The sequence below is a fragment of the Malus domestica genome, chromosome 16 (genome assembly GCF_042453785.1).
Source record: "Malus domestica chromosome 16, GDT2T_hap1".
In the NCBI taxonomy this organism is placed as follows: Eukaryota; Viridiplantae; Streptophyta; class Magnoliopsida; order Rosales; family Rosaceae; genus Malus; species Malus domestica.
This window is the reverse complement of record NC_091676.1, coordinates 37,191,770-37,263,858: the sequence shown is the minus strand read 5'-3', so window position 1 is coordinate 37,263,858 and position 72,089 is coordinate 37,191,770. Positions and strand designations below refer to the sequence as shown.

At 38.9% G+C, this 72,089-nt stretch overlaps 3 protein-coding genes and 1 long non-coding RNA gene across 7 annotated transcripts; 1 reads left to right on the top strand and 3 right to left on the bottom strand.

Annotated features, from left to right (window-relative positions):
* Positions 1–17,212: 17,212 nt before the first annotated feature.
* LOC114822864 (uncharacterized) lies at positions 17,213–18,292 on the top strand. The gene is made up of 2 exons (XR_003771046.2): positions 17,213–17,500; positions 17,863–18,292. It is a non-coding gene; the product is annotated as an uncharacterized lncRNA (long non-coding RNA).
* Positions 18,293–18,476: 184 nt separating this feature from the next.
* LOC114822863 (uncharacterized) lies at positions 18,477–22,846 on the bottom strand. Of its 2 annotated transcripts, none has more exons than XM_029097997.2 (3): positions 22,579–22,846; positions 21,664–22,279; positions 18,477–19,303 (listed from the first exon to the last, which is right to left on the bottom strand). In XM_029097997.2, the coding sequence occupies exons 2-3, from the start codon at positions 22,008–22,010 to the stop codon at positions 18,838–18,840; spliced, it is 813 nt and encodes a 270-aa protein (XP_028953830.1). In that variant the 5' UTR covers positions 22,011–22,279; positions 22,579–22,846; the 3' UTR covers positions 18,477–18,837. The 2 variants fall into 2 exon arrangements, with proteins under 2 accessions (XP_028953830.1, XP_070671958.1); XM_070815857.1 differs by having other exon boundaries at positions 22,575–22,803.
* Positions 22,847–23,354: 508 nt separating this feature from the next.
* On the bottom strand, positions 23,355–26,272 carry LOC114822862 (protein LPA3). 3 transcript variants are annotated; one of them, XM_029097992.2, is made up of 9 exons: positions 26,067–26,272; positions 25,807–25,977; positions 25,201–25,248; positions 25,067–25,106; positions 24,878–24,978; positions 24,337–24,529; positions 24,058–24,156; positions 23,788–23,905; positions 23,355–23,680 (listed from the first exon to the last, which is right to left on the bottom strand). In XM_029097992.2, exons 1-9 carry the CDS (start codon positions 26,139–26,141, stop codon positions 23,560–23,562), a joined length of 966 nt encoding a protein of 321 aa, XP_028953825.1. In that variant the 5' UTR covers positions 26,142–26,272; the 3' UTR covers positions 23,355–23,559. The 3 variants fall into 3 exon arrangements, with proteins under 3 accessions (XP_028953825.1, XP_070671957.1, XP_028953827.1); XM_070815856.1 differs by having other exon boundaries at positions 25,201–25,336; positions 26,067–26,229; XM_029097994.2 differs by lacking the exon at positions 26,067–26,272 and having other exon boundaries at positions 25,201–25,336; positions 25,807–25,993.
* Positions 26,273–49,035: 22,763 nt separating this feature from the next.
* On the bottom strand, positions 49,036–51,571 carry LOC114822879 (myb family transcription factor PHL11-like). Its single transcript, XM_029098014.2, has 6 exons — positions 51,213–51,571; positions 50,660–50,736; positions 50,489–50,555; positions 50,234–50,315; positions 49,780–49,849; positions 49,036–49,572 (listed from the first exon to the last, which is right to left on the bottom strand). Exons 1-6 carry the CDS (start codon positions 51,367–51,369, stop codon positions 49,159–49,161), a joined length of 867 nt encoding a protein of 288 aa, XP_028953847.1. The 5' UTR covers positions 51,370–51,571; the 3' UTR covers positions 49,036–49,158.
* Between the last annotated feature and the right edge of the window lie 20,518 nt (positions 51,572–72,089).

Sequence of the window (72,089 nt, the reverse complement as noted above, 5' to 3'; positions counted from 1 at the left end):
ACCTCGGGTTAGTTTTGGGCCTCAAGGCCCAATAGGCTTCGAACGTCAAGCCCATTGACTTAAGTTGTATGACAACTTAATGACTAATAATTCACAAAGGCTCAAACAGCCCAATAAAACCCTATGGCCGGCCATATTGATAAAGGAGTGGGTTTTGGACTTATTACAAGTTTGCCACTCCAATGAAGGTAGGTATAAATATGACTTTATAGCCTTTTCTTCATTAAGGTTTCTTTTGGAGAAAAGATGAGAACACAATGTCTCTCCCTTTCTCTCTAGGAAGTCGGGCCCTTTGGAGGAGATTAGCTAGCAATCTTCCCTCCTCCAAGGTCACTCGTCTCTTCTTCGAGTCTCTCCTTGGTGTGGAAAAATTAGAGGTTCTCAACTTTGGGAACTTGGAGAATCCTTTCAATCATCCTCATCCAAGAAATCCATGGAGCTAAGAAGCAAGGAATGAAGGCCCTCTCCTTGGGTGATTAGCCTTTGCTTATGCAAAGAGGAATCAACAAAGGTATACGATTTCTCAACTCACTTTGTTCTTGAGTTGAGTCTTGGTTCACCCTTCTACTAGGCTTTGAATTTCATGGGTAATGTTTTGTTTTTGAGTGCATACAAACATGATTCCGCCTTTAAATGTTAATTGCATGCCATAGATGTTGCTTAAATGAACATGTTTTTTCACAAAATTTCCTTCAAGTGGTATCAGAGCCTAGGTCTAGTAGTTGGTGAATCCTTTTGGGTTTTGTATTTTCATAGTTTATGATTTGAATGTTGTAATTGTTACAAACTTTATTCTTGCTTTTTTGAATGTAAATTTTGTTAGAAAATTTGTCATCTCAAATGTTGTAGATGTAGTTCATATGAGCATGAATTTTGGAGCTAAAATTTGGTGCCATGTTTTTGGCGAAATTCAGCCAAATCCAAAGGGTGGATTTTTGGGTTCATGTTTGTCTTGTTAAAAGTGTTTTAAAGTGACATTAGGAACCCCTAAGTACCCTAGTATGGTAATATGTTTTTTCCCTTAAGTTTGAGAGTTTTTGGGGTGTCTTTGGGTGAAAAATGTTCATGGAGCTCTTTTGGGTTTTCATGGATGTTCTTCATTGTTCTTGTTATGTTCTTGGCAAGAACAAAAAGGTTGGGAATTTTGATTCAAAGTTTTTGGTTGTTTAAATAAAGTCTTGTTTTGTGATGGATGATATGTTTTTTCAATCATCACTAGGTGTGGACACCCATACCTATTTTCTTTCAACACTTTACTTTCCCATGTTTCATGGAAATTACCTTTTTTCAAACCAACCCATCACCCATCACTTTTTGTTTTAAAACTTGCAAAAGTGTCTCACCCCACTCCTCTATACCAAAACCGGCCACCCTATTAAAGTAGGGTACTTTTGGTGCTTTTATGCAATTACATAAAGTTTTGACACTTTTGTGTATTTGTGTTTTGACCCGAAAGTTTACGTTTTTACGTAAAGGCCCAAAATCACTAAAGGACAAATTGTTTTGCTCCTTTAATGAAGTTTTTGTATTTGATGAAATTTTTGGGTTCTAGTTGTAATTACATGAAGTAGTGGACTCTTATGTTTTTACAAAGGGACCTCAAAATTTTATGTTTTGCAATATAGCCCAATGGTTGAGGTTATTGCTTTTCGGCCCAAATTAGTTGAGAACAAAATAGTTTTGTATCTTTAAATGAGAATTGGATTTTCATTTCATTTTGCTCCATTTAAATCAATTCTATGGATACAAAAACCAAATGAAAATGTTTCATTCAAGTTTAATTAGTTAAAGCGTTAATTAATTAAAGAAATGGTGATTATGAACCTAGGCCTACGATAATTGAGCTATGTGAAAGGCCGTCTCAAATTTGTTTGAACCATGGGAATGTGTAGATTAGATTTTGGTTGTAATTTGATATGATCAAATATTGTAAAAGAGCATAAGCTCTTCTTTACTTTAAAGTAATTTGTTTTTATCAAATGTTGTAAAAGAGCATAAGCTCTTCTTTACTTTGAAGTACTTCTTTCTTGCTTTATTTGATATGCATAAAAATGAAGTAGAGGGTCCAACGCCCAATAAGAAAACACGCCTTAATGTGATTAAACGCGTAACTAAAATCAATCACCATCCCTAGACCGAGATTCAACACTAGGCTCGTTTTGGATCAAATCAAAGGTTCATAGTCATCCTAAGGCCCTAAAGCAACTATGTAGTCCATCAATGAATGAAAACCTTATGTTAGTAGTACCATATACTCTTGCTTTAAAAACCGTTTTACAAGCATAGTGGGAGTATTATATACAACTAAATCAATCACATGGACCAATAGTTGTAATAGGACCAAATTGTTTTAATCAGATTAAAATGCATGCTTATATGTGATGAGACCTAAAACCCTCAAACCAAACCATTATTAAGTTGATAAGCGTGAGAGTGCTTTGAACACTCTTTCGTGGCCTTCCACCGTGGTAGGCTTCGATCGTTTGTGACTCGTACACCGACTTCACCCTATCACGGGGGAGTACAAAGTGCGTGCTTACACTTAGGAGGAGTTCTATACGCATACATGATGTTGTGAAGGTAGGCAACGACAATGATCAGCATCATATCATTGTGAGGTTGTTCTTGAACCCCTACTCGAACTTGCATGGTGGGAATGACTTAACTAAGTGCAATGGAGCCAAAATCATATCATTGTGAGGCTTCATTCTCTAGAGGCCAAATAAGATGGGTACTTGCAAGAGATGCAAATAAGTAAGCGTACTCTCTCATTATTATTGATGCTAGCCAACATCATATCATTATGAGGTGGGCTTGGTAATGATGAGTCTCTCATACCCTACTAAGAGTTTCCTCCAAAACTCTCGAATTCCGATGAGGGATATGGAATTTGCCAAAAATAGTGGGTGGTGCTATTTGATTTAAAGACCCGGATCAAATGGCTTAAAATCAATCAATTTATATTCATTATGTATTTATTTACCAATATATTTGCAAATGCTATCCAAAACTTGACAAAGAAAAAGCCGAAAGCTTTAGTTTCCAGACTTGGTACTACAATCTCATAGATTGTCTTTAATGGCTTGTATATGTACCTAAGTAGTCTCATCCTCGCAATCTTCCAATTGATAATGTATCATTGGAAGAACATGTTAGATAAGTCTATCATAAAGAGGACAACACTTTTAATGTCATAATTCTTCTGTTACAAATTGTTGTATGAAGAAGTAAGAGTTGCTTTGAACAACCCTTAGTTAACACAAACATTAGTGCTCGTTTCTTTGTTACATGAACAAGGAACTTGAGAAGTAAGCACAAGGGCATGGACACTTTATGTGCCATGATTCTTCACTTACAAATTGTTGTGTGAAGAAATGAGAGTTGCCTTGAACAATTCTTGAAAGTTTGTAATTATGTTTAGAACATAATGGTTGGTTGACAAAAATAGTCCATCAACATGGACTTATGATGATTTTGAATCATTGAGTGTTGAAGTGTTAAACCACTTCACGAGATGGAAACTAGGCAAGGACTTCACTTTTGTGTCCCTATCCAAATGGTTCACTAAGTTTATTGTAAACTATATAGTGAACAATAACCACACGCTCTCCAAATTGTTTGATGTGTATAACACAATTGAAATGAGTTTCAAGAGAGATAATGGGAGTTTAGGGACCATGACTATTGTAGTTAAAGGAGAAGTCAAATGAAGAAGGCGAAATAACTCCAAGGGAACAAACTTTCTTTATGAAATGATGGACATTGGAAGGGGTATTTGCAAGAAATGTCTTGCAAGTGTCAAGAACACACCTTTCGAAGGTGTTGTAAATTGTTCTTGAATAGTTCAAAACAGTTGGTTCTTCTACTTGAATGCTTGATTCCGTATTAGTAACTATGTTTTACAATTGTCGTAAAAGTGTGGCTAATAAGAAGTAGAAGATTAATGAGAGAAGAGAAAGTACTTCACATTCGAAATGTGAATGAAATGTAGATCTCTGTGAAAGGAGGTAGTACTTACTTCCTCATATGAACTACCAAAGAAAATGGAAAAACATAGATTGTCTTTACATTCCAATTGAATAAAGGAACTTAATTCCGTATGAGAAATGGATAAATGTTTTGTTTGACAAAACATTGTGCTTTATTAATGAATGATTAGATTATTGTAATCTAATTGATTATCTCTATAGTAGAGATGATATGGTAGTATAACTGTTTAGAATATAACGATGCTTAAAACCCAAAGGTTGCAAGGTAGTGACTAATCCCAACTGAGTTGTGATACCTCTAAAACATAAATTATGAGTTGGTCATAGATGGATGCTTTGGATCGTTTTTATCCGGATCCAATGCCTTCTTGTTAAAATTGTATAGAGGCAAAATGTTTGAATCTTTATTCTTTTGGAAAGGAAGAAAGAATCACAAAGTTGTTGAGGTTAATTCACTTAGATGTTAGTGGCACTTGTCCACAACATAATACTACTCATGTTGTATGACATTCACCGAAGATCGCTCTCAGTTGGACTATGGTTTATTTTGAATAAACACAAGTCCGAATACTTTGCAAAAGGTTTCAAAGAATTCAAGAATGTAAGTTGATGAGTAAGACGTCTAAAGTATTTACCTCCTTAGATTTGATCCAAGGAAAGGTAACACTTTAGAACAATTTCCTTGAAAGATATCAAGGAAAGAAGCATCATAAGATAATGGATTTCTCCATTAGGAGAAGAACGAACTTGAATAAGATTTAGTTTGTTGGATGTTATCAGTTACCCATATATAGGATATATACTTCTAAGACAATATGATTGTCAATTACAAGATCTTCCAAAATTTTCATGACTCCATAGGATGTAGTTGGAAAGAAAGATAAGTCTTAATCATGTTAAGATTTGGGGTTGTGTGCTAATAAGCAATATTTGTTTGAGAATTATCTTGTGGATATCCTTAAATTAACCTTTGGATATCACTTCTATAAACCAACTAACAAATGTTGTTTTGTTGGGTAGTTCATTGTAATCCTACAACATGATTTGCCTAAGCGCAAATGAACAAGAGATAGAACTCAAAGAATGGGTTCTTTGAGAGACAAGATGATAATCAACAAATATAACACCTAGTTCCTATACCACAGGCTCCAATGTAGTCGAGAAGGATTTATAAACTGTCTCAATTGAATGGTTTGAACTTTATGACTATGTCATAGACTTACACCTCTTAATTCGAAAGAAATAAGAATGAAAATCCTTATGACTACATTGAGTGTATATACGACATATACTCAAGGAAATGGTAAAGTACCATTTGACCCGAAATAATGAAACCTTCATAGCTAATTGGTAGCTTAAGGTGACTGCAATCAAAGAGATTGGTTGACTTGGAAGAAACCATCTTTGACGTAGTCTTGGTTTCAATTAATTCAAAGATTGCTAGCTACAACTAAATGGTGATTCAATGTTTGGACATAATATGGGTTTCCGAAACCATTATTAAGATAGTCTTGATAATATATGTCTGAAACTATGAATCACAAGACATGTAAGTTGTAGAGATCCATCCATCATGAATCTTAGCAAACTAGTGGGAGCTATAAGCGTCTTATGAGAGAAATATCAAATCGTTTGATTTATCATAAAGATGTAAGTGAATCTTTTGTTTACTAGGTTTACAAAAGATTAGTGGGAGTTAATCATGTTCCTAAATTTGAATATATATATATATATATATATATATTAATTTTGGAAATGAAAAGAATATTTTTTTGTTAAAGTTATGACTTTGAACATTCTATAACATGTATATGGGAGACATAGTCTATAAACATGGAATGGAAATCTATAATGATAGATTTCAGGATATAATTGGATTATATCAAGCCCTAATGATAGATAAAAGATGCTAGGAAGTTTCTCATATGATGATAAACTTCAATCAGAAGGACAACTCTAATGAGACTAGGAAGTTGCTCTTCTCAAAGGGAACGTACCCTTTTGACTCCTAAAGAAACATAATGAATAAATAGAATCCTTTATGCATATGCAGAAAGGTGATTTATGTATTTCATATTGTATGAAAAACATTGATATGAGTTGTACCTAGAACGGTACAAGACGATATCAGTGCAAGCCCAGGATCAGAACCATGGCAACTGTCAAGTGAGTCCTTAAGTATTTAAGAAATACTAAAGGATATATTCCTCAAAGAATGAGGAAGAATTAGAGTAACGTAATGGAAGTGTAAATGTATTAGATTATGAATCTAATCCATCATTAGTTGTTTCTTCATTATGAATGAAGAGATAATCAAATATCTTTTATTATGACTAAAAGTAATGACTTTAATGTGTTCCATTGTGAATGCAAAATATATTGCCATATAGAAGCTTACAACAATGTTGTTTGGATGAGAAAGTTCATTCATGAACTCTCTATTCAGTTCCAACCAGAAAGTGTCTCTAGTGTGCCGACACTACAACACTAATGGGGCGATAGCTTAAGCCAGGGAATCAAGGTCTCATCATGATCCGAACTCAAATGAGAGACTAAACCACATGATTAAGAATCATGTATAATGGTGACGTTGTTATTCTCAAGGATGCTTTTATGGATAACATATAGATATCCATTGTCTAGGCCTACTACTCAGCCATTTTTTAAATGACTACAGAAGAGGTATCATCATTGATGACCAAGTTGATTGGCTCTAGTGCAAGTGGGAGATTGTTGGAAATGTGCCCTAAAACCAATCATATGATGATACTTTACGGACATTTCACATGTTAAACTAATATAGTTTAATTTAAAGGGCAAAGATTATTGTTTGAAGGCGTCTCATATAAATGTTATACGCTTAAACGATAAGTCCAAGGAATATGTAATTGGTAGAATGCGATCTAAAGAAGTTAGATTCATGAGACCATTCTCCTTCGTATACATATCCTAAACTTTCCTGATCATAGGATTGCCAATTAGGCATTGATAGTCCGTTAAGATCAGTACGTGCTATGTCTTCTCTTAGGGAGAGTGACTGGTCTCAAGTCATTAGTGTGACTGACACCAAGACAAGTACGTAGGTGCTCAATAGAGAATGAGTTCACTAAACGCGATCAACAAGAAATTCTCATACTCATGTCACATGAGAACTTATGGTTGGGATAATGCAAAGTAGTCCTTTAACCTGAGGCATCATAGTTGTCTTGTGGTTAGGTCCTTGATCTTTGACTATGTCAAAGTCACTCCATCCGAGGGTGTCCACGACATAGTTGGGGTTAAGCCACTTAGCCATGGAAGCAAGTGAATGCGCAACAAGGGATCTCTAATCTTTAAATTGTTTGAGGGAGAATACTCTATGATATGATTAAGAATCTCTGGCCAGAGTATGAATGAGATTTAGGAAATCGTTCCAAATCACATTCAAGTTATGTTGAAGTTTTTCTTCAATAGTCCAAACTCTCAGTAGTACAGAAATAAATGATCATCCTTACCCAGGCTTTTGACACACGTCAATTGGATTTGGCACCGTGACATGAGTTGTGAGAGAGAGATGATTTGGCCAGGAAGAATAATATCATTCAGTGAGCGGCTTGGATGTATATGGGATTAGGGTTCTTGAGCAATAATGTACATGAAGGGAAAATTATGAGTTTAACACATGGGATTTCTAAATGACTAGCATGCATATACAATTCAAAATTTATATACATGAGCAACGGAAGCAATTTATCAAATAATATCAAAGCTATAGTCATGCAAATCCCCTTCAAGGTTCATAGGTTTATATATAATGCATCTAAAACATTCAAGTAAAGAACTAAGTGAAAGTTTAGATCTATACCTCTTGATCTTGATTTTAGACCAAGGATGGACCACCTCCAAGTCCTTTGCTCCTTGAAGTCCTTGAGCCTAGCCTCCCTCCTTGCCTCCTCCACTTTGTTAGTAAGAGTGCTCCAAGGTTCTCCTTTAGTCTCCAAAGGAGAAGACCTCTAAAGATCCACACCCACTAGTGTAGTGAGATGGATGGAGGAATAACCAAAAGGGTGAAAAATTGTTAGCTAAAACACCCTCAAGGTGGCCGGCCTTTTGTGGTTTTAGAGAAATGTTTCTTTTGCCTCTTTGTTGTTTTAAAACACACAAAAAAACCCTAAGGATTAAAACTTTATAAAGTTCCTTATATAGACAAAAAGAAACCTAGTCAACAACTTGACTAAATATCTCTCCCTCTCCACTTTAAAGGGCCGGCCCCTTTGTGTTGGTTTGGGCTTTGGGCTTTTATTTATTTCTAGTCATCCAATGCTTGAATAAAAGCCCAATGGGTTTAGGCCCAATGGGTCCAATTAAACCCGAACGTTTCTTTAAGCCCAAAACGATCTTTTATCGCTTTTATGATTTCTTTAGACTTTCTAAATTAATCACAACACTTAATTAATCCAATTAATTATTTCCATCATCCATTAATTACTCACTACAAGAGTGTATCGGTGTACAATCATTTTAGGTTCTAATTAGCAAGGCAGTGAGGTGATTGACATCAATCCAATTGATTATATTTAATCCAATCACTTAGTGAATTAAAACTTCCTTTTAATTCACCTTTCTTCTTTGATGACTACATTTAATCATCTAGAAGAACTCACAAGCTATGAGTGACATCTAACCATATGTCATAGCTACCCAAGCTAATGTAGAAGTTGTTCGGAAAACCTATTCAGTTGGAATTACAATGTAATTCGATCCTTCTCTAAAACAATACTCTCAATCACATTACTAGGGTATGGATATATAATGTCAAACCCCTAATGTGATTATTCCTTCTTATATGATTCAATTGAGTCGTATAGGAACACTTTCCTTTATTACGCTCGATACTTCGGCTGAAGATTCCCGAATCATATCTTAGAGTATTCTTCCTCTCTTATCGAGGATTAGAGATTCCTTGTTGCGCATTCACTTGCCTTCATGACTAAGTGGCTTAACCCCAATTATGCCATGGACATCCGCGAATGGGGTGACTTTGACACAATCAAAGATTAAGTACTTAGCCACAAGACAACGACGATGCCTCAGGTCAAAGGACTATTTACATTATTCCAACCATTAGAGTTACTTGCTTGACATGTGAGTAGACCTCCATGCAAGTACTCTCGTTCGATTGTGTTCAATGAACTCATTCCCTTAATGAGCACCTACATACTTGTCTTAGTGTCACTACACAAATGGGATGAGACTTTCCATTCTTCCATTTGAAGCGGACACAGTATGTACCAGTCTAAGCATTGTCAGTATCCCTCCGACAATCCAATGACCAGGAACCTTTTTGGACATAATGGTTATGTGAAGAAGGTCTCTGTAGTCTAACATCATTAGATTACTTCTTCAATCGATCCATTGTCCATGGATTCATTAATTAGGACATATATCGTTTATTGAGATAGTCCTAATTAGTATCTTTGCCATTTGATGTATAAGAGTCATTCATACATCGATTCATTTGTCCTGAAAGGTTTCTTCCAAAGATTGACTTTCAGGGCATATTTCCAATAGTACAGTCATCATAGAAATCTTCTTCTTGTTTGGTTTGCTTTCTTTCTCTCTTGCGAATTTGCTATTTGTTCCACACACACACATGACGCATACACATTAGTTCACACTTCCGCACAACATATTAATCCTGTGAATGCCATGTTGACAAGTTAAAACAAATGATGGTGCATGATGGTGTCCAAAACCCCACTCGACGTAATTTTAATGAATAAACAAATAAAATATTACAAATCAAAACAAGGTTTGACAAACAAAATGAGAAAGGTTAGAAAAAGAATCATGTAATGTACCATTTTCCATCATTCCTTTTCATTGAAGGCATTCAGAACAACTGCTTCCATCATTAGAATTTATGTTGTAATATAATATGTGGATGGCCCACATGAATAGTTTGTTACTATTCATCCAAAGAAAAATCAGATGAATTATTATTCATATGAAGAAAAATGGATGAGTTGCTATTCATGCACAATATTTCACTATTTATTTGAGAAAAGTTTGTAAAGTGAATAGTATTGCTATAGTAATCTTTTGCCTATAAGATGAGAGCATACGGAGAAAGGAAGAAGTGAGAAAGAAAAGAAAGAGATGAGAGAAAAACACATAGAGGAAAGAAAGAGGAGTTATGGAGGAAAGAAGAGAGATGCGGAAGAAATTACCAGTGAGTAAGGCTAGAGAGAAAAGAGAAAATAATGAGAGTTATTTTGTACTCCTATTATTTCAGATAATGAAAGAAAGTATTAGTGCTACCCCGAGGACTTAGGCACAGTTGCCAAACCTCGTAAAAATTGTGCCTTATTTATTTTATTCCACTGCACACATATCATCGACCTTACAACATGTTATCAGCACGAGAAGCTCTCGTGTCGGTGGAAAGCACAATGCCATAAATCCGGTGAAGCACTACCTACCTCTCACCTCTGTTGGCTAGAATCTCACAGATAAGAAAATCTTTTCATTTCATCTTCATATCTCTGTATGACTAATTTTCTTAAAGTAAATATACGTTTGTTTATATAAGTATTATTATTATTATTATTATTATTGGTAGAAAATCTAACAGCCATGTAAACAGCCTCTGAACTTCAACTTGCTAACCTCAGATTGAGATACTTCATTCTTGAAAGTTGTTCGTCCGCCTAGTACCTATAACATATCAAAATTTCAGAAAATTCCAACATTGCAATCATCACAGATGTCTGAAAAACCAACCCAGTTTCCAATTCCGCAAAAAACTGGACAGCCATTTATGAGTATCGATACTCCTTTTTCAGTAGCTCAGATCGAAATTGTTTCTTCACTAAAGTTGTTCGGTATCCTCCTATCCATATCATAATAAAATTTGACCAAATTTAACGGTTTGATCTTCTCATAAGTTGTAAGCACTACTCTTGACTCCAAAACTTATGGGAACCGTTTCAATTTTTTCGAAACTCACCGGTGGAGGAACACCAATTGGGACTTATTGTTACTATTACTTCCTGGGTAACTAAAAGGACAAAAAAAAATGATGAAACAGAAGAAAGTGGCAGACAAAGAACAAAAAAAAGATGGAGACTTAATCATTGTCTTTTCTATTTTGGCATATTTATGTGAATGATGCTGGTTTAAAGCCCTATCACAATTTCTATTTATTTATAGTGGGTGAAATTATTATCCTTTTCCTTAAGCTTTGATATTTATGTGAATGATGCTGAATCAAAGCCCTTGTCACAAGCTTTATTTACTTAAAAGCAATTTATTTACCATGGTTGTAATTATCGCCTATTGCTTTAATTTATTTAGTATACTACATTTTATGATGAGTATATAAAAGGACCCGAAGTTCCTTGATCAAATTAGAACTTGATCCTCATCATATAAAATGATTGGACCGGAAGTTCCACCATTAAAAAAGATCAAACCTGAAGTTCCTTGATCATCATTATATAAAAAAGATCGGACCCAAAGTTCCTTAATCAAATCAAAACCTGAAGTTTTTGAATCAACTGAGAGAATAGCAGTTCCTTAATTAAATTAAAGTGACAGCCATAAGTACCTCAGTCCATAGACTATTAAATGAGGGCCAGAAGTCCCTTGATTCATGTAAATGAGGACCATGAGTTCCTTAATCCATGTACATATTAAGTATGGGCATGAGTTTCAAAAATATGAACCTAAAATGATGTCAATGTTGAGAATAAATTTCGAGTCCATATGAATAATGTTTTGACCTGAAGTTGAAAATATGAATAATGATAAAAACTTGAAGTTCTAACATTTTGTGTAGACATGTGTTATATGTTGTATGAGTTAATTATCGCAATTTTTGTCATACCTAAATTTCTTCTTTTTGGGAATAAGGAAATGTTGAACTTAGCAAAACCCAATTTTGTGACCATCGACATCTTACACAAGAGATACTTTCATGAATTCATAATGCCCGAGAATTCATGTGGAAGCATATGATATTAGAAAACACCTTTGCTTAAAGGCTCATTGATTCATATTAATGAAACCAGAAGTTTCTATTGTTTCTTATATCTAACAAACTGAACCAGAAGTTTCAGGCATGTATAAAACCAGAAGAGAATGAATTTTTCTATATATGTATGTGTGTATATATATATACACAAACATATGTGCATACACATGAGTTACAACTACAAAAACAAACAAATGGGGGGGGGGGCTTCACAAAGGTTGCTCATGTGAAGCCTCAGTACTTGGTATTACCCTAAAAGAATGAGGCACTGGAGATTGATCATGTGACGCCCCAATACTTGGCAAAACACTAGAAGGGGAAGGCATCAGTTGCCTTCGAAATCTAGCCACGAATCTCTGGTGATCACTTTAAATCTGACTTTCAAATTCCTGCAGCTGGTCGAGCTTTCTTTTCATGCTCATCAAGTAAATATTTGCAAGTTTATGTAACTCTTTATTCTCATGCTTGAGCCCTATAATCTCTTGTCTAAGACTTGCCACCTCAGCCATTAATGTTTCGACTTGGTGAGTTCGAGCAAGTAGACATTAGCCCATGTTGGATACAGAAAGAGTCTTGAACAGCCAATTCATCAAACCTCTTTGAAAGTATTCTTTTGTCTTCAGGAGTGAGAAGGTTCCTAACTACTACTGTAGCTATTATATCATCTCTCGTCACAGAGTCTCCAACCGTAAGAGGGTCATTAAAAGACAAAAAAGACGCGGCTCGTGTGTATCTCCTTCGAGACTCAAATCTAAACAAAGGTTGGATGGGCAAGCCATTTTCAGAAATGATGAAAGAAAAGGGTTGGATAGAGTGAAATCTCATAAATACAACATAAATAATTTTCACAGGTGTGCAACCTTCAAAGTGTGCATTTTGAATACAATTGATACCACTATAAAATGAAAGGCAACACCAACACCTATTCAAAAATCGAAGAGACACTGCTTGTTGATTTTCAAAAGCCAGATTTTCCTGAATAAAGTTTGTCAACATTTCTCAGACGCAATCTCAGCTTTCTGGATATCAAGGATAACTCTGTCAAAATATCTCTGGCAAAGTCAAAACGCGTAAAGTTCACTATTCCAACTATACCACTATTACCGACAAGGGTGGGTGACAAGGCCACATCCGCACCACTACCTGCTATTGGGAAATCTCTATATATATCGACCTTCATCCTCCATGGCAAAGAACACCTCCAAAACGCCTAATTCATCTTCTTTGCCAAGAATGCATATGCAACCAAACCTCTCAACATATTAAGTTGTCATTCTCTATGAGAATACCTCTTCAACCAAGTCCCTCAAAATGCCAAACTCATTTTCTCAGTAAGAAACCCCTTTCGATCAAAAAGTTTTACATCAGCATCAAAGTCTTCTACTGTTTTTCTTCAAGAGCGAAAGCATCTCATATCATCAGGGTAGAGAGCAAGAGTATCTCTTATCATGCTCTTTCCCTGTCTTTTCCTTTGCCCTTGCTCTTGCCTACAAGATAAAGATAAAAAAAAAAATCAGTCAGAACCTAAAATCAAACTTCCAGTCAAGAACCAACTAATAATTGGTACGTTGTTGGCTCTTTACACTGAAGCTGCCAAGCATGGATGAGTCACTAAGAAGTGATGGACCATCCAAGGGCAAAGATTGCGCACCACCTCTATTGGGCAAGAGATTGAAGCAGAATGATCAACGATGAGTCCATGGAAGTCTAAAGGAAGAAAATTGGTGGCTAACTGAGTAAATGGAAGACCAAAGTTCAATGATGGGAATCTTATTCACAGCCCCATCAAACTCTACCAGTTTATATCATTCACATGATGTACAAAAGGGTAATGAAAATTACTAATTGATTACAAGTTACAGAAATGCTGCATGGAATGAAGTCTCAGTCAAACTCTCCACGGACTTGGCACTACTAAACTATTGCATGCCCGAAGCATTACAGTTGCCTCATGGATTCAAGTTCCAAAAAGGATAATCCATGGACACGGAAATTTTAATATATTTTATATGCCTGAAGCATGATCGATTTGTAGGTTCCAATGATTCAACTCCTCGGAAGTGGAGATTAAAAATCCAAGCTCTATAATGCTTTAAAGGAGGTTATGATCCAAATTCTCAAACAATTCATCTAAGAAGAGATGATTGTCCTAGAAAAGACAATGTAAAGCCCCTGAAGAGGCAAGGATATCCAAAGTAATGAAATACTTATAAATATGCATGTGCATGCACATGAGAATTATGGGATCAAGAATTGATGATTACCAATGTTAATTTTGGTTTTACATGCTACTAAATTCATTAATGAGTTATGTTGATATTGAGCCACATTCTTTTGTTCGTTGACTAAAAAGAAAAATTATTGGCCAAAATGGAGAAAGGCAATTCCATTACAATTTATTAAGAACGTGGAAAAATGGACCTATAGTACAAATCGCCAAATGATATTGAACCCAAAAGGTTATATGGGCATTTGTAATACGGTGAAATACACTAACATGATATGACACATGGTTCCTAGTTGAAACCTGAAATTGTAATACACTCCTGGAAACATGATTTCTCATTGTGAAGCTTGTTCATTTCAGTAGAGAATTATACATGACCCGAAGCATATCTCCACAAGTAAATCCCTCAAGTATACATGAAAGCAAGTTGCTTTGTATAAATTCCAAAGGAGAATGTGTCATGAAGTGTAGAAAATCCCTGAAGGATTCAAATTGCTTGAAGAAAGCCCTAGAAGGGTAAAGCATAAATTATGAGGAAAACTAATGAAAAGGGCTTCAAAACTTTAAGTTTTAACCAAAAAACGCCTACTAACTTTATTTAATAATAAGGACAAGAGAAAAAAAATACATAACAAAAGTTTGATCCAGGCTTGTCGCTGTACAAAGAATAACTTCCCACTCAAAGAAGGCAGCAGAGAGTAGGCTTTCAGCATTGCTATAAACCTCCTGAAAGCAGAATAAATTAATTGGAACAACTAAATAAAATGTATAGCCAGGACGTACAATAGTCTTTGGAACTAACTTATTGCTCTGATATCAAAAGAGGAGAAGCCAACTAATTGGCCGAATGGGCCATATGAGCAGTCAAGAAAAAGGTAGACTGACTTCCATTTTGCATTAAATCAGCATCAGCTGGATTCTTAAATGCTGGTCTCATAGTTGAAAGAAGCAGAGCATCCGTCTCTTTTTTTTCCACTCCATGTAAAACCTGAAATCATTCATCAGCAGAATGTAAGTATATTCACTAACAAACACCACTAAGGATGTGCAACACAATAGAACATCCACCATCAAAAAGGTGATGCCCTTGAGGGCTTCGATGGTTCCCTCTTCTCCATTGGGCATGAATTCGCCACAGCCATCTGTAGCAGTCTCTCCTATGGCTGCTGCATAGTTCTTGAGGCACTCTTTGTAGTAAGTTTTCATAAACAGTGTCGTAAGTTTCATAAATAGTGTTGTAAGTTTTCATAAGTGGTGTAGTAAGTTTCATAAACAGTGTCCTAAGTTTCATAAATAATGTAATAAGTTTCATAAACAGTGTATTGTGAGTCTGCAAGTCAGATTTTTTGTCCTTTTTTTTTTAAATTATGTCTTTTTCATTAAAATTTAAGTTTTTTTGTCCTTTTTATTAAAATTTAAGGGTTTTTAATTAAAATTTAAGTCTTTTTAATTAAATAAAGTTATAGTATGGTTTTTTATTAAAATAAACTTAGCCCGAGCTGTAACATCCCACATCGCCCAGTGGAGTGATCCTTAAATGTATTCCCATCCCTACCTAGCACGAGACATTTTGGGACCTCACTGACTTCGGGTTCTGTAGGAACTCCAAAGTTAAGCGAGAAGGATGCCATAGCACTCCCAGGATGGGTGACCCACTAGGAAGTTGCTCGTAAGTTCCCAAAAACGAACCCGTGAGGGAATGGTAAGCTCAAAGCGGACAATATCATGCTACGGTAGTGGAACAGGCCCGAGATGTGGTGGACCCGGGCTGGGATGTGACACAAGCCCTTTTCATGAAAGTTCCCTAAATTATGTACTCAATACCAATTAATGGTATAAATTGCCTTAATGAGTACTTTCATTATGATATTGTTGCAATACATTGAATCTCTTGCAAGAGTTGATATTAGATTGGAACTCTTGAAGAGTCTAGAAAGATTATGAAGTGTTGAAAGGAATATTGTCTCGAGCTACAGATCGAACAATATGTCAACACAAATCTTATCCAAAATGTTTATGGTATTAAAAAATCATATGGTTTGAAGATTATGAGTTGAATACTCAAATGATTAACCAATATTTAGACACTACGAAAGATCATTCATCCTCGTGAGGGAAATGATGAATTGATATTTGGTCCAGAAGTACCATATCTTAGTAAGGTATGTGCCTTACTATATTTAGTACAATACACTGAGTCAGATGTTACATTTCCTATGAAGCACAATACCAACATATGGTATTAGAATGAAGTAAAGTTTATATTTTGATAACTCCAAGAAATTATAGACATGTACTTATTCTATTCCAAAGAACTCAATAATAGCCATGGTCTTATTGGGCAACCAAAAATCTGAATATCTCTCTAGCCTGCATACAAATCTCTCTCAGAAATGATTTGTATTTACATATGGAAATAAATTGATCCTACAACAATCAAGGAAGCAACATTCATTGCCACATCTTCATATCTCTCAAAAATACAGGAGTTCGGTTAAAACCTGTGGCCATTAAAAATTGGAGCACATGTGAACCACCTTCAAAAGCAAACATTCCAACTATCATGAATGGTATCAAATTACATTAACATAGTAATCAGTCAAATTAAAGAATTCAAAATCAGGGAGAGATACTCATCAAGGGGAAGCATTGAAAACATATCAAGATTTTAACGAGGCAACAAAAATTGACGTATGGCCATCAAAGGGAGTGTTGTAATATAATATGTGGATGGCCCACATGAATAGTTCATTACTTTTCATCCAACGAAAAATCAGATGGATTATTATTCATACGAAGAAAAAGAGATGGGTTACTATTCATGCATAGTATTTCACTATTTATTTGAGGAAAGGTTGTAAAGTGAATTGTTTTGCTATAATAATCTTTTGCCTATAAGATGAGAGTAGGGCTGGGCAAACGGGTCCTGGACCCGTGGGTCGAGGTAGGTACAGATATTGTAAATTCAAAACGAGGCAGGGCGGGTACAAATTTTAGAGAAAACAGGCCCTCGGCCCAAATCGTTTCCCCCGTTCATTATAGGGAGATAAATCTCCACCGTTTATTTCTTAGGTTATGTAGAATTCTCGAGACTTCACTCTCAGGCCTCTCGACTTCTCCCTCACGATCTCTTTCTCCTAAACTTACACTCCGTCCCCGTCTTCGTCGATCGAGGTCCATCCTACCCACCACTTGACCACCATCTCCGGCGTCGATCGAGGTCCCTCCCACCCGCCATCAGGACTAGTTTGTCGATGTTAAGAATTTAAGGTCAATGAGCCCCTTGTTGCAATCTTGCTGCCAACTTTTAAAAAGCCCAGATTGGTTTTGATTTAGGTTTCTCGAGGGTTTTGGGATTTTGTTTGGGGATGTTTGGTTTTTTATGGGGTATTGGGGGAATTTTTTGATATGGGTTTTGGTTTGGGGCGTATTTTTGATGTGGGATTTGCTTGATTTTCTAATAGGATTTATGTGATTGTATAGATCCCCCACTCCCAGATTACCCACTCCCAGAATATTGAACTTGAGCACTTTACGGTCACACATTCATGACAAGAGATTGGAGTCTTGTTCTTCCTGTCCCTTACCAAGTATTCCATTTTGTTAATATTGATTTATTCTTTTGGTTTTAGATCGAGATAGTACTTGGGAAGTCAAAAGACTTTGATGACTTGATGGCCATTGCAGCTGCGGAGGAGCAAAGCTGAAAAAGGTTGCTTGTTTGGGGCTTCTCTTACAGTACCAGTTGTTCAAGACCATCGTTAACACCGTCACCAACCATTTCGTCGAAGAAGATCACCCTCAAGAGCTCGGATGTCAAGTCGTTCGAGGTTGAGGAGGCGGTGGCGCTAGAGTCGTAGACCATCAAGCACATGATCAAGGATGATTGCGCCGACCATCAACCTGGATTTGGAACTGGGTTCTGGAGCTCTGTATCAAAATCAGAAGAAAAAAAAAAAAAAAAAAAGTAGTGAGGACCCGTTGTACCGACCCAAACCGGCTCGTTTCAAACAGACCCGGTTAGGTCCAGTTCCTGTTTTAAAATCTGTTGTACCCACCCCAGATCGGCCCATTTCTTTTAAACTCCGGTCCGGTCCAGTTCCTTCAAAATTGGGCCGGCCCGGCCTGTGCCCAACCCTAGATAAGAGCATACGGAGGAAGGAAGAAAAGAGATGAGAAAAACATATAGAGGAAATATGGAGGACGTACGCACACTTGCCCCGAGGACGTACGCACACTTGCCGAATCTCGTAAATATTGTGTCTTATTTATTTTATTCCACTGCACACATATTGTCAACTTTACAACAATTTAGAATTTTTTTTTATTATTTTTTTGAATTTTCGTTTTTAGTAAAAATAACATATGAACCACAATTATGTAATAAGAAAAATAGGGAATAACATGACCTTGGACAAAGGCCTCTTCATTATTGACAAAAAATCTCCATTTGCTGGTATGAATGCCCACTTTTTCCACCACTCATATCTCCATTTGCTTCTAAATCTAATAGTCCATATTTCGAGCGTTTAAAACCTCCTTCGACAGCCCCAAAAACAGTACAATAAACATTGACAAACCCTTTGTCGATCTTCAACCAATACATCCTATACACGCAAGCTCCGTTCATCAGAATGCCCAAATCTTGAGGCAACAAAACCATATCCTCCCACAACTGCAACGAGTACGCAAAGAACCATGATAAAGAACTGGAAGTTTGCAAGCAACTCACCCCGGACCTCACTGTCGACAGAATGACATGAGACCATATCATCCTTGAGCCCACAACCATCTGGCATCATGGGGCCATAGAGAGTGAACGCAGTCTGATAAAACCAGAGGCCTTGGAGAGTTATGCCAATACCGCTACATAAATCAATTGGAAAGCTGGTTGGTAAGAGGGCTCCGGCAACAGAGGATACTATGCAAAGCCCGATTAGGAGGACAAGGAGGATGTGGTAATACCCCTCAAGGCCTTTATGAGTTGTTGAGTGAAAGTAGAAAAGAAGGTACTCTGCACAGAATGCTGTAGCAGCAATCAGACAAAGAGCGCCTTCGGGCATCGGAAGAAATCTAATTGCAAGACAATAAAGGAGAAAGAAAAAAAATTAGCTATACTACAAGATTATTCCATAACAGACCCAAAAATAGTGTTGGACGGTTAAAATTAACAATCAATAAAAAATTGTGCAAAAAGCACCCCTCCTATGGCAACAATGTCAAAATAACTGCCGCAATGTATCAATATTGAACTGTAGTCTCCAACATTAAAATGTAAACAACAAATCATATAATAAAAAGAAACGCAACAAGAAGCTAAAGGCCTAATGTAAATAATGCTTGAGAAGAACATCCTCAGCCGCCTAATGAGGTGTTTAAACTGTAAACCGCAATCCTACTGGTGTGCAGCAATAATATAGCAACAAATCATATAATTCTGCTACACTCTCGCAGAAATGGAGTCAATCTGAAGGCAAAAACAGGCTGCTGCAAATTATCATGGACCTGGGTTCTACTGCAGCTTCTTCAGCTCATCCTCGATTAGCAAGAGCTTCTAGAAATCTGGAAATGAAGGTTCCTTGAACCTTTGCTACAAGTGGGGGCCCAACTAGAAATCCCCTATCAGAGAAAAAAAATAGAGAACTTCAAAGCATATTTCTCAGCTTAAGGTTACAGCCTAATACCAACATGGGAAAATGATCCGACATAAATGGAGGCAAGAAATTCACGTAGCTATAGGAAAATCTATGCAGAGCAGAGATCTTCTAAATAAGACTCCTTGATGCAATCCCCCAAGAGTGCAATCCCAGCACTGATTCAACCAGCAACTATTTCGCTAAAGCCTCTAACTTCATTGTAAGCCTCGACTGAATGTCTTGGAATTGGCTGCATTGGTCAGAATCACCATGCTTTGAAAACCTCATGGTTAAATGATTCCAGCCAATCTGAATCTTCCCAGACTGTGACTACCCTAGTTATTCATAGAGTAATCCAAATAAAACTTTTAGAACTGACATCTGCATTAACCAATCTCACCCCAGTTTCAACAATATAAACTAAATCAGGATTTTGAGCAGCAATAAGCTTTCTCATATCCATCAGCTTAGGGTAGAAATAAAACCCCTCACGTTCCAACAAGCAAACTGGACTATGGAAAGGGAGATGGGACTTGGACCTGACCAAAGAATAACATTTTGGATGCCCTTACCAACTGCAATTCCAGAAAACACAAATGATATCACCAGATAGCTCTCTCTTTATTTGTAAACATTTTCAATGCTTTTGACTCTGAATTATCCTGGTGAGTAAATACAAAACTTTGGCATGTCTGTTGAAATATATTTAAGTTTCATGAGTTAAAAGTACTACTTACGTCAACATTTTATAAATTCTTAGGAATTCATAATCAACAATGTTCGCAATATTTAATGTCTGAGATTGCAGGCAATTATAAACGGATCAGACATTTCATAATGTGCACAACCAAAAGCTCAAGGGCAACTACCTGGAGCAACAAAAAAATGTCAGACACAAACAGTTGTTTCACTCTCTTAAAGCAAGTTTTTCCTATTACAAACTTGAATTTATGGAAATGATCTGACATTCCAGAACAGTTCTCAGGAATTTGACTGTGAGCAGCATTTGAGAACTTTTTTAGTACATTAGGATCACTTAGCAATGGTAGCCATTCACTTTTTAATTTGGCCCTCTTTTCCATTTGCACAGAGGAACTCGAAGCCAACTGAGTTACACAGAACTGAGTAGGGGGTTCAAGTTTTACTAAAGTCTGACAAGGAAAATACTAAATATGTGAAATTCTTAGTTTGGGTATATGGACTTAATAAAAAAACCAGTAACAGTCATGACAAATTATGTCAAACCAATATCAACAAAATAATAAAAACAGTAACAAACCTAGGCACAAAACCAGATGATCCAAATAGATCCCTATATAAATGCAGCTCCTTATTCACTTCCTATGGAATTTTATTTCCCCACCCAATATAAACAGTTGCAAAAGCCATCTCAATGTGCAAGTACTATGACTTCTACAGATTTGATTGCTAGTGAGTTTCTATAAATGCCATCAAAATTGAAATCTTTACGTTGCCAAAGAAACAGAGGAAGCCTAGATACAAAGGCCTCTTAGTCCTAGCTGCAAAAAGGAATAAACTTTTAGATGTGACCTCATTTTGTTATTTTGTTTTCGGTGCAATTGAAACATCCACTTGAGTAGGTCAACAATGCATCACTCTTAATCAAGCAGAGCAGCTAGTTCATCAGTCTCAAAAGTTTAAAATCCAAAAATCGATGGATTTATTGCTAATTATCTAATCCTAGACTTTTCCGAAGAATCAAACAAGATTGTTAAACAAGATGACATAAAAACAAAGAAACTGGCAATCAAGAAAATCAAATGAGAATGATCATACCTTGTCTCCTGTGAGATCAGGGTGATAACCCCAAAGATAAAGAACATTAGAAGCATCCCCGAGTGCTCGAAATCATTCATGTGATGAGGGTTCAAGACTCCATTAACAAAGAACTTGAGATGGGTCGAATACAAAAGCTCAATACACATATCAATGAAAGCACCAACTGCTATAAGATAAAGCTCAAAATACTTAAGCCTCCCATCAACACCGGGAACCGGGTTCCATACATGTACCCTAAAGGACTTGGGGTTGGATACATATCTCACCAGCGAGCGCCATACGTGCCACACCCCAATAACCAAAAACAATGTCCCTGGCAGAACATGACCTGGGAAAGAACCCATCTTTCTTGGTGTATGGATATATCTATATATCTATATCTGTATATCTATATGCACCAATCAATGTCCCTGTCTATCTGAGATTTCCCTTTATTTTTTGGTCAATATCTCCCTGAGAATTCAATCTGCAACCCCTTTTGTCTTGTCCGACAAAACCAATAACCCCCTTTTAAGGAAAAACACTTTGAATTTCTTTTTCTGTCTGCGGCAGGCTGATGAAATTTTCCAAGTTTCCAAGTTTCCCAGAAAGCAAATTGTTGAAGGTCAAGATCCTTAAATGGATATGAAACAAGGAAAACAAGAAAAAGTGTCGCCAGTAAGTCAAACTTAGCAGCTGAAAAGAACACCAACTAGGATTTGCGAGTAAATAAATACAAAAACATTAATAAATAAATAAATAAAAACAAGATCAAGGCTGTAAAAAAATGGAAATTTACACAAAAACCAGCATTTTTTACATGAAAACTGCATCAGAATTTAGAGTACCAGCTAAGAAAGTGGAAGTTGATTGGCGTGTAAAGGGAAATCATGACGATATTATTAGAGAAAAAAAGAAAAGAAATCGACCTACTTGTGATACTAATTAGCGTATGATTGATTCATCAAAGGGTTTTGCTTTTTGCAGGCCCAAAAGGCAGAGAGAGTGAGCGAGCGAGTGTAAAATGTCTGCCGAAAATGTGACGATGACGATGATGATGATGGGTGGAGCGGTGGAGCCGTGGAGGTGGTGGGGATCCAAATTCCAAACGCAAAAAGCCAATGGCAACGGGAATTGTTAAGCCGATTAACTGTTTTCACGTGAGTCCTTCCCGGTGGGTCCATCTTAGATCTACACCGTCGGTCTGGCCAATTTCTACTTGTGTAAAAATACGAAATGCTCATGTTTTTTATGACTATTTTGCCCCTATTTTACTACTTCTTCTCTTTTGTTTTTTCTCCCCACTAGCACAGTATAATGACGAAATGCCCCTATTTGTCTTGCGTGGGACCATCATTTTTCAGGCCGGATAGGAAACCGCAACAAAAGATACTTTACCGAATACAAAAAATTTAAATTTTTTGGCTAGACCGTTTCTCCTCGTGAGCTCGTCCCTTCTCTGCCCTTAGATCTTCGTCTGCATGAATAGCCCGCACCTTAGAAACGCGAGAAAAATCACCTACATCTTGGCACGGCAGAGGCACACTTGCGGCTAGGCCAAATGGAGGAAGACCACCTATACCTTGGCCTGATGGCAGAGAAAATCTGCCACGGCCTGTTGGTGGGCCACCACCATGACCGGATGACGGTGACCCACGAGACTGTCGTTTAACATCGGATAGAGTGAGAGTCATTTCCGAAAGCTACAGTTGGAATTTCAATTTGCATCCTACACGAGTAGATTACCTCCATATCTTGTTAATATTGCATTCTACACGAGTAGTAAATCCATGAGACTTTTGACAAGAAAATGTTATATACATATCTCACAGTGACTGACTGAAGATTAAGTTTCTGTACTTGAGAATGCTTCATAACATCTTAGAATCGTACTGTATAATCCTAAACGCTCGCTCAGGCCGATGGAAGAATATCTAAAGCAACTTCCTTGAGCGACGGCATGGCTTCCTGCTGATGCAAACAGACGTATCCGTTCCTTACCTTTCTGAGGACTTTCCATGGACCTGGGTAGCTCCTAAATGTAGCATAACAAGATAACACGAACAAAAGGTAAATAAAGTATTGATATGTATCTCACTCTCACACAAACAAATTCATTATCAGTGTCAGTAGCTAGCAAACCTAAAAAGGGTCCCTCCGTGGCGTCCCTTAAAATTGTGAATGTAGTACACAGTCTCCATAAATGGAAATAGGCTCTTGGAAAGTGCAGCGAGCTTCGGGTAGAAGAAGGGCGGATAATCTTTATTTCGTTTCAAGAAAAACTGTCGTACGTGTAACCGAAAAGGTCACCAATGGTTTCAAGGTTTATGCATCAAGCTTGAGTAAATGAACAAGTAATGCAATTTATATTTGAAGGGTGAATGCATTCCATCTGAAATTAGCAAAGGATACATCCAGATCTTATACGGTCAAGTTCCCCATTGAAAATAATCAGTTTCCTGGAAGTGTTCTGAACAGCTTCTCTGTAAAGTTCTTCGACCACAAGCATTTCTGAATGGCAAGAAATTAATTCAAACATTGATTAATGGTTGCAAGGATGCTAATGTAGAATTTATTCAGAATGTCGAGTGTCGTGAACGGAAATGGTCCATGGTACGCGCATCCAGTGACATCAAGTGAGATATATAAATGAAAATATAATGGAACAAAAAATTCAACTGAAGGAGCTACCGGTGACATTAAAATACGGATAGGCAGCAAGGAAGAGTTCATCTTCTGGCTTCACACGGTCTATCATTTTCACTTTCTCCACAAAACCAAAGTCCTCAAAGAATGATGGCTTTGTCAGATAGTCCAACTTAAAGGAAGCACCATCAAATATTGATTCTCTTGCAAATTTAACTTCGTTGGCCTCGGGAAAAAACTGAAAGCTTTCATCAAACCGTTAATATATTTACTTAAAATCTCAGTACCTAAAAAGATAAACGAGGGAAAGGAACAAATAGAGTAGGTAGGCAACTCAGAGTTCTGCATCATAGCAAGGGACTACAGATTTTTTTGTTTAATTTATCATACCACTTTATAGTAGTTTCGCCTTATTTGGTTTAGCCGTTTAGGGAATTGCGTATTTTTCAGTTAGATGTTTTGGTTCTTAGATCTTTTGCTTTTTATTTAGTGCGGAACAACGAGCCCATTACAGTCCCCTAAATCTGAAACTAGAGTTATTTGTCTTGAGAAAGAAAGAAAAAAGGTCAAAGATGAAGGAACTTACTATTCTCGTCTGTCTAGCTTTCTCTGGAACTATTAAACGGTTGCAAAATTCTCGAATTAACTGCATACTTTCTGTCATTTCTATTCCTCCTTCACCATCCCCTAAAATGCGTTTCATAAATTAAGAAGCTATACATAATGCAACTCACTTGGAACGAACTATAAACATATATCAGCTGGCGGAAGGAACCTGGTACGGATTCAAGTCCGGACGTAGGGAACTCAATCTCCTGCAGAAGAAGAGAGTTGTTGATCATATAATAAGACCGTACAACTGTTGTTAGATCGAATTTTTCCACAAGTAATTACGCCATCCTAACTCACCATCAACTGCTTGTTATCCTTCACAGCCAATTCAGTTGCATTTCGGGCCTGGTAATTATCATGTAGCCCAAGAAAAAACTTAGCACCAAATAGCGGTAATAAATCAGAAACCAAGGGCACGCCTGATGAGTGATGCCTATCACACGAAGTAGAATACTCAAAGCGTACGTACGAGAGTAGAGAGGGGCAGAGAGAGTGAGATAGAGATGCTGCTTTTGATATGCTAAAGTACATATTAACCCGAGTTCCGAATAGATTTCAAATTAAATAATTTATACAAGTGGCATGCCTATTTGAATATCAAGAAGGTAAAGTCCAGAAGCTAAGGGTTCACAAATTCATAATCAAGAGTTGTGCAATCTACATCAAAATAGATAATCCGAACGAGAAACGATAAACACAAACCATTTTTATCCTCTACAAATCTCTCTTTGTTTCTTGTCTCCGGATTGAATAAATCAAATAGAAAAACTGACAGGATTAAACACGGGTCCATAGGGGGTAAAAAATGGTGTGCGGTTATCATTTTCCGACCCTAATATATATTAAAAATTGTTCAGAACACGAAGGCACATTGTAGATTAGAAAGAGTAGAAGGTGAATTACTTGTTCAATGAGCTCAGAATAGTCGCTAGGAAATGACACATCAAGCCCAACCGAACTTGTCTCCATATCCCCCGAAGCCGAATTCCTCACGAATTTGAGGTTTCTGGAGACAGTTTGCGCAGCCATTTTGCGGGTGACCAAATTCCCATAGGATTTTGGCGGCAAATGGTTCTTGCAAGTATACGTGCAAAGAGAAAGAGGCAGTGACTGTGAGTGGACATTTTTGAAAGGTAAGGGAATACGAAAGATGAAATAATTACCTTGCCATTGCCACTGGGAAGAGAAGGGGCCGCAAACGGAACTTTAGAGGCAGTTACGATGTCCGACAACGGCATTTTTCATCGATCAGAAGTATTAGTCCAACAAACAGGAAGGAGAGAGAGAGCGCGCCCCGTATCTCCGTTCAGACTTTGAAGGCGCCACAACGTTTACACGTGGTGGAGATAATCTAATCAGCAGCTGTTTGATTGGACAATAATACCTCATGACGATTATGTCCTCTCTTGTAAGGATCAGACTCTGATTGGACACAAGTTTTTTAATTTTCATTTTAAATTTTCGAAAGCGGATCGAATCGGTTTAGGGTTTATAATTCGAAATTTTTACAAATTTATTTATTTTATAAGTTGTTTAATATTTCTAATTTTTTCGAGCATGTAGGTTTTTTTTTGTATTTGATATATGCTTGTGTATAATTTAATCAATTTTGTAGTATATAAGTATGTTTATACGTTTTAATATATAAACGTAGATTAATATAAAACTATTGAACAAATGTATCCAAAATTAATAATAAAATATAAAAGTTGATTATAAAATACATAAATTTAGTAGGGAAGTGTTATTGACACTCTAAAAATCTCGTTCTATACTCCTCACAAATGTATTTTTTTTTCCAAATATAAAAAATTTAGAGTATAAAATGCAGAATTTGAAGTGTAAATAACAATTCCCATTGAGTAAATAAATAAAAAATCATCTTCTTTTATTTTATTTTTTTATTGGAATAAGTTTCAGAACACTTGGAAAATTTTTCCTTATTCTAAATACAAAATTTTCGGTATCTACAATTATTTAAAAATATTCAAATTCAAAAATTTAGTTTCGGATCAAGAATTTTATAGCGGAATCAAAAGTCCCATTCCAACTTGCATCTCTAACTCGGCCCATCAAAGGAACTAGATTTTTCCTCATTAATGTGTCTTGTTCAGTACTTCTGCGGCACTTGGGCGCGGTTAAAAGCTCAATAAAGCTTTTATTTTTTTATTATTTTATTTTATTTTTTTATCAATTGGGTAAACCTCATTAGGGGCGGAACAAAAAATGGAAAGTCCCGAATAGTATTGAAAAGAATTTCTAAATTGAAGCGAAAATATCTCAAAAAGTTCATTACGACCATCGGTCTCACAATCAGACGTGTTTGGTAATTTTGAACCGAATTGAAGTTAAATATATTTGTGTGTGTATATATATGTTTATTTTTAAATTATGGTTTAGGAAATATTTAGACCGTAGGATTGGTTGAGATTTAATCTCGGCTGTTCTCAGAGTAGCCAGTTCTCTCTTTGTCTCAAACCCTTTCAACTTCGGCAAGCCATCACAACAAACCCTCTCTAGTCTCCTTCCACCACACCATATACAGCTAGTAACCCACCACACCACCTGCTACTTTCTGTCTCTACTTCTCTTCTCGAAATGTATGAGAGTAATGGAAAACCATGTGCTGCAATCGGGAAATACAATTTTTCCAACGAGTTCAAAGTGACCAAGGAGGAGAAAAAGATCCAGAAGCAAAGCAACATATCACACTAGAAGAGTTACTTTTAAGCCACAAATTTTGCCAACCTTGCGCAAAAGCCAACTCCACAGTAAGGATGATAGCATGAAGCACCACATATAAAGAAGTATGATGCCCTAAACTTAGGGAGAAACCACCTAAAAAATAACCCACAGAATCTCGGAAAACCCCGCCACAAACCGCAGGACCCGAGTTACCTTTAGCAAGGCCATCCGTGTTCACTTTGACCCAAGGAAATGGAGGGGGATGCCAAAGAACAAAAACTATAGAATGAGCCTTACAAGACTCAGCCAAGATTCCAAGAGAAACTAAAAGCTACTTCAAAACCACGTACATGACCAAGAGTGAAAACTCCACTTTGCCTAATTCAAACCAAAGTAGAACGACAAAGGCGTGGAAAGGAAGGAAGCACACTTTCAAACTTCACTCCATTACGCATCTTCCAAATAACCATTAATAAGAAAAATCTTGATGCTAGCCAGACATTGCGAAGTTGTGGAGAAAATCATTTTGACACAAAATCAAGCAACAAATCGGAGAAGGAGCCTATAAGTGGAAGAATAGTGCCAAATTGAGCAGCAAGCCAAAACCAAGCACATTGTGCAAATTCATAACAAAAAAATAAGTGCTCAATAGATTCATATTTTTTTTTTTTAACAAACGATATTATCTACACTAAGGGGAAAGGGCTGGGTTTAGCCTCATAATAGGCTAGCAATAATATGGTTCAAATTCGCCTTTGGTGAGAATCGAACCTAAGACCACTCATTTACAAGTGAAGGTAGATGAATACCACTAAACCGTAGTACTAAGTGGCAATAGATTCAAAATTATTGTAACATAGTTGGCCTATTGGAACCAAGGGAATGCCCTGTCGTTGAAGTTGATCATTCGTTGGGAGCTTATTGAAAAGTATCCTCCAAACTAAAGTGGAGTAGCGAGGTGGAATGAAAGAACGCCAGATAATGGAAGCCCAACTTATAATAGGAAACCAAAGACGAACAATTTCCTTGCCATCAGAAAACGAAAATACCCCAAATGCATAAGCTTCCCAAATTAACATGTCATTTTCCTCATCAATTGGAAGAGACACCTCTAAAATATCTTTAGCTAGCTCTGGAAAAGTAGCAGAAAAAGAAAAGAAAAGAAAGAATAACCCATTTTCCCCAAGAATAATGTCCAAGTGAAAGAAGAAACAAGCTTAGTAGCACCAACGACCTCTACAATAGGCGTATCCAACCATTTATCAACCCAAACAGAAGTACTAGAATCATTCCCAATCACCCAACTACAGTTCTAAAACAAGATATGGAGAATAGATTTAATACTAGATGATGAATAGATTTTATATTATATATTTTACCCTAATCTTAGTATATTTTGGTTAATATTTTGAAAGCATTTTGATACTTTGAATTGTATTTTCAATATAGGACTTTCGACTTCCTCTGGAGCAAAACAGGACCAAATGGACGAATTTTGGAGTAATTCCAGTTGGAGGATGTTCGTGAGTCACTTAGCTTGATCGTATCAAAATTTGGGATTTTTCTACCAAGCAGTTATTTTCTGACGATGGAATAAAGAAGCAGTGCGCAGTGTTGGAAAATGACGTTTTTGGGCTTAAATTGCGTTTTTGGAGCCCAAGATGACTTCGGATGGGTTCATGGCCTTCTGGAGAAGTGTTCAGAATATTTTAAACATTAAATCCAGATATATTGGGCCAGTTTTGGAGCAGATTATGGGTCCAAAACGTGGCTGTTCAGATTTTAGACGAATTTTACCATTTAATTTAGGGTTATGTTTCCTATTTTATTGATTATTATTATTAGTTTCCTAGTGGGAATAAAGGACCTGTTTTTAGGGTTTGTGAGGGGGCTTGGCAGATTTATTGCTTGGCCATCTACCATATTTCACTACGCTTTATTTTATGCAATTTTGGAGACAGAGAGAATTGCTAGGGTTTTGGAGATTTTCTACTTGAAGGTGTTTTCAATCATTTTCTTAATAATATTTTCTATGATTTCAATTATGAATATGCGTAACTAATTTTCTTTTGCTAGGGCGAAGCCTTGAGCCTTAGCATGAATATGTGATTTTTATTTAATTGCTTATGATTGATTGCATGCATATTTTGAATTGTTAATTACCAGGATAAAAACTATCTAATTGTCTTAATGCCTGATCACCATTAGAATCTTTACAAAAGTAATTTGATGCAATTTTGGTCGGAAGGTTCCCTGAAATTGACGCTGGCTTCTTGTGATTAATAATTGTAATTTCACTTAGGATGAATACCACGTCTTAAGGATTGCATGGTTTTTCAAAGGATTTTCATAAAGCATAATGAGTCTTTCATGTTCAGATTTGATCCGAACGTCCGGACGGGTTGCATGTTAGATATACGTTCTATGTTGGAGGTTCCAAGTAGAATATGAATTAGGAAAATCTAACCTTCAAATGGCATGTGTAGATCATAAGTAATTGGTAAAAGTTCATAGGATTGCTAGGTGATGATGGAACCCTAATGCTTTCTTAATTTGATTTCTCCCAAAACAGTTTTCTTTTTCCTCTATTTTCAATATTGCAGATTGTCTTATTTTTATTAATTAAATTCGTTTTTATTTTAAGTAGGTTATAAAATCAATCACCTCAATTTCTACTTTACAATAATTAATTGAAATTTGATTGTTTCGAATTATTTAATAATTCTTGTGGAGAATGATCTTGCGAAATCCGTTTATACTACAACAACCTTGTGATTCTTGCAAGTATTATAGGAGTTTTTATCGCATTCACATGAGTACTAAAATCCCTATCACCAGACCATATAGAAAATCGTTTGTAACAAGTAAAAGTATAAATGACCATGTAGCTGAAATCGACCTCAAAAATAAACACTCTTAATCTGCATTAGTAAAAAAGTAACAATTAATAATCGCTTTTGTCCAATTGATTGAGCAATTATTGTCTTAGTGGAGTTGCTCTTATAACTAACTTAGTGAGAAGCTTCCTAAACCAATTTTGAGAATTTCAAATACATTCTTTAAGGTGTACTTTTACTATTTTAATTAGATTGTTCATGCAAATATTGTAAGACTTTTATTGGGCTTACATCTATTTAGGAGTCTTAATTGGTTAAGAATACAAGATAGGAAGAAATATTTGGTTATCCTGGATTACTTGGTGGTCAAGTAAACTTATAATTATTGGGAATATCTTTCCTATTTGGTCATGGATTCTAGAGGTGCTAAAGATATGTATTAGGGATTTCTTTATGGGCAAGAAACCTAATATACTCACCTATAAATATAAGGGTTAGGTCCCCACTCTTGTACACATATTCTAGCACAAAACCCTACCCCATATAGGAGTGCATAAGGCGTGTACTAGGAGCGGAAGATCTTTGCTTGCTGCTTTGTTCGTGTTTCATCATTAAGCTTGGATTCAATGGCTTCTCAAGGTTAGTACTTTTAGTATGTATATTAAAGTTAACTCACATGTGGTATCGGAATGTAGGTTATATGCATCTAGAAGTCTAAAACCAAGATTATATTTATAAAGAAACCGAGAAGCAAGATTGTTGTTCAAATCATGTCCGCCGTATGTAATCCATATTATGTCGTACCCTGTTTATACTATGTGTTGTTTACAAGACTTGAAGCATATCAAGGTTGCCGTGGCATTAACTTGATGTAGAATTGATTATTCAAGGCATGAAAGTAATTTTATATACATATATATTATTTCGAGTAGTACTGCTATCGTTCTGTGCATATATTATTTCGAATAGCATTGCAGCATGTTAGATTGCAGCACATAATTGAATCACGAACTCGATTAGGGTTTTCCAAAACAACTTAGCTTATTCTTCCTCTCTTACATAAAACATAAACATGTTAAAATTCCACTGCAAGTATTAAAGATCCATACAGATGGCAAGATTGAAGTGATATCCTATTTTATTGTCTAGCACACAACCATTCAATAGAGTAGCCAACCATCCTTTCAATCCCATATTATAACGACAAATTTGTATTATAGACATTGCCAGTTAGGGTTTTTAGTCTACAGATGTGAACTTTTAATTGGACGTAATCTATAATAGAACAAGGTATTATATTGTGAAAATTTTCAAGTCAACGGGCCGAGGGCCCACTCTAACAACACCAATAATGTCCCCACTTAACCACTTGCACAATCCTCAGGTGTGGGGTTTTATCACAAAAGGCCTCGATGTTAGTTAGAGTGGGGTAATTCTATGTAAAGTACTCTTTCTCCTTCCCTCTGTCCGATGTGGGACAATTGGTTTCAACACTCCCCCGCATTTGAGACCCCATTTATGGGTCACACGTGAAATTCCACACATCGGCAACCATGTGGAGCCATGTTGGGACTCACCCAATCGCGCGGGGTCATTGGGGACCCACCCAAACACATGGCATCTTTGGCCTACGTGGACAATCACGCGGGGCCAATGGGGACCCACCCAATCACGTGGCAGTACGGGCCCGTCCCTTGGTTTTGATACCATGTGGAAATTTTCATGTCAACGGGCCAAGGGCCCACTCTAACAACACCGATACTGTCCCCACTTAACCACCTGCACAATCCTCAGGTGTGGGGTTTTATCACAAAAGGCCTCGATGTTAGTTAGAGTGGGGTAATTCTATTTAAAGTACTCTTTCTCCTTCCCTCTGTTCGATGTGGGACAATTGGTTTCAACATATATTAACTTATATGAATATTGGCTCTTTTCAGTCTACAAATGTGAAGGGTTTTGATAAAAGTTTTTCATTTTAAGTTCATATAGTATCCTTGTTAAAGTATTAAGGGCATGTTGATAATCTGTCCGTAGATGTTTATGAATTATGTATAAAGTTTTGGGGTTAAAGATTAATAAAGTTGCATATTCCATGTTTCTCTTTCAGTAGTGAACCCGTCTGCCATCAATTCCATTAAACCCTTGTCTGTTAACAACTTTACGAAGTGGAAAAGAGATTTAGAGATTGTCCTAAGTCTATTGGACATCAACTTAGCCCTAAAAGAAAAGAAACCAACTGCACTAACTAACACCAGCACTAATGAATAAAAATTCAAATTCGAGAAGTGGGAGAACTCGAATACACTATGCTTGCTAATCATGGAGAAGACATCACTGAAGCTATTTTTTGTGGAATACCAGCCTCTAAGAATGTCAAGGAATTTCTGGAATTTGTGAGTGCAAAGTTTATGGAATCCGAGAAAGCCAAGACTGGAAATCTGAAGCTCACAACTATGAAATATGATGGAGTTAGAGGTATAAGGGAGTATATTTTAAGTATGGTAGACGTTGCAACCAAGTTGAACAGTCTTAAAATTCCCATAGCCGATCCGTACTTAGTCCATTTGGTCCTTAACTCCCTTCCTTCCAAATATGATCAACTCAAGATCATCTACAATGCTTTGAAGGACAAATGGAGTGTGAATGAACTAATTTTTGTTTGTGTTCAAGAATAAGAAAGGTTCAAGAAAGAAAAGGAGACTCACTCCGTGCATCTTACCATCAATGCTCAGAAATGTCGTTCCTTCAAGGGAAGCTCTTATAGTGCCAATAAAGAGGTTGTAAAGCCTAATCCTTCCCCTAAGACACCTGCTCTTGGTGTCAATCAAACCAATAATCCTGGTCATATAAAGAGAAATTGCAATAGATATAAGCTTTGGGCAGAGAAAATGGCTGCTAAAGGTAATTCTAATATGGCCTTAGTTTGTTTTGAGTCAAATTTTGTGTCTATTCCTTCCTATACTTGGATTGTTGATAGTGGATCTTCCATCCATGTTGGTAATTCCTTGCAGGACTTCATAAGCTAGAAAACACCAAATAAAGACCAAGTTCAATTGTTGTAGGGAATGGCAAGAGAGTTCGAGTCCATGCAATAGGCACCGTTAGGATTTATCTAGATTATGGTTTTTGTTTAGAGTTAAATGATGTTGTTTATGTACCTTCCATGAGAAGGAATTTGATTTCTATTTCCAAACTTGTCAAATCGAAGTTTAAGGTTGATATGCATGAATTTGGTTTTGATTTGTTCTTAAATTCTATTCATGTTGGGAATGGTTTGTTAGTTGATGAAATGTTTCAATTGACTCATGGAAAAGAAAAATTAGCTCTTAATGTTGAAATCATAGGTAAAAAAACGTCCTATCATCCGAGATATTTTATCAAGGTTGTGGCACAAACATCTAGGTCATATATCTAGATATAGAATGCAATGCCTAGTCAAGGAGGAAATCCTTCCTCCATTAGACTTTACAAATTATGGTGATTGCATCGAGTGCATTAAAGGAAAGATGACTAATTCAAGGAAATTAGGGTCAACTAGGAGTTCTCATCTCTTAGAAATCATCCACACCGATATATGTGGTCCTTTTCCAATCAAAACTCTAGAAGGTCATAGGTACTTCATCACTTTCATTGATGATTACTCAAGGTTCTGTTATATCTACCTAATCCCAACTAAATCTAGTGCATTTGAGGTTTTCAAAGTCTTTAAAACTGAAGTAGAAAACCAACTTGACCTAAAAATTAAAGTGGTTCAATCCAATAGGGGAGGAGAATATTATGGCAAGTATATCGAGCAAGGAAGACATCATGCACCCTTTGCATGTTATTTGCAAGATTATGGGATGGTTGCTCAATACACAAACCCTGGGACCCTAGAACAAAATAGAATAGCTAAACGAAGAAATAGAACTTTGAAAGATATAGTGAGAAACATGATTTGTAACACCAATCTTCCAAGATTTATGTGGGGAGATGTGATTAAGACTGCCAACTACATCCATAATATAGTTCCTAGCAAGTCAGTTCCCAAAACACCTTTTGAGTTGTGGAATAAAAGAAAACCAAGCCTCAATTACTTACACGTATGGGGATGCAAAGCTGAAGCCCGAGTTTACAATCCAGAGTTAGCTAAATTGGATCCGAAAACAATAAGTTGTTTCTTCATTGGCTATGTAGAAAGATGAAAGGTTTTCGTTTAATAGCCCTAATCGCACTACCAGAATTGTAGAGACTGGAAAAGCCAAGTTCATTGAGTATGATGATGTTGTTGAAGGAGTGAACAATGACTTTATTTTTTAAGAAGAATGAGAGATTGGGACTGAACCAATTAATCCCACCATTCTTGAACCAATTGTCACCATTCCTTTACTTCGACCTCTACCACAAGCTGAGCATGTTGTTGAGCCAATAAATCAAGAAAATGTACAAGATGAAGCATCACATGTGGAAGAGAATGTTGAACTTGGTGGCACGGCACAACATGAGACACAAGAAGGTAGGAGATCTCAGAGAGAAAGAAGGCTAATTGCATTACCAGATTTTGTTTACATGAGTGAGATGGACTATAATGATTTAGAATATGAAGATCCTTTAACATACAAGGAAGCTGTCACTGGTGTAGAGTCTGAGAAGTGGATTGAAGCCATGCAAAGTGAAGTTAGAGTCCATGGAAAACAACAAAGTGTGGGAGCTAGTTGAACCACATCAAGGAGTTAAACCTGTTGGATGCAAGTGGGTGTTTAAAACTAAGAAGGATTCTAAAGGCGACATCAAGAGACACAAAGCGAGATTGGTAGCTAAAGGTTTCACACAACAAGAAGGTGTAAACTACATCGAGACCTTTTCGCCAGTTTCGACAAAAGATGCATTTAGAATCATCATGGCCTTGGTAGCACATTTTGATCTATATTTGCATCAAATGTATGTTAAAATTGCGTTCTTAAATGGTGATTTGGATGAAGAAATATTCATGAAGCAACCTGAGGGTTTTGTGGAGGAAGGAAAAGAACACTTGGTGTGTGAAATCTCGTTCCTAGATTTCACTATTGCAAACTACGTATTGGTATTAAGGAGAATTTATATTATTTTTGGGAATTTATATTAACTTTAGATTTTAATTAAACTAATTACGAAGTTTGAATTTTGGTCAGTAATCATTAAAAATTCGTAGACCTTATGAAGTCACACTAAGTATAATATTATAGTATTCATCGCTAGGAACCCGTGGACACAATCAGAACGAGATTTGGTTTCAAAATGAAGTTTTTATGGGAGTTTAAAGTCAAGGGCATTTTTGGTAAAATCCCTTCTTTTCTAGAAAAATCTATTGGTTATTTGGGTACTACCCCTTTTTTTTTTATCCATCTTCTCTTTGAGCTCGGGGAGGGTGATGTGAAATTTAACTAACACACAAATTAAAACCCTATTAAGATAGCTGTAGTATATGAAAGTAGGGATCGTTATAAACCGAGGATTAACTAGGGATGCTAATCTACACAAATATGACTCAAAAACACAAAACTAGACTTAGAAACACAAAACTAAACACTTAAGGCTTAAAACTAACTCAAACTACTCAAAACAGCACAACTAAGTGAAATTGACTCAAAACTGACTCTAGGGAGTTAATTGGACGAATTTAAGACTATTAAGACTCAAAACACTAAATTAGACAGATTTGAACACTTTTCTAACTAATCTAACAAACTTAATTAAAGGGGAAATTGATTTGGACGAAATTTAACTAAATTAAATAGATTGCAAAACAAAGTAAATTAGGTGATTTGAATGGTGAAAACTTAGCCAGAGGATCCTTCTCCACACATGAACCATATGCAACATAAATCGATTTCTAGTATTGTTTCTTTAAACCATGAATGACAATGCCCCAAATTAATTGTGAATGCACTAATTAACTTTCAGGTTTTCCTAAGTTCATTGAAATGAATGGACAACGCATCGCAACCAAATTATTCTTCTCAAGTTCCCTATATGAACAACATGATAGAGATACATATCCAAGATCATTAAGTTCTATGAAAATCATAAGCATTGATAAGGCATTCGTAACTATGAACTGCCTAATACTCTTGCCAAGAATTTACTTAACACGATTGTGACTAGCAATCTTCACTACTTTTAATTATAAGTTCATAACAATTAGGTGAAATTGCCTTATAATTTAGCATCAAATCCCTGCATGCAAACTAAGTATGCATCCTTAATAAACACACAATAATAGGTTCTCAATAACGCAGATAAGTAAATCACATTCATGTTTTATGAAACAATAACTGAAAGTAATCAATTCATATTAAACATATGTCCATGGCTTCGAATTCACCTCCAACTAAGAAAAACTTAGTTACACATGTTCATAACAATTGAAAAGCAAACTGAAATAAACATTGAAACTAAAACGAGAGAAAAAAGAACTCTTAGAACTCTAATGGTTGTAGGTGGCTTGCGGCACAAGGTCCTCCTCCTCCAATGGAAGCCACGGCAAAGCTTCTTCTTCTCCAAAGTTGCGGCAAAAGGTATGAATTGGTGTGTATATGCGGCTGAATGTGGTGTAGAATTATATGAGGGGGTGGTTCGAAATTGTGGCTGAAAACATATATTTATAGGCTAGGGTTTTCACAAATTCTGAAGGAAAAAGGCTTAGGGTTTGCGGCACACACATATTGGAGAACAAGGAAAGGCTCGGCCTAATCTAAGGGGGAAAAAAAACTAAGGTTTCTGGTAGATTTTTATGGCTTCTAGAAGGTGAAAGGTGTGGCACTCTTTTAGAGGTTCTAGAAGGAATGTCTATGGCCGGTTCTTAAGCTTCTAGAAGGGAAGAAGGTACCACCTTTCTAGGGTTTCTAGAAAGGATGGTGCGGCATGTTTATAGGACAGGGATAAGCCTTCTAGAAGGGTATTTAGGTCCCCTTGCAGCTGATTACTCATCTCCCAAGACTTGGACTAATTTCTCCATCTCTTTAGCACATTCCTAGCTTCAATTGATCTTCAAAAACGTCCATTCCTTGTGCTCCACATGCATGCTATCCATTTTAGCCCAAAATTGCTCTAAAATGCTCCAAAATGCACTTTCTTGCCAACTTTGCCAACTGGGCCTACAAACACACGAGTACTAAAGTAACTAGGAACTAACAACATAAATGCAAGAAAACATGACAACTAAGTCGCATAAATATGCTCCTATCAGAGGGGTGAAGAGAAAAACAAAAAGCCATTGGGGGAAAAAGAAAAGAAGGAAGGGGGAACCGACCTTCTTCCCGGGGGAACGAAAAGGAAAAATGGAAGGAGAGAGACAGAGGAGAAGCTGCAATGGGATTGGGAGGAAAGAGATGCAAATACTTCTGACGAGCAGGTGAGCCTCTTCTCAATAGACAACCCATGTTCTATTCATTTTCTCAACCCAAATCTCACTATTCTTCCGCAGTACCACGAATCTTGATGCTATCAGATAATTGTTATAAAACTTCCTTTCAAATAGAAAACTCAATTGGTGGATTTAATCAAGTTAGGTTTTAATTTTGTGTAATGAGATGTTCTTCGGCTTAAATGAGGTTGTTAGAGTTTAATTGGTTTCTGATGAACTCAATTCAGGGATTGGAGGTAAGGTTCTTCACTTTTGTTAAGTGCCCTTTTGATTTGATTATGTCGTTGCCAAGTTTCTTCCGTAAATTATATATAATTGTATTTAACGTTCGGTTCATCAACTAATAATCATTGTGAAAAGCTATATGCATAATAGTTAGTATATATTCATATTTCTTAGTAAGTGTGTGCATATGTATATGTATGTGTGTGGATGTATATACTGGAACCAAATGAAGCTAGCTTCCACGGCTTGAATTATACACGTGTGTATATTTTTATATTTATTGTTTTAGCTATTGTTGAACAATAAAAAATACATGACGTATAAAAAATAAGGTCCATACAAATTGGGTCAAACTACAAGGCAAAACAAGATGTAATTCAGCCCAACAAAAATAAGGATGGGCTTTACATACATCCATAAATAAAATAAAATAAAATATGCATTTCCCTACAAAAGAGGGAAGAAACATGCAAAATCAGCGGCTCCCCCATTTTCTGCAACAAAAAGAAAAGTGGAGTCAGTTTAAGAGAAAGTGGCGAAAAGAAAGGCTTCTATCCTCCCCCACGTAAGAACTCTGGAAACCTCCTAAGATGCCTATAAATAGGCATCAACCACAGCAAAAAAAAGGAGGACGAAAAAAAGAAGGAGACGCTGCAGAAATTGAAGCACACGGGGGACAGAAAAAAGGAAGGGGAGACACTGCAGAAAAGAGGGAGATCGACAAAAAAAAAAGGATTATAGAGAAGAGCACAAAGGAACAAAAAAAGGAAGAAGAGCAGGACACGGAGAAGACAGCAGAGAAGTACGGACGGCAAAGAAGAACAACGCAAGAAAGCAAGGGAGAAACATAAGGAAAAAGAAAAAAAAAAAAAAAGAAACAGCCAAGAGCAGGAAGGTATAAATTTATCTTAAATTTGTTCTTTGTTGTTTTGTTTCCTCTCGACTTTTGCAGGAGAGAAAGAAGAAATTTGCTTTCTTCTTCATCTTTCACCAAAGTAAAAAAAAATGGAGACTAAGCCCACCGGCTCACCATGGCAACAATAACCAACAGACGAGAGAAGTTCTGAAGACAGAACCGTCCTTGCCGTTACCGTTAACTCCATGAATTTCTTCGGGGTGGTCTAAACCACCCCGTGAAGTTCCAGTCAAGTCTACATGATCCGATCCTCACCGCTGTTGTCAATTCCATGAATTTCTTGTGGGTTGTCTAAACCACCCCTGAAGTTCCAACCAGGCCTAAGTGATCACTGCACTGCAGCAACCAAGGGACAACCTCAATATTCCGTGCACTAAGCCTCTGCAGCGCTCTCAATCCTACGTAAGTCTTGCATCAGTAATAAGAAGGGAAGACTTCCAGTTCAGTCGAAGGGCCGTGGTCGTCTTCAAAAGCCCTTGTATTCTCTTCTCTACGTCAAAATATGCAGATAGGTACCAAAGCATGGAATTGCCGTGTACCGTTTTCCCGCGCTGGAGGAAAATGATATGTTTGGCAAGACTTGAACAAGAGGCCAATGTTCTTAAAATCCTACAAAATCCGAAGGCAACAACAAAGGAAGAAAGTAAAAGCTCCTCCAAAATTTAGAATGCCATTCACGTGGGCATTATGAACTTGGGCCCCATTAATAGAATATGGTGCATGAAACAAGCATGGCAAAATGGAAAAGGTTTCAAGACAAAGGAAAAGAAAGAAAGGGTGCTCATCATTCGGGATTTTTAATCCCATAGAAAGCTATCTAAGAAATACACGAGGCTCTTGCTGACTCCCGCCTTTGTCGAGGAATGTCTCTATCACAGACATAAGCAACAAGTAGAAGCAAGACTATGGCTTCTATATCAGTCTCACTTATAGCAGAAAACCAGACAAACCTAATATTTTCGTGGGCAAAATTAACATGGGAGTTGCTTCGTATATGAAAGCCTTTTGTGCTAAGAAATACAAGTCTACAAGGGAAAGAAACCACCGACTCTGATGGCTGCAGCAAATGAGAGGAGGGCGACCCCTTACCCACCGTCGTTCATTCATTTTCTTCTCGTGCAAATATGGGAAGTGAAAATAATGAAGATGAACAAAGCAATCTCCACTGTGATTTCAAGGACCATATCTGCTAGGTTGTTGTATGTCTTTCGTAAAGATCCCATTAAAATCGGGATAACAAAAGAACAAAGAAAGCTACAACAGGGAATAAAAAATAAAGGAAGTTGTCTTCTAAATTGCTAGAAGATTACACTCAAAGAAAAGATGAGATAGAGACAAAATGATGGAAGCTACACTCAAAAGTAAAGGAAATAAATAAAGCTTTGTACAGTACTCGAGACGACGATATTGTAGCAGCTTTGATGTTCTGGCTTCGTAGCTTTAATAGTTGTTCTTCTTTCTTATTCCACCGAAAGCCTTGCTATTAAGAAAAGGTGAGTTGATTCCAAAGTAGTGGATGATTGCAGTAAAGGACAAAAAGATGGGCAAGTGTGATGCAAGGAAGTCAAAAATCCCCTGATCATTTCACGTGGTTAAATGAGCAAACCTCTATGAAAGAATGGAAGTGGATACAGGATAAAAAAAATAATAAATATCCTGGGTGGTGATTCCAAATTATGGCAATACCTCATCTTGGTCACAAATAAAGCCTCTGTACAATGAAGGAAATGAGGCAATCACATAATAGTTCAAAGGATGAAAGACCCAACAATTAAAAGGGTGTCTATCTGTACAAAAACCAAAAGGACAAAGCTACTTCTACAAGGGCATATCAGTATTCCCAAGCAACAAATACAAGATTGCTAGTCAAAGGGTCTGAAGCAACGCTTTCAAATACAAAGCCAGTTGAACTCATAAAACAAAATTGCCAGTCAAAGGGGGTTTATACTGATTAACAATTAATTGGTATAATTTTCCAAGGGAAGTAAATGGACATGATATCCAAAGTAAATTCGTTCATTGTATTAGTTGGCATATAATTGATACAAAATTTCTACAAAGCCAAATCCAAATTAAAATGGCATGAAGCCGCTTCAAATAGCACAAAGTCGTTCCAAATTAATGAACTACGCCGGTTTGATTCCATTAAGGATACGTAGGCAGTCTAATATCAAGTTTTAGACGCAACCGTGAAACCGAAACGAATCCCTGGTTTATATAAACCAAATTCACTCCTGCTATCAAATACCAAAATGGCACGAAGCCGAAGAAAAGTTTTCAAAGGGCACGAAGCCATATCAAAGTCTCAAGTGGCATAAAGCCGAAGAAAAGTCTCAAATGGCATGAAGCCATATCAAATTTTCAAATGCTCCTTGCCCGCATGAGCTGAAACTGCATAAGGCACCATGCTCCTCGCCCGTATGAGCTAAAACTGCACAAGGCATCAAATCCAAACAAGTACCAAATACCTGAACTACGAGCGACTTGATCCCTCAAGAGGGTACGTAGGCAATCTAGGATTCGACCTAGGTGCAGTCACAAAATCAAACAAACACCAAAATCCTCAAGTTATGATTTATTCGAATTAGAATCAAAGGGTATGCCTTTCCAAAAGAAGGGTTGTAATTAATAGGCGCATAGCCTAGAATGGGTCGAACTCGAATTAATAAAACCCTCTTCGGAAAAATGAACGAGGGTGAAATTGTGTTGAGTGAATTATTTGTTTACATATTATGTACAATTTTTGCTCAACAGCTATTTCAAGTAAAACATTTGTTTGGAGTTGATCAACCAAAACTACTTTTGAATTAGTATTGTGGAATTAGCTTCACAAATCCAACTCTACGAGATTCCACCTTTGCAAAACTGCTTTATATACGATATTACTTTGGCTATTAATTGATTAGTTTCAAATGCAAGAAAGGATTAGGGAACAAACTACTTCACTTGTGGTCAACCTGTAGCTTGCATATATGGGTAAACGTTCCAAATTTCTTTATTCTTCTAACGACTAATTATTATAGGTTGTTATTTACAGAATTTATATGGTTTATGGTTCAGAAAGGTAGGATGTAGTAATTAGAGGGAAACCCGATGGCTCTTTCCATTTTGATTCATTGCTTTATATATATACAACATGATATGTTATTTGTATAATAGGGAATTACAGTAAGATTTATATGCCTATCCATTTTTAGGTTTAGAGGCCGATATGGAGAAGGTTGTATATGGTATGTGTTTATCATTTAATTCATAAGAAAATTAATGAAAATGGCTTGAAAACTTTAAGTTTTAACGATAAGGACAAAATAAAGGGTAAAGTGAATAGTACCAGGATTGACTTTTTAGTTCTAAAATGTGGTTTTTCGTTAAAGTAAACAGTACCGAGAGTTTTTCGTTAAAGTTCCCTTAATTCATTTCAAAAGATAGCATACTTATATTTGACTTTTCCATGTTCCATGTTTTCTAAAGTTGTACTTGTACAAATGTTGTGTCGTGACCATGTTATTATGTACATATTGTTAGGTTAAGTGGTTAGGAATCCTTGCTCTTGCACATTTTTCATAAGTTAGTTTGGAATCCTAGATTCAAGTGAATGGGAATTACCCACAATAAATCTTGTGAATATAAATTAGATTTGCCATGTTATTAATCATAATCCTAGTAGGGAATTATGTAGAGTTCTTTAATTAAATTCGTGAAATGATATGTTATCTCATTGATTGATTAACGTAGTTAAATGTTAATATTGTGCTTTGTGATTCTTTGATATGTTACAAGCTATGGATTGAGCTATCATGTTGAAAACATAATGATTGGTATTGTTTGTACCATACTTGACCAATCTCGAAACTACCAAGCATCGGTCAACGTTATACCATCAAGGACCCAGAAGAGTTTCCCTCCAACCAGGAGGCCAATCACAGTGCAACACGTGTCAACACCAAGAGGCCATTCACAGGGTGACACGTGTCAACATCAAAGACCAATCACAGCATGACATGTGTCAAGGTCAGAACAAAGCTAGAAACTCTCTCCTATAAAAGGAGATCATTCTCCCACAATAATCCCTAATGTCATTTGTATTAAATCATTCACTAGTACTCACTAAGGGAGAGCTTGAACATATGTACTTGTGTAAACCCTTCACAATTAATGAGAACTCCTCTACTCCGTGGACATAGCCAATCTGGGTGAACCACGTACATCTTGTGTTTGCTTCCCTGTTTCTGTCCATTTACATACCTATCAATACTAGTGACCAGAGCAATCTAGAGAAGGTCACAACCTTAACATTTTCTGTTGTACCAAAGTCCTCACTGATTTTGTGCATCAACATTTGGCACCGTCTGTGGGAATCGTACTTATTCCTACTCTCTTTAGTTTTGTCAAGCTGGTTTCCACCATTCATCCACTCTCTTTTGACCATGCATCCCTCTTCAACATGGGGAGCCAAGGAAGCCACAGCACACAGAACGACACCCCCCTCGCACCTAGTACGAAGCAACGAAAGAAGGAACTAAAGAAGCTCGTTCTTCAAGCTAAAGTCGAGGAGCTGGAGTCTCAGAACAATAAGATAGCAATAAAGAATGAGATCCTTCATGAACAATATGAGAAGCTCTTCGAGACGCTCCACGAAACTAGGCGTACTCAAACACGCGAGCTTGTTGCCCTTGTGGACATCAACCATCATCTGGGTGCCTCCCAACACGGAGGGTCACCTTCCTTCGACATGGGTATCCTTGATAAGGAGCGAGCTAATCATCAAAACATTGATCAACATGAGACTTCTCTCAACCCAGCTGCTTCGACTCCAAGCAGGAGAAGTGGAGGAAGACACCTCCTTGCATAAGGGTTAGAAGGATCGAAAGCCGTTTATCGTGACTACGGAGACTTCTAAAAGAAACATATAGAGAATCCCATCCATATAAGCTCAAAGATTAATGACCCAATGGTTTCTAAAATACTCGGTCCCCTCCCACGACTCAGGCCAGCTGCCAATCTAGGGAAGGAACGACAGGTCCCAGAGGAACATGAAGGTACAGAGGACTCGGAGGTATTTCGACAGACTCGTCCTAGAAGTCTGTACGGTGAGTCCAAGGAAAAACCACACGCTCTTACTCAAACTTTCTTACTTCCAAGAGGCGATGGAGACTTACGAAAGAAAATTCCAGTGTTACATGACTTCACTTAAGACCCTCTTGTCTTACAGCTCATTGAGGAAGTAAATAAGTTGAAGGCTGAATGTCAAGTTGAGATACCTGACTGAAACTAACCCAGGCCTGGCCCTCTCACAAGGAGGATCCTCGACACCCCCCTTCAAGCGAAGACAAAACAAAAGCTTGGTTTACAACTCTATACTGAAAGGAAGGACCCGATTGAACACCTTAACCTCTTTAAGTCCACCATGGCAAATCGGATGCACACCGATGAAGAGCGATGTCTTCTCTTCCCTTCCACCCTCTCTGGCGGAGCTTTAAACTGGTATTATCGTCTTCCACCGAAGATAGTAGACTCATTTGAGGAACTAAGGAAACTGTTTGTCTCTCAACACATATTCTAGACTGATCACTTACATTCTACAGATGACTTGTACACTATTATCCAGAAGCCGGATAAGTCACTACGAGAGTATTCCAGTCGCTTCAGCCATGAGTATTCTCACTGTGTTGAGGCAGATGACAAGATCGCCCTCAAAGCCTTCACGGCAGGCCTACGTGATTGTTTCTTCAAGTAAATGATCAATGCCAACACTTAGAAGACTTACTCTGAGGTGATGGCACATGCTTACAACCACGCCTCCAGTGTTGGCCGAGGGCTGAGCAACCATTGTTGGCCTAACACCTCTATTACCCCCGACACTGTGGTGGGCTCAAACCACTGCTCGCTCATAATCCAACGTGACCCTAACCAGGCTAAATGTAGGAAACACTTTCGCTTTGAGGCTTTCTGGGCAAAAGAAGAGGATTACAAGTAGGTTATTACGACATGTTGGCATAGTGCTTGTAATGGTGATCCGGTTTCTAGGTGGTAGCGGAAGCTTAATGATTACATATCCAAGTTGATCAGATGGAGCCAACAAAAATTTAATGGGCGTGGGGGTGAAATAGAAAAGCTAATGGGCCAACTCGGGGAGCTACAAAATAATTGGGCGACAAATGCGGATAGAATCCAGGAAATGACCATTAGGGTTGACAAGCTTTGGGAACAAGATGAGTGTTTTTGGCAGCAAAGGTCTCGGGTCAAATGGCTTCGTGATGGTGATGCTAATACTGCCTTCTTTCACCCATCAACCCTGCAAATGAGGAGAAGAAATAATGTGGTGAAGCTCAGGAAGGATGATGGTGTGTGGGAGGAGAACCTGAGCGGTGTTAAACGGTTAATTGACGAATACTTTATCAACCTGTTTAAATCCGGGGGTCCTGGGGAGTGGGGTTAGGTGCTGGAGTGTATCACTCTGTCGGGGACTGATGAAATGAACAACACTTTATTATTACCGATCAACCAAGAGGAAATTGCTATTGCTGCTCGACAAATGGGTGACTTAAAGGCCCCAGGCCTAGATGGCTTTCAAGGAATTTTCTACCATTCCTATTGGGACTGTATTATGAAGGAGGTTAATGAGCAGATTATGTTCTTGTCAAAAAGAGATACATGTCCTTGGCAACTTAATGTGACCCATATTTATTTGATCCTAAAGGTTCCGAACCTGGAATTTGTATCTTAATTTCGACCAATTAGCTTATGTAACTTCTCCTATAAGGTGCTCTCCAAAGTCTTATCAAATAGACTCAAGCCTTTACTCCCTAAGACTATTTCTCCTATGCATAATGCTTTTGTTGGGGGAAGACAAATACAGGACAACATTGGGATAACGCATGAGCTCTTCCACTTTCTTAATCTCAGGAAAAGAAAGTCTAAGTTTGAACTGGGTATTAAACTGGACATGCACAAAGCCTATGACAGTGTGGAGTGGGACTTACTGGATGCGGTTATGGAAAGGATGGGATTTCATAGTACTTGGCGGAAGATTATCATGGGGTGTGTGACCTCAGTTAATTTTGCTGTGCTTCTCAATGGTCAACTGGGCAATAAATTCGTCCATTCGCGGGGGCTTCGACGAGGCGACCCTTTTTCCCCATACCTATTTCTAATGGTCAGTGATGTCCTTTCTAGGATGATATGCCATGCTATGGAGACCAACAACCTGCAAGGGGTACGGATCAGCCTTTATAGCCCTCCTATTTCCCACATTTTCTTTGCTGATGATGCTCTCATTTTCTTAAAGGTTGACAGGTCAAACTGCCAGGTGTTGAGCCGGCTCATTGAGGATTTCTGTGCTGCCTCTGGTCAGGCGGTAAACTTACAGAAATCTTGTGTGTTTTTTAGTGCCAACATCCCTATTACAGTTTCAGAGGAGTTGGGAAATATTCTTGAGGTTCCGGTTGTATCGGATCCTGGGACTTACCTAGGAGTTCCTGCTATTTGGGGTCGATCCAAGAGTCGTGGCCTCGTTTATGTGAAAGGTAGAATGTTTGGAAAAATCCAAGAATGGAAGCATAGCACTTTATCCCAAGCTGGCAAAGAGGTTATGATAAAATTTGTGGCCTAAGCCATACCTGTTTACCCAATGAATTTATTTAAATTTCCAGATGCAATCTGTAATGAATTGGACTCCATGATTATGGGTTTCTGGTAGGGGCAGAAACATGGTGAAAAAAAAAATTCATTAGGTATCTAAATGTAAATTGGGCTGCCCAAAGAATATTGGGGGCTTGGGTTTCAGAAGTTTCAAAAGTTTTAATGATGCTCTCCTTGCTAAGCAATGTTGGAGGCTAATTATGGAACCAAATTCGCTCTAGGCCTCTGTTCTCAAGGCCAGGTACTATCCACATTGCTCATTTCTAGACTCCAAACGGGGAAGCCGTGCTTCGTAGGCGTGGACTAGTTTACTCATGGGTAAAGATGTTATCATGCAAAGGGCTCAGTGGCAGATTTCTGATGGGTGTGAGGTGCGATTTTGGATGGATCGTTGGCTCCCCTCCCTCTTTTGGGCCATCATATTCCTAGGGGACCGGTGCCTGTTACACTGGATACTCGGGTTCAAACCTTTCTATGCCCAATCACCAGATCGTGGGACTTGAACTCTCTCCTCCCATTCCTCTCCACAAAGGAGTTGGATGATGCCACGGGCTCTGATGTGGGTATTGGTTTTGGTTTGGATTGTCTCATCTGGCTTAAGACGAAGACTGGTGTCTACACAGTGAAATCTGGGTACCTTTCGTTGCAAACTACTGCTAGCCCCCCACTACCTTCTTGTCCATCCACGTCCCGCACCACTCCTGATCGTGTGTGGAAAATTATTTGGAAGCTTCAAACCCCGAAAAAAATCAGGTTTTTTCTGTGGAAGACTTTCCACCGTGCTCTTGCCACGATAGAAGACCTGTTCATTCGTCGATCTGCCCTTAACCCGATGTGCCCGATGTGCCTTCTCCAGGAGGAGTTAATTGTGCACCTTCTTTTACTTTGCCCATGGGTTGAGAAAATCTGGTTCGGAGAGGTGTTAAATTATAAGATTGATAGAAGTGAGGTCTTAAGTTGGGTGGATTGGTTTGATCAGGTGGCGTTCAGTCGGTTGGGTGCTAATGGGGACTGGTTGTACGTGCTCTCTTATATTGCCTTCACTTGTTGGCATATATGGAAGTCCCGCTGCAATTTTGTGTTTAATTAGAGACTACTTAACCCCACCCAAGTGGTTTGTGCTATTAATAACTCAACTAGAGCCTTTACTGCTGCTATCTATCAACTGCATCTTCTCCCGTCTCTTGTCCTTCCTGTGGATGTTAGTCCATCTAGGTGGTCCCTCCTTCCACGATGTACAAGAAAATCAATGTTGATGCTAGTTGGTCGAAGTAGACTCGTTTCGGCTATGTGAGAATTGTGGTTAGGGATGATGGTGGCTTTTTTGTGGCAGCAGTTAGGTATGCTTTTCGATCCCCTTGTGCTGGTGCCGCTGAGGCAATGGCTATCCTCAAGGGGTGTGAATTTGGTCTGTCGATGGGGCTCAAGAAGGTGGTTGTGGAATCTGACTCCACGGAGTCTATCTCGTCCCTGGTGGACTCGCTCGATAATGGTAGATGGGAAGCTTTCCCTTGCTTAGTAAAAGCTAAAAATCGAGGGGAATCTTTCCAGGACTGTCCCTGGTCTTGGATCCCAAGACTAGCCAACATGGCGATGGATGCTTTGGCGTCGCAAAGTTGCTCGGAGATGTACGATGTTTTTTGGGTCGACGGACCCCCATCTTTGCTTGTTCATGTCCTTCACAACAACAGGTTACCTTGGCCTCCTTAGGGTGCCGGGGGGCTTTGGAGAGGGCGACGCAATAACTAGGTTACTGCATCTCCATTGTAACTCTCTCCTTTGCCTTGTGTCTTTTCTTTGCTTTTGTTTTGCTTGCTTGCCTCCTTGTAGGCTTTCTTGTTTCGTTTGGCATTTTACTCGGTTTGAATCTACCGTTTCCAAAAAATAAAAAAAATAAAAAAAATCCATGCACATGCATTCTACATGTCCAAAAATCGAAAAGAAAATTAAAATTCGTAACATTGGCTCTGTAAGGTTTAAGGTTTTATCAAAAAATGCCTTGGTATTAGTTAGAGTGGGGTTAGGATATTTAAACTCTTCTTTTCTCATAGATACGGTCGATGTGGGATATTTTAACATGCCCCCTTACATGGGAGGTCTATACATCGACAACCACGTGGAACCAAGGGGACTCACCCTACACGCGGGGCCAAGAGACCTATCATCATCGCGCGGACCAAAGAGACCCACCCATCACGTGGCAGTACGGACCTGCTCCTGGCTCTCATATTCTTGAGAATGATAGAGTACTGCTACAACTGAGAAGATTTGGCAACTTCAAGCAGTTCGATCAGTCTTCATCAAGTGAAATTCATCCCCTTTGAAGTCGGGAAGTCCACAAATTAATATCCATGCCAGCTTAACAAGCCAGATGAGACACCTGCTCCTGCTTTATGCGTGTACCAAACTTACATTTGTTTAGAGAACTTAGATAGGAGATGGCGTACGTGTAAATAAATATGCAACTTCTTCTTAAATAATAGAATACAAGCAGCGATATGAACAGAAAAACAAATCAATATAAGCATAAAAAGATTGTTAAGTCTTGTAAGTGCAAGTCTTTGTCATCAAAGTGTAGTATCTTGTAAACGAAAGCATCTTGTTTCGAATTCACCTCCATTTGAACCAACATAATCATAGCTTCCTTTACTATTTAAGTCAAAACGTATCGAAGCCCCCTCAACCTTAAGCTTTGTATCTTTATTTTCTTCTCTTATTCCCTCTTCATAGATCTGAAAAGTTGATCCATTGTGCTTCTTATAAATATCATTCATCTCTATTGTGTTGCCTCCTCGATCTTGTTCGCCCATATTCTCCATAAAATTCGATAGAGCCAAATTGAAATCCGTTAATTGGGCTCTTGTTGCTTCTATATTATCAGGTACTTTCACGTCGAGGGTGAGGCCATTTTGGGCCTTCTCCAATATGGCTTGCAAGTACTTTCCTTGAGCTTCAATTCTCATCTGCAACTTCTTTTGAACCTATTATAGATAGTAGGGACATTGGTTAGACGATGAGCCGTATGAAAATGTTCAATTAGAAAAGGGGGTGGCCCTCCTTAGAAGCCATTGCTAGGTTTATTAAACCTCCGATGTGAGACTTTGCCTATCACACCCTCACATGTGAAAGCTAGCATAGTACTTGGACACTATGTTTGGGTTTAGGTAAGTGATAGCAAAACAACATACCTCAAGCTGCTCTTGCAATCTGTTTTGTACTTCAATCTGACACTTGAGTTCCTCCGACAATGGAAGTGTTCTGGTTTCCGTATATTACCGTTAGTTAGTATCCAAGCACTCGTATGGAGAGTAAATAGAATAGGATTATACCAAAATCATTTTGTGAGAAAGGTGCAGAATTAAAAATAGACCTAACGGTGAAACAATTGAAACAGAAAATTGTGATCATTAACTAGCTTATGTATCTTTTGTGAACGGTTGATCTCTAAACAAATAAAATGTAAAATAACAAGGAAAAAAGCTAGTAAATTTTCAGAGTGATCCAAAAGGAATTGATGGGAACATATCCAAAGCACCACTAGAGGAGGGCCATACTAAAAGCATAAACAGGACAGCCAGTGGTTAAGTACTGGTAAACCAAGCAGTAATCGAAGTGGAGCTGATAAGTACTGATTTCACATACCCTTGTTCGGTATTACCGCCTCTTGATGATTTCATGCTAGAACCTGTGGAAAGATGATTACTGAAATGTACATATGGGTCCCCTAGAATTTTACAAGAAAAGGTGTTAGTACATTATGTTTTAACTTTTAATTGAAGGCTAGCTAAACGTTTAACCTATTTTGTGGGAATGAAATTTTCAAACCAGTTACTTGCTAGTAGTAATTTGAGCAAGGAATCTAATTCTTTTTTCCAGTTGTTCGTAATATGCTCTCACCATTATTCTCCCGGCTTTGTTCTTCGACGGAGTTGTGTTTCTGAGCGTGCTGTCCAAGCCTATACTTCTGTCAATTGACAAGTTTAGCAAATGAGAGTAAGTGAAGGTAATTAATTAAGTGTTAAAGTGACCAAAACATGAAACAAAGCAAGAAGCAAAGCATAAGCATACCTGCAAATGGCTTTTCAAATGGTACAAAGTTAATCCCTTCAAGCCCATGAGCCTCAAGACAGACTTTGGAGTTGCTTCTGAAAACAGAATCCATCTTAAAAATTAAACTGGATTAATTGGAAAATTAGGACTTTTGTATCTATAGTGGCACATAATTGTGTTTTAAAATTTGAATTGATATTTAATACTGATCAAGAACAAAGAAGTGACTGAATCTAATACGCATTCAAAGTTTCACCATGATCATATACATTATACACAATTTATGATGCTACTTGCGTTTTGTTTTGTTAGATAGTCTAACATGTTATGTTGTCAGATTGTGAATTGAGATTGAAAGTAGGTCGACTAAAGTTTTATTCAAAATTCAAATGTGTATAGTCTAAGCTTGATACCATGCCATATTTATTCTTCAAATGCTAGCTTAAAAATCCCCAAAAGTTCATCGGAGCAACAAGAACTAAGAGAAAAAAAACATATAGTATATAAACAAGTTGTTGATAGACACAAATTCATGGATCCTAAAGAAAAATAATAAGGAATATATGCATACTGTGAGGACCGCCGAGTTTAGTGACAGCATCAACGAATCTGTGGTGAAGATCCGGCGTCCACCTTAGCCTTGGTTTGGGGTCTCTTGTCATCATCACCCCATTCTCATATCCACAATTCCCTTCCCCTTCACAATTACCATAAATATTCCTCTCCATATTTATTCAGATTAATTATTCTAGCTTGTTGCAGCTGCTTTTGCTTTTCCGCCAAGTAATTCTCAGAAACGCAGAAAGCTAGCTGCTGAGATCAAGAGACCGATCGGAGTGGGAAAGAAAGAAAGACAGAATCAGAAGCAGTAAGAAAAAGAAAGAAACAGTAGCAAAAACAAGAATGCCTTGTTTTCAAGCGGTATATATATATACTTATTTATGCTTATAGTCTAATGTAGAATTATATAGATTTTCTAATGTTTAATTAAGTAGGTCAGAATAGCGTAGTCTATTTTTGTATATTCACAAAATTTAGATATTATTTTATAATTTTCAAATTAAATTATAAGAATTAGCATTTAAGTACTAACTAATTTGTTATTTAATACGATAATAATCACACGCTCATGATACATTTTTATAACAATTAAATATTACTTAATTAGTAACTTAATTCGACGTTAATCATGCATCTCCGCCTCTCCCATACATAATTGATTGTATTGTATATTTGTATCGTAGAGAAAAGTTGGGCGACGAATGTGAAGAGGAAGCAGGTAGCATTGATTCCCTTAATAATAAAAGCTTAAAAAAGGTTGGCCGGCGGGCTGGCTTATTATTAGCTAAAGAGCAACATGAAGGGAAGGAATAGGAACCGAACAACACGTGGAAGACAGCATGGAATATTCGACGGCAAGACGTATAAAAATAATCACATATAAAGTCGTCGTCTCATTAGATAAAGGGTTGCATGTGCAGGGAAGGACACGTTCCGAAAGCTCCGCATGCGACGGGACTGCAAGAATATTCTCAGTGCCCTAGGGTAGGGTGGGTCCCGGCTGGAGGCCATTTTGTCCGTGAAAAACTCTCTGTCCATCCCCCTCTTCCTCTTTAGATTTGGTTGACATATTATTTTTAAGAAAAGAATACGGTGCAGTCATGTGGTTGTATCATTTTTTAGATGGCGCCGCCTCCTGCCGGTGGGGACTCGGAGGAGCTTTGCATGTTTCAAAAATGGGTAGAGGTGAGGGCAACAAACCCTAAACAATAAATAATTAGGACTGGTTTGGGAATCACTTAATTAATATAGATGCATCGTTAAAGAGAGTTTCGTATCAATAAAACAAATATATGTGTAAATAAATGTATGCATAATTTTATCTCATTGACATAAGATGCTAGTGTAATATTGTATCAATGTCATGTAAATCTTTCTCCACCTTTTGAGTCACCGTATTAATGAGTTATTTTAGAAAAGCAAACAATAGCGAATGATGGTTTAAAATATTTAATTGGTTTAATCAGTTAAAATTCGGCTCCTGTAAATAATGCTTGAATGCAAAAAATTTGAGATTCGTTTTTTATGGATGACGAGTTTAATATCAAAACAAAATCAATTAACATTTTTTGTTCTTAAAGCAAAATGGTATCTGTTTGAACCGATTTTACACTATCGGCCCGAGCAATCGAGGCCGTAGAATGAGTAAAATTCTGAGCCGTTGGATTGAAAGAAGATTGAGATGATTGATTAATGATTTGTCTAGATATTATTATGATTTTAATAATCATGATGTTATCTGAGGAATTATTGAAAATTATTTCTAAAGTGCAGAGATAATTAAGGAGTCCAAAAGATTGAAATGCTATCGGATCAAAAGATCGAAGATAAGGCTCAGTTTGGAATTTATCCTAATGTATGGTTTTTGGGTTGGCAAATGGATATTAATTGGTAGAAAGATTAATGCATGCGTGGAGAAAGAGTTGAAGGAGGACTTCTTTATCTCTTTACGCGGGTCTGCTTGGGATATACCACATCAGGAAAAGCCGCAAGTGAAGAGTTGTGCATGGTAATGACTGGCATCAGGATAGCATCAAATCTGTTTGGATTAGGTCACGGCATGATAATTCACTATTATTATGCATGGCACTTGGATTGGACCATTAGTTTGGGTTGCCTCCAAATAATGGTAGGCGTTGATTGGTTTTGATGCAATTGCATGCATTATATCCACTGGAGCTGCATTATCATATTTTTAAAAATCCAAGTCGATGGGATTTCATGCATTATCACATCCCAAAAAAGTGGGGGTGCCTACATGAGGGATTATCTAATATTCTTAGGAATATTACTTCTGCACGCGGGATACTCACGGCAAGCAACAAGCAATGAAGCCTACTGGCATTATAAGTATCGGGGTATTAGCAACATGAAGGCCTCTCCAATTCAACACACAACTGCCCTGCGCAAACTCTCTCAACAACTTTGAGATTTTTATTTTCTCTTTTCGCTAACACATCTTCCGTTGGCATTAACAGCACTGTGAAAGCAACCGGTGATATCTTAAGTCGGCATAGATAGCTCTGTCATCGTAGAATTAGCCGATCTCGCAGCATCTTCCGTTGGCATCAACAACACTGCGGCGAGGACGGTTGGTTACCTATCAAAGTCTCGGTCGAGAAGGATTTCCGAATCCTTATTGGTCGAGGTCATCTCATTAGCCTTCTTGGCGAAGTGAGGTGTTACAAGTTATTACATTCGGCACATTGAAAGCCGAATTTGATAATGAACTTCGTAAGAATAGTAGCCTTGTCTTCAGGTTCGAGAACCCAAGAGGCCGATACGTGTTCCTTCCTCGGCTGCAATCGCAAGACGCAGAAGTCAGCCGTCCACCCAACGCAACATCAACAAATTTACTCCTCGGCCGAGCTCGGCCGACGAGTTGGCACGCCCCGCATACAACCGAAGGACGTAGTTAACTTACTAATTACTCGGTCTGCGCGCCACGTAGGCTTGGTGAGTTTTTATTCGGCGAAGTGAGGTATTACAAGTTATTACATTCGGCACATTGAAAACCGAATTTGATATTGAACTTCGTAAGAATAGTAGCCTTGTCTTCAAGTTCGAGAACCCAAGAGGCCGAGACGTGTTCCTTCCTCGGCCGCAATCGCAAGACGCAGAAGTTAGCCGCGCACCCAACGCAACATCAACAAATTTACTCCTCAGCCGAGCTCGGCCGACGAGTTGGCACACCCCGCATACAACCGAAGGACGTAGTTAACTTAGTAATTATTCGGCCTGCGCGCCACGTAGGCTTGGTAGTTTTTAGGGTCCACAGTATCTTATTCAAGAATTTTTGGTGGCGGATACGAAAAGCTGCAATCGGGCCTTCAAACATTGTGTTTTTCTTCTTCTTTGAACTCACTATTAACTCATAGTTCTCGTTTGGTAAACATGGTCGAATTAGAATAGAAAACTCTCAAATTTCATGGCGTATTGAAAGTAGAACTATGGAGGGTATTGTTTTTCATTTGAAGGGGACTAAAAAAGAATTAGCTACGAAGGAAATTATGCCTATAATCCTGTCATTTTTAGGAGGATTAGAATGACTAAGTTGTCTTTATAAATAATCCATCTTCTATCCTTAAGATGATCATAATTTTATATTTGCTCTCTTCAACGTATCTTTAATTTAATAGGATCAATTTTAATCCAATTACGTGACCAAACAAACCCATACATTCCTAACTGGGTTTGTTGCCCATCTAACTTGGGGCTTGGACTCCTTTTTTACTTGTCAAAAGTTTGATTAATTGGAAGATGTAACATCTGGCATGAGGCCATGAGCTTAATGGAAGCATTTTCTGTATACAATGACATTAAAACTGCACATTACACATGGAGAAAATACAGTAACTCCTCTCACACAAAAGGAGGCCTTCATTTCATTATTCCACATTATTCACGCCTTTCGGATTAAAAAATGCACGAGGCACATGTCAAGTGAATGTTCGCTGAATGAAAGTAATGAAACAGTTACAAGTTTGAGAATTAGTAAATACAAAATGAAAAGTTTATGCAGCTCTGTCAAACGGTGATCGTTTGGAATGAGAAATTGTTCGTTACAAGGGGTGGGGGGAGCCAAGAGTTTTCCTTCTTTAATACGGATCAACAAACCAAACACGACTCATAAAACTTTTATTTAACAAATTTGCAAAAGGAATTAACTTAAAGTCACATTCATAAGAAGAATTGAAGGACTATGCCTCTCTTTAACTGTCCCACAGAACCTATAACAATCAAGAAAGCCTAGCAATCTTGCAGATTCACGTACAGTGAGAATTCGGTCCTGCTCAGGATGTAATGCTGCCTGCAAAAGACTATGGGGCTATCACAATATTCAAAAGATGAAACGCTACTAAGAACTAGACTATAGAGGATGGTCAAACCTGGTTGTACCGGGCCCGGTAAGGCGTGGTGAGAAACATGCACTGGGACAAGGGAACAGCTGCTGGAACATGGGCTGTGTGGTGCTGGACTGGACCATGTGCAGCTGGCCGCTGAGGTGAGACAGGGGCTGCGGCAGGCTCAATGAGAAGAGGAACAGACATGTCCGTGATCGAGGACGTACGGGCAGCAGCACAAGCAGAGGGAAAAGTACTCTCGTCAAAGACAACATGAGGAGAAGAGACAAACCCGATTAGTCTCCGGATCGAGGAACCTGTAGCCTTTAAATTGCAAGCTGTAACTTACATAAACACTTTCTTTAGAACGGGGTTCCAGTTTGTTAGTAGTATAAGCCTCTAGGTGTGCTGGTAACACGGACAACCAAATGTACGAAGGGGTGACGACCAAAAAGAAAATAAGTACTAGACCAACCAAGAACCTACGACGGAAGAAGGTTAATTATGAAGGTGGCGGTGAGAGCGGCTTCGACCCTAAGGGAAGGCGGGGCATGAGCAGTGTTTAGGAGAAGACGAGTGACAGTGGATATGCGACGATGTTTGCGTTCAGCGAGACCATTTTATTCTGGCATGTGAGGACACGAGACATGATGAACAAGACCAGTTTCATGACAAAAGGTTTTAAATGAGTGATTGATGTATTTCATACCACCATCGGTATGAAGAGATTTAATGGATGAGTTAAACATATTTTTCACAATATTATACAATGATTCGAAATGCATAAATACTTCGGATTTAGCACGCATAGGGAATATCCAAGAGTAACGACTATAATCATCCATAAATAAGACATAATAACGAAAACCTGAAAGAGACAAAGTAGAAGACATCCAAACATCCGAACAAATTAAATAAAATAGAAATGGAGCAATTACATTATTAGAAGGGATTTTTCAACTTTAATCCTTGGAGAAGATTAAAATTCAATAAAAACCTGGTGTTAGATTGGATATTGATTTTAGTTCTTTAATGAGTACTTAATTCAAATTTATATTATATTTTTTTTAATATTTAATAGATATCTTATTTAATGTCATTACATTAAAATTAAAATTATTTATTATTGTACACATTTTTTGTCACACCCCGGCCCGGGCCCCTACCACATCTCAGGCTCGACTCCACCGTAGCACGATATTGTCCGCTTTGGGCCCTGACCACGACGGTTTTGTTTCTAGGAACTCACGCGAGCAGAACTTCCTAGTAGGTAACTCATCCTGGGTTTGCTTTCGCGCAAACTCGCTTAACTTCGAAGTTCTGATGGAACCCGAAGCCAGTAATCTCTCAAAAGGCATCGTGCTAGGTGGAGATGAGAATATACATATAAAGCTTACAAGATTCACTCCCTTGGGCGAGGTGGGAGGTTACATTTTTATTCATTATATTTATTTTACTTCCTCTAATTAGTGTACCTAAACGTCCGTATCATAATATATTTTGCTAAATTAGTGTACTGAAATGTCCATGCCTAAATATATTTTAGTGAATTAGTAGCACATAAGAAAATATGCAAAAATATAAGTGTACCGAAAAATTCTGTACCTAAATATATGATACTAAACTAGTGTACCGAAATGTCGGTACCTAAATATATTATAATAAACTAGTGTACCGAAATGTCCATACCTAAACATATTATACTAACCTAGTGTACCAAAATGTTCGTACCCAAATATATTGTAATGAATTAGTGGCACATAAGAAAATATGTAAAAACATGTGTACCGAAAAATCTTTACAAAATATTTTGTTATATAAGATACTTACCATAATGAGAATTAAAATTTATAATATCTTCATAAAATTTAATTTATAAACACTATAAAATTATAAATAAAAAAGAGAGACATTTTGACACACCCTGACCCGGAATGTCCACTAGTACTCCGAATCAAGTTGTGTTGGCCGACACCTGGAAGGTGACGAAGCCATAAAGTGTGATGATGTGGAAAAATTGTGAATAAATTTAAACCTAAAAGTGCCTAAATACCAGAGTGCACGGGTGAGCAGGAAAAAACCCACTACACACGTGATGTTAGAGCATAAGTAAGTACATAATAGTGAATTGGGAATCGTACCCTCGAAATAATCTCCAATACTAAGAATCGCCACGAACCTTCGACAATAAAAAAGCTCAGTTGATAAAACCTGAAGGGTGAAGACAAGACAAATGTGAGTGGCCCTGTAAATAAAATTTTAATAGAAACCACATAAAACATGATAACCCCTCGCTACAACACCTGTATAATTCCCAGAAAATATCATAAATATACCACAAGACATCATCTCGTCAGCAATATCAAGTAATCATGCTATTAATAACTCATACTAGTACGCAAGTCGGAGTCACCAATGGTGACCTGTACGACTTACCCATATCTCATCACATATAATAGCTTATCACATATGCTAGCTTATCACATATTGATCACATATGCTAGCTCATCACATATTCATCACATATGCTAGTTCATAAGTCGGAGTCACATCTAGTGACCTGTACGACTTTATTTATATATCCTTATATATTTGTTGACCCTAAAAACTACCAAGCCTACGTGGCGCGTAGGCCGAGTAATCTATAAGCTAACTACATCATTCGGTTGAATGCGGGGTGTGCCAACTCGTCGGCCGAGCTTGACCGAGGAGTAAAATTTGTTGATGTTGCATTGAGTGCGCGGCTGACTTCTGCGTCTCGCGATTGCGATCGAGGAAGGAACATGTCTCGGTCTTTTGGGTTCTCGAGCCTGAAGATAAGGCTACTATTCTTACGAAGTTCATAAATCGTCATCGTCAGATTCGGTCACAGTGGTGGTATTCATCAGAGTAAACTCACGCCGAATCGACACCAAAGTGTAAGGGCATAAATACTCAAAACGGATATATGTCTTAAAAACAAATGGGGTTCTGCCGTCGGAATGCTAAACTCTAAATCCCACTTGAGAGTATCCAATCATAAAATAACTTGGCGTGCAATATGCCAAGCCTAATAAACTGTAACACCTCACTTCGCCGAGAAGGCTAATGAGATGACCTCGACCAATAAGGATTCGAAAATCCTTCTCGACTGAGACTTGGATAGATAACCAGTCACCCTCGACGTAGTGTTGTCTATGCCGACTGAAGATATCACCGGTTGCCTTCACAATGCTGTTTATCCAAACTGAAGGTGTGTCGGCGAAAAAAGAAAAGGAAAAAAGTCTCAAGGTTGTTGAGAGAATTTGCACAGGGCAGTTGTGTGTTGAATTGGGATGAGGTTGAACGATGCACAGCCTCCTCTATTTATAGCATCATGTACTTTCTAGATCGAGTTAAAACCTTACTCGGATTAAGACTTCTTATTTTAATCAAACACTATCTCGACCAATCCTATTGTCATTATGACTTTGAACCCAGTCCTTTATCAAGCCGGATTAACTTCCGGGTTATCAATATCTATAACTTGCCGAGACTCCTTATTGCGCCAAGATTCAATTACTCGTCTCGCAGCATGACTTGGCCGACCTAGGTTAGGAAGCCCATGAACTAAACGATCCACAGTAACCTTTTCGTAAGGCCTTCCGGGCCGAGAATAAATCTCAGCCCAAACCAATATTTTGGGCCCAAACATTGCCCCCTCGCTTTTGAGGACTTTTTCAGCCTGAAGTCTTTGGCCGAGTCCTAACCTTGAAGAAGCGACATCAGACTCCGTCTCTTGAGGTACACTTATGAAGCACGATTGCACGATCTTGATCTCGTCAGATATCTCGCCAAGTGTCTTATTCTCAGAATGACCTGAAGTGTCATTTCATCATTACCCCTTTGATTCGCGATATTTTTGATTTCCTCAAGACGTGCGGATTGTTGGAAATGTGCCCTAAAGCCAATCATATGATGATACTTTACGGACATTTCACATGTTAAACTAATCTAGTTTAACTATAAAAGGCAAAGATTATTGTTTGAGCCATCTCATATAAATGTTATATGCTTAAACGATAAATTCCAAGGAATATGTGATTGGGAGAATGCGATCTAATGAAGTTAGATTCATGAGACCATTCTTTCGTAGACACATCCTAAATGTTCCTGATCATATGATTGCCAATTGAGCATTGACAGTCCGTTAAGATCAGTACGTACTGTGTCTTCTCTTAGGGAAAGTGACTAGTCTCGAGTCATTGGTGTGTGTGACATCAAGACAAGTACGTAGGTGCTCAATAGAGAATGAGTTCACTGAACACGATCAACGAAGAGTTCTCATATTCATGTCACATGAGAACTCATGGTTGGGATAATGCAAAGTAGTCCTTTGACCTGAGGCATCGTCGTTGTCTTGTGGTTAAGTCCTTGATCTTTGATTATGTCAAACGTCATTCCATTGGAGTGTCCACGGCATCGTTGGGGTTAAGCCACTTAGCCATGGAGGCAAGTGAATGCGCAACAAGGGATCTCTAACCTTCAAACTGTTTGAGGGAGAATACTCTATGATATGATTTAGAATCTCTGGCCAGAGTATGAATGAGATTTAGGAATGCGTTCCAAATCACATTCAAGGTAATCATATAAGCACACGAATCACATTGGATAGTAGACATGAATAAATAAACTATCAAACCAAACAATGTGGTCAAGAGTATTGTATTAGAGAAAGACCGTATTGCATTTGTAATCCTAAACTGAATAGGTTCTCCACCTCTTCTGATTAGCTTGGGTAACCATGATATGCTGCTAGGTGTCACTCTTGGTTTGTGGAAGCCCTAAACGTGTATAATCACTAAAGGGAGAATTGAAAGTAAGTTTCAATTCACAATCGATTTGAAAGAGTTTGAATCGCCCACTGCCTCGCTAAAAGGAACCTAATGGATCGTACACCGTGTAAGGTGGATATTGAAGAAACAATGGAGATGAGTAAGAATAATTAAATGGTTTAATTATTTATGGCAAGGATTAATTAATATGTTAATTAATCAAACGAATAAGTTCGTTAAAGACCTCGGGATAGTTTTGGACGTTTAGGCCCAATGGGCTTCGAACGTCAAGCCCATTGACTTAAGTTGTATGACAACTTAATTCACAAAAGCCCAAAAGCCCAAACAACACTCTAAGGCCGGCCATATGGTTAAGGGTAGTGAACTTGGACTTATTTACAAGTTTTCCACTCAAATGAATAAAGGTATAAATATGACTTTATAGCCAAAATTCATTTAGGGTTTTTTTTTAGAGAAAATTGGAAAGAACATGTCTCTCCCTTTCTCTCTAAAGAGGCCGGCCCCTTGGAGGGTGCATCTAGCAATCCCACTACTCCAAGGTCACTCATTTCTTCTCCAATCTAACCTTGGTGAGGATACTTAGAGGTTCTCTATTTTGGGAACTTGGAGAATCCTATTCTTCCATCCAAATCCATAGATTTAATATGCAAGGAATGAAGGCCCTCTCTTTGGGTGATTAGCCTTTGCTTATGCAAAGAGGAATCTACAAAGGTATAAATTTCAACTCACTTTGTTTTGAGTTGATTCATGGTTCACCAATCTACTAGGCTTTGAATTTCATGGTTAATGTTTTGTTTTTAAGTGCATGCAAGCATGATTCCGCCTTTAATTGTTAATTGCATGCTTATTGATGTTGCTTAAATGAACATGTTTTCACAAAATATTCCTTCACGGATGTCTAAACGTCCACAAATCATTATATCTGTCGCCGCATGCCATCGTGCAATCTCAATTTGTGAATCTTTTGGTACCCTCGAGATCATGTGGACACCAAAATGTCATTTCTTCATAAAAGGACACTGTCACGATATCATCATGACCTCTTAATCTGCGAGTTTTTTGGTTCTTTCTCATTGGTTTGTTAATATTCTCCATCACTCCATAATTATTAGCGATCTTCCCAATCACTCTCCCCATTTGATCTTCCATTCCACGAGTCTATAATTACCCGGCCTTCTATTATTCATTCTTTACGTTTTCAAATTTTCCAAACTCTCTCTTGTTCAAAGATTAAAAGAAAACCCCTTGATTTTCTCCCAAAAAACCTTCAAAACCATTTCCAATGGCTTCCTTCATCTCCAATCTTTCTAAGGAATGCGACAAATGCGGGACAATCATCGATCAGCGCTCAATCAAGACTCTGCGCTTTGAGAGCGACATGAGCACCCCCCACCAGATCCTTGGTCCATTTTTTAAGGATGCAGTGCCACCAGCCATCACCGAACTCTTCAAGGAGCAGTGTCTAACACCCTACTGCCAGGGTTGGAATGGTCGAGGTAGGATTCAGCAAAACCCCAAGGCTCTTAGCCCTCGACCACTGCGACCTAGGCAGCCTGGGTTGCACGGATGGAAAAGATCTTCGGTGAGCAATGGAAAGCTCTTGGCATTTACGATGCCATTTGTCTTTCGTCTATGGAACTTGTCGTGGACAATGAGCTTCTTATGGCAGCCTCAAGCTTCTGATGCTCAGCTACCAACACTATGGTCTTTCCCTTCGGCCTCATGGGCCCTACTATCCTTGATATTACCGCGATCCTAAGGACTTCCCCTTTTGGCATCCCGGTTGACGCTACCCTCTCTGGGTACCCATCGACCATCGACCTGAAGGCACTTTTCAACGATCGGGCCATCGAAACGCTGAGCGGAAAGGGTCAAGAACCCTCAAAGGAGGAAGTTCAGAAACTTTATAAGAACTTCCTCAACTACAACACTCATTACCTCCACTTTGCCGGCCGAAGGGAGGAGAACCTACGGCGGGGAAAGCACGAAGCCTTCCTCTTCTACTGGTATAACAAATTTATTTGTTGTACCAAGTCTAACAAATGCTTGGTCGAGAACATGCCGGTGGCCGAAACCTTGGCTAGCGGTCACACCTTGGTGCTTAGTCCAGCCATTCTTACCCATCTCCTGCGCTATTTGGCCGAGATGACCCTTCATAAGATTGACCCACACCAAAGTGGCCCCTCTGGTATTCCAACTTTGGCTGCAGGTTTATTTCGTCACCCTTCGGCCAGAGCTTGCCAACTTCTCGCCTACTGAAGCGCTCGGCCTTCAAGTGGCTTCTCGATCAGTACCTCCTCACCAAGCTGAAAACATGTTCAGATACTTCTTCGGCCTTGATGCTCTTTCCGACGAAAATTTCTTGATTTACCGTCGTTGAGAATATCCTTTGTCAATCAAACTCCCCACATCAGCATGGAGTACAGATGATGATGCTGATCTCCGTCAATCATAGAGGTCGTTTGTGCTTACCCGCGACTTTCTTCTTGGGTGTGACGCGCACCGAGCAAGTTGGGAAGTATATCACCCCTAATTCACTGCTCGGCAACTCGGCTATCTTCAGGGTTGCCCGGTGCTTGTTTTTATGTCTCGCTCCCTGCTGAGCCGAGGACGCCAATCTGGCTCTTCAAAAAAAGAGTGCAAGGATGCCAAAAAGGAGTTTCAAGAACGGTGCAAAAAATTTCACCTTCGACCCACCGTTCCAGAATCCCTTAGCACTGACACTTTCGGTGATTGGTGGGAAAAGTATACCCAAAACGTTTTTAGTGCTCCGGTCGAAGACGTCCGGAACAAGATCTTCGGCGGTCGACCTAATAAGGCTTCTGCCCTCCAATCCCAAGGTAATGGTCTATTCCTACCTTTTTCCTTCGACTTTGAACTTTACTGATTTGCTTTTATTTTCTTAGGTAGTCGGTCACTGAAAAAGGTAGAAGTGGTTGCTGCGGCTGCGGCTGGGAAAAAATCGACCATCTCCAAGAGGGCTAAGACCATCACGTAGGCCTTGCTGAGCAAACGGCCTCGTCAAGAGGTCGAGCCGGCCATCGAACCCTCTCGACACGTAAAACGGGTTAAGAAGCTGGTGAAGAAAGGAGAACGGGAGATTCATGTTATCTCCAGTCAGATTACGGGAGCGACGACTCCTAGTGTTTCCCCTTCTGCCCCCATCGTCCAAGCCTCGACAGAGAAACGGTCAATTCCGGCTAAAAAGACAGCCCAAGTACGGCCTGTTTCTAAGGTCGTTGAAACAGTTATTGCTCTACTTGTTGAGGCATCTGTGGCTTCAGGGTCAGCTGTTGCGCCTGTCCTGGAAGGGGCAGTCCCCTTGGCCGAGAAAAATCATCCTGAACATCCAAAACACACGGCAGTCGTTCTACAAGAGAGCAACGAGATCCCACTGGCGAGTCATCTTCAACCACGCAATCAACCTCCTCCTGCGTCCGAGGTGGTTGTCCAAGTCGGCCCTTCTGCGGTCGACCATGGCAAACGACCTGTCGTAGAGCCAGAAGCGACGGAAAAAATGCCCGTTCACCCGCAGGACCAGGACCTTAACATTCCTCCCCAAGAAGCCACTTTGTCCTTCGTAAGTACCCCTACTACTTTTCTTTGGTTACTTTTCTACCTTAGAACTCTAAACCAGGAAGATACTGAATGTCAGGTGCCTATCCATTCTTTTCATCGAAAATTCTACACGCCGAAGGGTGTTATCTATATTTCTTGGCTGCCTCAGTAGCCATCGAACGTAGATAACCTCCATCGACCGCGTGAACTGAGAAGAAGTCTAAGACACTGGGCTCAGCCATTAAGTTCTTTAGGTTCGAGCAACGAACCCGAAGACATGGCCGAAGTCTCCTCTCGGCAGGTTTAAAACAAAAACCTTTTTGCTATATTCTTTCGTAATTTCCTTATGCTTAAAATGATTTTTGTGTGCAGCCTTCATGGGAAGTCGAGTTTAATGCTCTCTTGTCAAGCACTTCTAGAGCTGCTGGTCCTTCGGCCGCTACGACTGCACTTGCCGATTTAGCAACTCTGGTTCGGCTACAAGAACTTTTATCTCTCTCGGCGTCACAAGTCCTTGAGCGCAAAGGTCTCAATTCGTTGGGTGCATGCCTAAATGACCTCGGAGCAGATGGTCAAATGAGCGTCGAAGCTGTTATTTAGGCGTCGTCCACCTTGGAGCGAGTTCGGGAATCCTTCAGTATTTTCGAGAATGCTCTTTGGGCTGATGATGACTTCAAAACTGCACTGGCCGTTCAAGACACTCTTCGTTCAAAGATCGATGCTTTAAAGGCGAAAGGGGAAGCCTTGGCTGACCTCGACCGTCAAATGGCCGAACTGGCAAACTGAAGGTTGGCCATTGCTTCTAAGCTTGCGAGGGACTTTGATTCGAGCGGTAAATCTTGTTTAACCGAATTTGCGAGGAACGCGAAGCGAGTCGAGCAGCTGAAGTTGGAAAAGAAGAACCGGCAGGCCGAGGTCATAATGGGCGAGGTGAGGTGGTTGGAGCTGAAGGCCCTTCTTGGAACTCTTTTTCCTTTATCACCATAGAACGATTTGACTGTAAATCGAATTATCGATGAAATGAAACAAGCTTTTTATTCTTGCATCTCCCATGTGACTGGGTAGTATTTTTTTAAGAACTTTCCATTAATTGGCAACTTGTGAATAATACCGGTTCAATCTCTAAGATGGTATGCCCTCTTGCCGAGGACTTTATGGACGACAAACGATCCTTCCCAATTCGGCGACCATTTGCCCAATCTGGGGTCTTTAATTCCCACGGGTAACACAGTTTGCCAAACTAACTCTTATTCGCCGAACGTTTTTTGTTTGACTCTTTGATTATAAGCTCGCTCGGCAATTTTCTTTTTTGTTACTAGAAGATTGTAAGCGTCAAATCGGTCTTCTTCTAAATCTTTTAACTCTTGTAACATGGCTTGGTTATATTTGGTGTTAGATAAACTACTCTGCTTGATCACGCGTAAAAAGTTTACACTTAGCTCGACCGGTAACATCGCGTCATGTCCATAGGTTAACGCTTATGGGGTGGTCACCGTTGCCAACCAGGGTGAAGTCCGGTATGCCCATAAAGCTTCATTTAATTTTAAATGCCACATGCCAGGTCTTTCTTTTATCATTTTTTCGAGAATACCGATCAAAACCTTGTTACTTACTTTGGTTTGTCCATTCACTTGTGGATAGTATGGTGCAGACTGCTCAAGCCTAATTTTTAATTTTGCCATATACTTTTTGAACCTTTTGGCCATAAAGATTGTGCTGTTATCAATTATGATCGTTCTTGGTACGCCGAATCTGGTCACAATATGCTCCTCCACAAAATCACAAACTTCCTTAGATGTTAATTCGGCGTATGATTTTGCTTCGACCCATTTAGTCAAATAATTGGTTGCCATGAGTATCCATGCATGTTTCGCTGCTTTAGAAGATGGCGTAATTTTGCCGATCAAGTCCATTGTCCATCCTTTGAACGGCCAAGGTTTGGTGACCGAATGAAGTAATTCGGCCGGGGCTCTTTGGATGGGTCCATGAATTTGACACTGGATGCATCCTTGTGCATACTTAATACAATCTTTCAATATGTTTGGCTAGAAGTAACCGTGCCAGTGAAGTAGCCAACGCATCTTACGTCATGATTGATGGGCTCCGTAAATTCCTTCGTGTATCTCTGTGATTGCTTAGGCAACTTCTTGCGGGCCGAGGCATAACAGTAGTAAGCCGTCCTCGCCTTTTCGATACAGCTCATTCTGGTATGAGATGTAATTTATGGCATGGACCCTTATCTTTCGGTCATGTTTGCCTTTGGGATCATCAAGGTATTGCATAATTGGCCTTCTCCAGTTGTTTGGTAGCTTCTCGATCGCGCAAACATCTACAGGATCCTCCCATTCCAATAACGAAGGTAAGGACATTACCCGTGTACGGACGACTTGTTGATTAACCAAAGCCAGATACGATTGCCGTAAAATGGGTATCATTAGTCGACTCTTGCACCCTAGGAGTTGTGCTCCGGAGGCTATCTGAGCAAGTTCATCTGCGACTATGTTCCGACCACGGGAAACATGATTGAACGTGATACCGTCGAATAACTCGGCCAAGTAACTAGTCGCCATGTGATAGGGCGCCAGAGTGCAACTCATGCACCGAAAACCGAAAAGTTCCATTGAGTTGGTTAATCACAAGTTCTGAATCACCAAAGACGAGGACACGAGCAGCGTGCAAATCATGAAATACGCTAAGGCCGATAACAAGGGCTTCATATTCAACCTGATTGTTGGTACAATCAAAATCCAACTTGAAGGAAAAGAACCAACGGTGTTGGTGTGGGGACTGAAATACAATCCCCACGCCGGTCGATGTCGACGTGCTAGAACCATCGAAATACATCGTCAAATAATTGTCATGGGCTCCTACCATTCCGATTTCAACATCGTTGCCCTCGAACCCATGTGGAGATGGGTGATGGGCTAAGAAATCAACAAACATTTGTCCTTTGACGGCTTTTTATGGGACGTACTGCAAACTAAACTCAGATAGTGCTAGTGTCCATTTCCCGATTCGACCGAGTGAGCATATATCGAATGACATTTGTCTGGGTGATGACCTGAGTAACGGATGGAAGCATATAGTGTAGGAGTTTTGAGGCGGCGAAGAACAAAGCCAAGCAAAGCTTCTCAATTGGTGAATATTGATTTCTGGAGGATTGAGGTGTCGGCTGAGATATAAAATAGCTTGTTCTCGCCCAACGTCAGTAACTTACGCGAGGAGGCAGCCGATGGATTCTTCGGCCGCTGAAATGTAAAGCTTAAGGGGTTTATCGCGTCGAGGCTGTACGACGACAAGCGGAGTCGTAAGAGCAACCTTGATTTACGTAAAAGCCGTTCGATGTTCTTCATGCCATTCAAACTTGTCTGAGTCCTTAAGTTTCAAAAGCGTAGAGAATGCCGTCATTTTGCCAGTGAAATTAGCTATGAAGCGGCGAAGAAAATTTATTTTCCTCAGCAAAGATTGGAGTTGTTTTTTGGTCGTCGGGTGTGGAGCGTCAATAATCGCATAAGCTTTATTCTCGTCTACCTCGATGCCGCGATGGTGGACAAGAAATCCTAAGAAGTTGCCGGCCGACACACCAAAGGCACATTTGGCCAGGTTCATCTTAAGGTTATGTCGACGCATGCGAAGGAAAGCTTGCCGAAGATCATCAATATGCGTTCGGCGACTTTTTGATTTGACCACAACGTCGTCAAAATACACTTCTATGGGTGTGCCGATCAGGTCATGGAAAATAATGTTCATCGCACGTTGATATGTGGCACCAGCGTTTTTTAGACCGAATGGCATGACTACCCACTCATAGGTTCCAAATGCCCCTGGGCAGTGGAAAGCAGTTTTATGAATATTGACCTCGACAATAAATATCTGGTTATAACCGGCATGTCCATCCATGAATGACAACATGTCATGATTAGCCGTGGCGTCGATTAGCAAATCTGAAATTGGCATGGGATATGCATCTTTAGGTGTTGCCAGATTCAAATTTCAAAAATCAATGCAAATGCGTAGGGCCCTATTTTTCTTTAGGACTGGTATGATATTTGCCAGCCAGTCGATGTATCGAGCAGTTCGGATAAATCCAGCATTTAAAAGTCAAACAATTTCATCTTTAATATCGAGTTGTACGTCGGGGAGGTTGTCGAAACGGCTTGCATCCAGGTTTGATATGTAATTCATGCTCGATAAGGGTGCAGTCAAGGCCAGGCATCTTATGGTAGCTCTACTCAAAACAGTCTTTAAACTCGTGAAGTAATTGACGGAGTTCAACTTTCATGTTATGGGGTAGTAATGCACTAATAAACAACGGCCAAGGATTGGCAGCTGTTCCAACATTTATTTCCTCTAGAGGGTCCTTAACTTGGGGCCGACTCTCTTTGAGTTTGGCTGGTGCGGCCTGAACTTTGTTCAACGATAGTACCAGGTCGTTATCTTCCTCGGCCAGAAATTCGATTAAGTTGATGCCCGAGTATGGATGTTTGGAAATAGCATACCAATGGGCCAGCAGGAGTTCCATCGTGAATGAAACCGCGGCCCGATGCCTTTCATTTTGGATGTCTAGCATCAGAGGTGGGGAGAAAATTGGCCAAACCGAGTCTCGCCGAATCCTAGTGGACAGTTTTAGCGTCTACCTCGATGGCTTTCTGGACTGATTTCTGAGTCGGCCGTCCATCTTCATTGAAACCTTGTAGGGTAATATAGCCGACGTGATCATCATAATAGCGGGCCTGAATCATGTTGGTTTCAAACGGCTGAGTATCAACTGGGTGGACCACGACAGATTTACCACCCTAAAAAATAAGGACTTGGTATAAAGAAGAAGGAATGCAATTCGTTTGATGAATCTAATCCCTACCAAGCAAAGCATTATATTCGGTCTTGGAGTCGACGATAAAAAATGCGGTCATGTGATTGCGACCTGCGATGTTTACCTCTGGAGGGAGTACTCCTTTAGTCTGAGACTTGTCACCGACAAAGCTACTCATGGTTATTCCTGAAGGAATGAGTTCGTCGGTGGATCGTCGTAATGCTTTCATGACGGATATAGGCATGATATTGACTGTTGCTCAGCAATTAACGAAAATCTTAGAGATTGGGTAGCCTTCAATATGGGCCGTGACATACAACGATTTTAAATGTTGAAGATTAGTTGAGGAAGAACGGGGAAACAAGATGTCCAAGGCTGTTTTAAGTTTATCGTCGTCGTTAGTTAACTCGTCTTCAGTAGTAGTGACAAAATCAACTTGTGTTGCCTCCTCGATGACCATATCACCGTCCAAGGAACTTGGTTGGTGCGTAGTCAGCTGAAATTCGGCAGGGAGAACATAAACCATGCTGATTTCCATATTTTCAAGGACTGAAGGGCCCATTGGATCCTGGTCATCATCTTCCGGAGTGGTGAGGACTATATCATCGTGTGTTGGAACATTCCCGGGCGGCTCGCTGTGTGTCTCAACATATTTAGGCACTTGTGCCACACAATCTGACGTTGTATCTTGTTGACTATCGTCTTCGGGCTTGCATGCATCTGGTGTCAGACTCTGCTCCTGTTGTATTTTACGAGCTCGTTCCTTATAGGCGATCCGGGCATTCTTGGTGTCCAGGTAAGCGTCCAGATGTCCCACCCGTTCTGTCTCATTGGCCGTTAAACCGAACAAGAAGACGGTCGAAAAAACTTTGAAGTGATACCGAAGGTGTTGAAGGTCTTCAAGAGAAAAAGGGAGTTCGGCTGTGTCAATATCTGGCCTTCATTGTTGGATCAATGGTTTTTTGGATGATCTGCTCAGCATCGGGGCAAGTTAATGCCAAGTCAAGAGCTTCTTGGTAGGTCTTGGGCAACCCATACAAGTCGTTGGCGGAATATTTCTTGTGAAATTCTTTCATATATTCTAATGATTCACCGAGAAATAGGGGGTGCAGATTCCTCCGAACTCTAATTAGTGGTTCTTTCGAAGGTAACAGGGGCAGTTGGCCTTCAACCTCTTTCTTAAATTGCTCGAAACGAGCTTTCATTTCCCCAGGCTGAAGAAGAAGTTTGATGCGCTTATCGGCTGCTTCAATGGTAGTTTCGAAGTCCCGATTGGTATCCTTTTGCCCTTGTAATTCAGCCATGATTGTTGGGGTTAGCCGATCATCTCCGCTTCCTACCATCTCTTTTGGCTGCCATTTAGTGGCTGAAACAAGCTGGGCCGCTTGCCGTCGAGCCAAGCAATCTATACACTGACGTCGACATTTCTGAGATTTGGAGAGCCTGGTATACATGCCAGTAGGAGAATTGTAGCTGTACCAACGTTGGTCACGTGGTTTAGGTGGCCTAAAGGTTTTTTGATTTGCTGATGAGCTCGAACTACTGGAATTGCAGGAATAATAATCCTCATTGTAAAATGGTGCGTCGAAATCAATGTGCCGTCTGACCGATGTAGGATCATCTGTCTGTTTCCTTGGGCCAAGCCTGTCGAATACTTTCTGGTGCTGGCCTTCACTAGGTTCCTTTGAAGGTTTCGCCGTAATCGCCAGTTGGTGTTGTGATGTCGACATCTGCATAGGAGGCAATTTCCTCTTGGGCTCAGTTAATACAACGCATGCCTTACAATTGCTACACAGAACTATCGGCCCGCCATTTCCATCTTCGCTGAAGTCTGACATGGACTCGACTATAGCAGGTCCTGAGAGTTCGGTGGGTGGTGCATTAGAAAACAAGTCGATCTTGAGTCGAGGTTGGGAACCTTTTTTAGGATATATGGTATTATTGGCCCGCCATTTTCTTCGTCGTTGTAGTTTGACATTGGTTCAACTATGGCCGGTCCTGAGAGCTCGGTAGGTGGCGTGTTGGAAAATAGGTCGATCTTGAGTCGAGGTTGGAAGCTTTGCTTTCGGATATGTTGTACTAGGGTAAATTCGACCTTCTCTTTTCCTTTGCTCTTGGGCAAACGGGAGTCTACCATGCCGACTGTCGCTGAAGGGAATGGATCTGTATCAATCGTCATGCGTTTTTCAGGAAACTTTAACTTGCATTTGTCAATCCAGCTCTGGATATCATCACGAAATATGACACAATTGTTTGTTGCATGCATTGTCGAGTTATGGTATTTGCAATATGTCATTCCTTTAAGTTCTTCGGCCTTGGGAATGCTATGCCCTGCTCGACACGCTGGGCTAATTCATACATATCCTGAAAGTTTTCCCTTAAAAATTTCTTTTTGTATTCTACATCGAGTCCATTCAAAGCAAGTCTAACAAACTCGACTTCAGGGAGAGGTACTCAGCACCAATTCCTAGCCGATTTAAATCTGGTAAGATAATCCATTGGTGACTCATCAGATGCCTGAGCCATCCTTGCCAACGAGGAAACTGACATTTCCATCCTTGGCCGATAAAATTACTCGTGAAATCTTTCGACCAATTCCTCCCAGCTTTGGATGGAATTAGGTGGGAGGTTGATATACCATGCAAATGCTGAACTTGTCAATGAAAAGTTGAACAGCCATAGCTTGTGAAAATCACTGTTGACATCTCCGTATTGCACGGTGAAACAAGCCACATGTTCTAACGAGGATAAGGACGATTCTCCAGCGAAAATACTAAAATCTGGAATTTTGAAACCTTTAGGATATTTGAACCATTCCACGTAAGCTGGATATGGATGGATGAATTTAGGTAACTTCGGCCTCTTTTTCATGGCCGAATCAATCATCCGCTGGACCTCGGTCATATCGATGGACGTTACTTCCACTCTCTGGTCAGGTTCATCTGTCCTGTTACTCGATCCTCTCTTTTTTTCTAAGTCAATTGGCTTGAGCCGAGTAGGGATTGGCTCGACCTGTACTATTGGTAAGAGATTATTCCTTGGTGGCAATTGTTGGGAAAGATCGAATGACCTGTCGTCGCAGACCTTGCTAACCAGTATTTCAAGCAATCTGTTTTGTACCTCACTGGTACTGTGTATCATATCGTGCAGTTTATCGATTCCTCAACTAAACGTATGTTTAATCGTCCGAGACTGTTCGTTAAGTCATCTTCGAAGAAACGATCTCGTTGGTGGATCAGAGCCTTCACCACCATCTTCATCACAGTCCTCCACTATCCCTTCATTGAGAACGCAGGTGTTTTTGTTAGGGATTTCTAAACTGCAAAGCTGATCGCCGAGACCAACTTCCTTTTCTCGGC

Coding starts and splice junctions, on each gene's coding strand:
- LOC114822863 (XM_029097997.2), bottom strand. CDS start 22,010: ATGGGTTCTTTCCCAGGTCATGTTCTGCCAGGGACATTGTTTTTGGTT. Junction 19,304..21,663: donor CTGATCTCACAGGAGACAAG/GTATGATCATTC, acceptor TCTTGCAATTAG/ATTTCTTCCGATGCCCGAAG.
- LOC114822862 (XM_029097992.2), bottom strand. CDS start 26,141: ATGCCGTTGTCGGACATCGTAACTGCCTCTAAAGTTCCGTTTGCGGCC. Junction 24,979..25,066: donor CGGACTTGAATCCGTACCAG/GTTCCTTCCGCC, acceptor AACGCATTTTAG/GGGATGGTGAAGGAGGAATA. Junction 24,530..24,877: donor AAGCTAGACAGACGAGAATA/GTAAGTTCCTTC, acceptor GAAAGCTTTCAG/TTTTTTCCCGAGGCCAACGA.
- LOC114822879 (XM_029098014.2), bottom strand. CDS start 51,369: ATGGAGAGGAATATTTATGGTAATTGTGAAGGGGAAGGGAATTGTGGA. Junction 50,737..51,212: donor TAAACTCGGCGGTCCTCACA/GTATGCATATAT, acceptor TTCTGTTTTCAG/AAGCAACTCCAAAGTCTGTC. Junction 50,316..50,488: donor ACAAAGCCGGGAGAATAATG/GTGAGAGCATAT, acceptor GTAAAATTCTAG/GGGACCCATATGTACATTTC.